Genomic DNA, 70169 nt, shown 5'->3' on the forward strand with positions numbered 1-70169 from the left:
AATCAAACACCAGGAAAAGCGAGCCAGTGGTCAAGTGATAGTACTCAAGATGAAAGGCATCGAGTTGTTATTAAGGAATGATTTCCTTAGCCAATTTAGAAAGCTACAGATCAACTATGACGCAGAACGCCCTGAGTTGTTTCTAGGGAGTCTAGCTGGTGGGGTGGTCGAAGAGCTAGAAAGCAGCTCAAATCCTAGGATAGTGACCAAAACAGGTAGAACGCTCCCTCCGATGGAAATTGTTCCGGTGGAGATTGAACCCGCCAATTTGGGGGAAGCTACTAGAATGATCGAACCCTCAGAGAATCTATCGCGTGTTAAGGGAGTAACTACCGGGAAGGTGTTGGTGACCGCTGATCTCTTACTAGACCGTGTAATCATTGTAAATCTGGCTAATCATCAAACGTGTTTGCGGGAGGGCACGGTGTTAGGCCAGATGGAAGTCCTTGATTCCTCGGTTATAACCATCGAGGAGGCGGACCAGCCAAGGCGGGCAAGTGGGGAAAGTTCAACAGTCTTGTTAACGTCCGAAGGGATGGCATCCCGTACTGGTCCCTCGATAAAAGATGCTATCACCCGCAAAGTGTTAAAAAAAACAAGTGTTCATAGACCTCCCTGCCGTCGACGCTGAGAGCTTGATAGACGTACTCGAAGAATTTAGCACCTGTTTTGCGTTGAGGGATGGTGAACTAGGGATGTGCCGAAAGGCTGAGCACCGCATTAACACGGGGACCGCCGAACCAGTGCACCAACCGCCCTACAAAAGTGCGTGGAAAGAAAGAGCGATAGTCCAGGAACAGGTCGATGAAATGGAAAAAAAGGGTGTGATCGAGCCCTCAAACAGCCCCTAGGCCTCGCCGGTAGTGCTGGTAAAGAAAAAGGATGGAAGCTGGCGTTCTTGCGTTGATTATCGTCAGCTGAACGCCATGTCAGTGAAGGACGTGTAGCCTTTGCCGAGAATAGAAAAGACGCTATCGCGTATGGGAAATGCCTGTATTTTTAGTACAATCGACCTTGAGAGCGGGTACTGGCAGGTACCCCTTCACAAAGACGACCAAAAAAATACTGCGTTCGTTACTCTCGACGGTCTTTACTAGTTCCTGGTGATGCCGTTTGGGTTGGCCTCAGCCCCGGAACCTTCCAACGGATGATGGATTTAGTCCTGGCCGGACTTAGGTGGTCGATCTGCCTCGTCTACCTGGATGACATCATTATCAACGCCTCGGGAGTTAAAGAACATCTAAGCCGCGTTCGTCAAGTTTTGACTGCCTTACAAAGTGCGGGCTTAAAGATCAAGCTAGTCAAATGTCAGTTCGGGGCCATTGAGATCAAAGCTCTTGGTCACGTAATCAGTGGATTAGGTATCCGCCCTGATCCGGATAAAATTAACACCGTTGTCAATTTTCCCATCCCATCCTCTTTTAATAAATCTAGTGAAAAGTTGAAATGCGTACGTAGCTTCGTGGGGTTATGTTCTTATTACCGGAGGTTTATCCCTCAGTTCGCCCAGTCCACGTAGCCACTTACGGACTTGATTAAAAAGGGAGGTGGTTTTCCGTGGGAAGCTCCCCAGGAAGCAAGTTTTTTTTGCATTGAAACAGGCTTTGGCCCAAGCAGCAATTTTAGCCTACCCCGATTTCAGTAGGCCTTTTGAAATTCACCCTAACACCTGTGACTACAGCCTAGGGGCCGTACTGCTACAACGCGTTGACAATTTGGAGAGGCCATTGCCCTATGCGAGTCGACTGCTGTCCAAATGTGAAAGTAACTTTTCGAGTAAGGAGTGTTTGGCCTTGGTATGAGCAGTGAAAAAGTTTCGCAGTTACATCTGCGGCATGGAAACTCTAGTGGTAACCGACCACCACGCCCTTTGTTGGTTGTTAACAAAAAAGGAGCTAGGGCAGGGCGCCTAGCTCGTTGGAATCTCCAGCTCCAAGAATTCTTACTACCTATCGCGCACCGGAACGGGAGATTACATTCAGACGCGGACGCTCTCTCTCGTTACCCAACCGACGCACCGCAGTAACTAGACGAGAAATTGCAGTGTATGTTTGCTGCCCTGATCTTCGACCTGGAAAGCAAAATTGCATTATATTGTGTTGAAAAAGGAGGCAAGCAGAGGCTTCTTTATTATGATGCCCGTATTCCTTTTTGTCGTCTGTATACTCATGTCATGTTCATGTCAAGTGTGTTCTCTCTCTATCTCATGTCAGTTGCAATAAAGGTAATCACGCTGCACTAAATTGTCCTGCCATATATTTTATTGGGCAATTTCAACAGGTTATGGGCCCAGCTTAAAAGTTTGTTTGCTACCCTATTTAAACTGAGAATTTGTTTGTTCCCAATTTCCAATATGGCATCTAGTGTGGTTTCTTTCTCATCCAATGATGTAAGTCATGTGGTTAAATTTGATGGCACTAATTTCCCTTTTTAGAAGTTTCAAATCTTTCTCGCCTTTGAACAACATGACTTATTGAAGATAGTCATTGGAGAAGAGACCAAACCCAATCTCATAAACGCAGTTGATGCACAAGGAGTGTTACACTCAAATGAAGGAGAAATAAAGTCCTGTTGTAATCGAGACAATGCTGGAAGAGTTTCCATTATGGCCACCATCGAACAAGTATGGCAACGATCTTTAATAAATTGTAAAACTGCAAATGAGATGTGGAAGAGGCTAACCAGCCAACACGAGCAAGCTGCACTTGAAAATGTGCATTTGTTACTTCAAAGATTTTTTGAGTATCAATACCAGAAGGGTCATGACGTAATGTCTCACGTCACTGCCATTGAAACTTTCGCAAGACAACTTGATGACCTTGGGTCACCTCTCACTGAAGCACAGATAATTACCAAAATTACTTGTACTCTTCCTCCCAGTTTTAGGCCACTCTTGTCTGCATGGGAGAATCTAGAGACAAGCAAGAAAACTTTACAGCTTCTCACAACTCGTCTCATCAGAGAAGAAAGTATGAATAAAGTTTTTGAAGATAGCAGCTCGTCAGATGCAGCCTTTTTCTCCAAACAGTCTGGTTTTAAGCTCAAAGCTGATGCAAGTAAGATGTCTAATAAGCAAGTAAGATTCAAGAGGAAGTGTAACTATTGTACTGAAGAAGGCCATATTGAAGAAAGATGCTGGCAGAAATCTTTTGACTTGAAAATGGCCCAGTCACTCAAAGTGCATGGTGATGAAACGCAAGCTAAATTCGCCCACCATATGTCTCCTACTCGCAAAGAAGAATCACATCAAGACTGGTCTGGTGACTATGCTTTTCGTTCCTATAGTTTCTTCTCAAAAATTAAAAGGCGGAACTGGATTGCTGATTCTGGAGCGTCAAGGCATATGTCTGATCAAGAATGGTGTTTTATGAACTATGTGCCCGTGAAAGCAGGAACCTGGCCTGTTTCCGGAATTGGAGAGGATTCCCAACCTTTACAAGTTGCTGGTTATGGTGACGTCCCGGTCATGTGTTGTGTAGACGGAAGCTACAATCGAGGAGTCCTTCAAAAGGTTTTGCACATCCCTAAACTCGGTGTCAACCTATTTAGCATCAAGGCAGCCACTAGTCAAGGATTTAAAGCTGTCTTTACAGACTGTAGAGTTGAATTGATCAAGAACGGTGCAGTTCGTTTAGCCGGAATGAGTAATGATAATGATCTGTACACTCTAGATGTCATCAGCTGTCATAGGAAGTCAATCACACTCGAACCCAAGATGGAATCTTTCTCAGCCCTGGTGAAATCGACTCCCCAATCAGTACACCTCTGGCATCGACGTCTCGGTCATGTTGCAGTTTCTACAATAAAGAAGATGGCTGAAAATCTCATGGCTGATGGACTTGTTCTCAGCGAAGATTTTAAAAAGGACATCGTGTGTGAAGGGTGTATTTATGGAAAACATCACCGTCTCTCTTTCCCGACCGGTGGTCGAACTAGAGGTAAGAAAATTGGTGACCTCATTCACTCAGATGTCTGTGGACCGGTATCAGTCCCCTCCCCTGGTGGTGCCAAGTATTTTGTAACCTTCAAAGATGACTACAGTAGCTATACTGTCATTCACTTCATCAAACAAAAATCAGAAGTTGTTGAACTCTTCAAGCAATTTGTGAAAAGAGTCAAAGTTGAAATAGGCAATGAAGTTGTCTGTCTAAGAAGTGACAATGGTGGTGAATATGTTGGCAAAGAGTTTGACACATGGCTTCTCAAGAATGGCATACGCCATGAGACAACCGTTCCATATACCCTAGAACAAAATGGCGTGTCCGAGAGACTCAACAGGACGGTACTCGAATCGGCTAGAAGTATGCTTCATTTCTCTTCTTTACCTTTAGAGCTCTGGGCGGAAGCATCTTACTGTGCCGTTTATCTACTCAACCGGGTGGCGACCAGATCCGTTGAGGGAAAAACTCCATATGAAGTATGGATGGGAGTCAAACCGAATGTTTCCCACGTCAGAGTTTTTGGATCCACGGTGTATGTGCACATTCCAAAAGAAAAAAGAAGCAAGTTTGATCCCAAGGCAGTGAAATGTCATCATGTGGGCTACTGTGAAACTCAAAAAGTTTTTAGAGCCTGGGACCCTGTAAGTCGTAAAGTTTTGATTTCCAGGGATGTTGTTTTTCAAGAATTAGATGATCGGGCAGTTGAGATCGAGCAGCCAAATAGTATTTTTGAGCTTGTTGCCAATTCCTGTTTTGAAGAGGAAATGAGACTGCCTCAAGCCCCACAACTCGATGTCTCCATTCAATCAGAGAACATTCAAGATGAACCGGCTTTATCCATAGAGTCTCAAGAAGTGGAAACTTCCAACCCCAGCCGTGAAGAAGCTAACACGAAAGAGTTGGCCGGCAACCCTAGAGCTGGTGAAACGCAAGAACCTTCTCTCGGACGAAGAATTCGGAGACCACCGGTAAGGTGGATTGACGAGTCTACAAACAAGTTCTACGCAAAATTCGCTGCAGTGGGTGCCGTGGAAGAGCCGACAAATTTTAGGAGCGCCATGGAATCCCCTCAAGCAGACCAATTGGAGATTGCGATGGAAGAGGAAATGGATTCTTTGATAAATAACAAAACCTGGACGCTGACGAACCTGCCACCTGGTCGACAAGCCATTCAAAACAGATGGGTGTACAAGTTGAAGCTAGATGGAGAAGGAAAAATTCGTCGTTTCAAAGCCAGGCTTGTCGCGAAGGGCTTTACGCAGCGCCCCGGAATGGATTTTCATGAAACCTTTTCTCCTGTTGTGAAGTATGAATCTTTACGTGTCATTCTTTCCATAGCTGCTGTGTTGGACCTCGAGATGCTACAGCTCGATGTTAAAACTGCATTTTTGAATGGAGATTTGGACGAAGACCTATACATGGTTCAACCCGAAGGATTCATTTCTCCCGGTCATGAAGAAAAAGTGTGCAAGTTAAAGCGTAGCCTGTATGGACTTAAACAGGCTTCTAGAGCCTGGAATCTGAAGTTTCACAGTTTTCTCACTAGTTTTGGTTTTGTCCGCAGCAGTGCAGATCAGTGTGTTTTCGTTCTAAAAGAAGAAAAATGCCTAACAGTGATCGCGATCTGGGTCGACGACGGCTTAGTCTGTAGTAGTCATCCCTCAAAACTTGCCAGTATGGTGGATTTTCTAGCCAAACAATTTGAGATGACGTCTGGTCCTGCCGATTGTTTTGTGGGGATTCAGATAGTTCGAGACAGATTGAAGAAAACTATTCATATTTCTCAAGAAAACTACATCAAGCGACTTCTTGAAAAATTTCGCCTATCTGACTGCAGCACACGCGTCGTCCCTGCGGATCCATTTACGCGTCTATCAAAAAATCTTGGATGCGACTCGTCTACCTGTCAAACGTTGTTGGAGCCGTTTCGTGAAGCTGTCGGCTCTCTTATTTATGCTGTCACTTGTACCCGACCTGATATTGCATTCGCTGTCAGCCAGGTTTCACAGTTTTCTAGTTCTCCAACAAAGGCTCACTGGGACGCCGTTAAACGGATTTTCTCGTACCTGAAGAGGACCCTGAATTATGGAATCATTTTTGGAAATTCTGACTCTCAAAATGAGCTCCTGGCCTACACCGATGCAGATTTTGCTTCAAATCTCGATGTCAGGCGTTCGACAACTGGAGTTGTTCTGCTGCTAAATGGAGGCCCCGTAAGCTGGAAAAGTCAAAAGCAAAAGTGTGTCTCATTATCAACCACTGAATCCGAATATGTGGCTGCTGCCACGGCCGCCAAAGAAGTGGTATGGATGAGACTTCTTCTTCAAGATCTTCGTCTGCCGCAATCTGCACCTACTACTCTATTTTGTGACAATCAGTCTTCAATAAAACTTGTTAAGAATGCGGAGTTTCATCAGCGAACGAAACACATCGATGTTAAATTTCGTTTCATCCGCACTCTGCAAGAGGAACAGGCTATTGACGTCACCTACATTAATACTGATGTGCAGCTGGCCGACATTCTGACGAAAGCCCTTAATGGACCAAGATTTACCAAATTGAGAGAAGAGATTAATATTACTGTCCATGATTGTTAAAAAGTTTATTGCCTATGCTTGAGTGGGTGTGTTGAAAAAGGAGGCAAGCAGAGGCTTCTTTATTATGATGCCCGTATTCCTTTTTGTCGTCTGTATACTCATGTCATGTTCATGTCAAGTGTGTTCTCTCTCTATCTCATGTCAGTTGCAATAAAGGTAATCACGCTGCACTAAATTGTCCTGTCATATATTTTATTGGGCAATTTCAACACATTGTTCCCAGAAGACTGAGTGGAAGCTGGTAGTTGCTGAATTGGAAAAGGGAAAACCTTACCCCCAATATCGTCTTAGGGATGGAATTCTGTGTCGTGCGAAAGTAATGGAGGATGGCCTCCTCTTACGACTGTGTGTCCCCCAGTCCTTCAGAGAAGAGATGATGCGCGCTTGTCATCACGACATTACAGCTGGACACTTAAGACTCACGCGGACCCTACACAAGATACAGGCCTGGCATTAATGGCCAGGCATGGGAGAAAATATCCGCGATTTTTTGCGGAAGGGTCGCAAGTGTCAATCGCGCAAGCCGGTGTACCATCGTCCAGCTGGGTTTATGGAAATTCTGCCCCCCCCCCCCCAAAAGACCCTACTGAGAGGGCCTTGGAAAGGCTACAACGAGCATGCCACGAGGAGCAAAGGCTCAGCGTCGCTGTGCACGAAAAGATTCGGTACGACGAAGGGCCGTGAGGCCCCGACATACCTGCCGGGCGAAGAAGTATTAATTTACAAACCCGTACGGAAGGTAGGGAAATCAGAAAAACTCCTACATCGCTGGTTTGGGCCGTTTGCCGTTGGGCGGTCTCCAAAATCTGAAATCGTACATGTGGAGCGGATTAAGCCATTCATTGATTGTGTGAGCTCAAGGCTCTCAGCCCCAGTCACTACGACTACTGGCGGACAGTCAGAAGAGTCATATGGATACCCCTCACCGCAGGCTGAGGGATCTCACGTCAGCCAAGGAAGTGGTGGCTTATCAAGGGGTGATTTTTAAATCAGAGGGTGAAGCTGCTTTCTCTGATTCCGAATGGGTGGTGGCCACCGACCATACGTTCGACCACCTGAAAACAATGATGAAGACCTTACGCGAGTGGCTTGAAGTGAAAGTTGATACTATGGCTAATGTTTATGGCAGCCCTAGAGACAAATTCAAGCTAGCGCTACAACAACATGTGAAGGGGAGAGCCCTAAACGAGTTAGGGAAGCTGCGGCGTTGTAACCAACGTTTCAGTGACCTGAAAGCAGCCGTCAACCTGCAATCGGCGAGACGGAAGCGAGGATTAGTCGACGGAAGTGGCAAAGTCCTCAGTTGGATTTTCGGGATGTCCACGCAGGAGGACCTCGAACATGTACATGGTCGCCTTGACAAATTGTCCACGGAAACTACCTATAGTGCACGCCTTGGAGGTCCACGCATCTCTCATCAATGAGACATTGTGGGAAACGAAAGCAGTGGCTGATGCTGTGGGTGAGCTACAGACTGCTTTCGCGCAGATCAAGAGAGAAACCTGGAAGCTAGACCAAAAAAAAGAAGGAGCCGCACGAGAAATGGAGACACATTGGATAGCAATTACGATAGTGGAGGATGCTTTTCGGCAGGTAGAGTCCGCCCTCGCCTGGCTTGATGAAGCCTTGAACAATTTTTCGGTTGGTATCGCTACTACGTCCGTGGGGCGGCTTCCTGTTACTCTTTTTCCTCCATTGCAAGTGCAAGCAGTGCTGAAGGAAATCAAGGCGGTTCTACCTCCAGGCTGGTCGCATAGCCCATCCATCCAGAACGGAGATATCTGGAAGGTTTACATTTAGATTTACACTGTACGAAGTTATTAGCTTGCCGTATCCCATCGGCAACGCCACGCTAGGTTCTCAGTTCGAGCCCCTTCCTCCGTGTCTCGCCGTTGCCAGTGATAGTCAAGCTTTTGTGGAACTGACGGTGTCAGATTCTTCCCGCTGTGTGACTTCCACTACATCCATCTGCCCAATAAGCCGAGAAGTCAATAGAAAACACCGAGAGCCGAGTTGTGCCATGGCCCTGTTTCTCAAAGACGAGGTGCGGAGCCGCGCTCAATGCAAAACTAGGCTGTCACCATGGAGAGGCCAGCAAACTGTGTATCTAGGTCAGCGACGGTGGTGGTATTCCACAACACAAGAGACCACGATCACGTTCAACTGTCCACACGAGCGCGGGAGAACGAATGCCGTTGTTAAAAAGGAGGCCTTTGATGTTTTCGAAGTGCCCATGTCGTGTTCGGCACACACCGACGATTGGATTTTTCAAGTCAGCTTTAGGAAAGGCATCAAGCATCCGCTCCGCAATAACACTCTACTCTCTGTGACTTAGTTAGGAAATGTGGTTCAACTTCTGCCAGAGCCGGCTGAAGAAGAAACTCCATCTTCTTTAGAGAAAAAGGGTGCGAATGCCAACAAGCCCTTACTGTCGCGTCGCACTAAATTTCAGGGCCGCATATCACTCATGGGTAAACATTTACGCGTCATCGAAGAAGAGGAAAAAGCAAGGGTGGCTATGGAGGTCGACGTCACCGTCGGGCTCCGTTATCCCTATGAACTAGTTATCGCGATAGTCGGCTTATTGCTTGGCTTCGCAGCATCTTTAGTTTTCAGCTGGCGTCGATATCACTTGTCACTTGTTAGCGTTACCCAACGCATAGTCGAACTGGAAGGTCAACTAGCGGTCCACAAAGCTGATGTGGAGGGGCGAATATAATTCGACCCTCCCCCCGAAACTACTTACCTATCCTTCTTTCATTTTGTTTTTCCCCTTATAGGTAGCTGTGTTCGGTAGTGTGTGTGTTGTCAATAATCTTTTGATTTTGTTTCCCTCTTTTTGTAGTTTCCCTTTGCTGAAGGTAGTGTGTTAAAACTACTACATTCATGTTATGTTATTTGGTTTCATGTGGTGTTAGTTTCGTCTAGTTTCTGCTCGCAAAAAAAAATGTGACATCCCAAAAAAATGAAACATCCCTTAAACCCAGTGGACCCGTTACAATATGGACGCCCAGGAAATAATAAAACACATTCACTCCTAGCTACGGACTTCACTATTTAAACCAAGATGTCCTGAAAGCACAAGGCACTTCCATTCCAGACACCAACAATTTAGCGACTAGAACAAAAAAGCGAACCAAAAAAACAGATAGAAAAATGCACTAATCCAGCCGGCCAGACTTCAACCGCAGAAAAACATCAACGGCATGAACCTAACGACGAGACTACAACTTCGACTAGCAGTGAATCCGCTCCGGAACCGTCGGCTGTTGCAGCAGAAACCGCACAGAGACTGTGGATTGACAACGCCACATGCGTGGAAAGTCGTCGTCAGGCTGAGGAAGAGCTTGACTACGTCACCACCGCCTTCACCGATCAGCTGGTGGCGCTGATTCGGATGAAGAAATTGAGAAAGGCGACCGAAAAACTAAAGGAAATTCTTGATTTGGATCCTGCGAATCGCCACCCACCGTTATTCTGGCCTTCGGTGATGTGAGCGGATTAAGACAAGTGTCTCAACTGCAATCAAGAGCGCTACCAATTTCGGATATTTGATGCGAACCATCGACTGGGAAATTCTGAATTGTGCGCTAGAGCAAATACAGCTGCATCAACAGGTGGAAGATAGAGATTTTCCAACTCCAATCGGTAAAGCTTCCGCAGCAGCCGGTACCCTATTACACAACTATTTAACTTTGGTTTAGGATACGACATACACCCATAAAGTTCAACACACGCGATTGGTTGAATCTGGAACCGGAACTCTTATGAGGAATTGGGAAAATGAGAAATCTTTTCGCCTTTTGGACAACGACCGTCAACTAGATTTTCATTTAACTCTTCAGCAACCTTGCATTCCAACACAACCACACTGCACAAACCAAACAACAAGCTTTAAAATCATCGGCCAATCAAAATTGATTTTGGTAACGGCGGCCATCATGGAAAAATCTCCACCAATCACCGTTGAGCTGGCGGCCATCATGGAAAAGAATCCGTCCGTCACAGCTGTGAAGACCCCCACACCATCTAGTGATCCAGAATTAGACAGATCGGCTAATTAACAATACATTCACGACCGTGCTGCCGACCGTGATAATGAACTAGCGTGAATCTTTCAAGCGATTGAGTGCGATGTTCGTAAAGCTTAACACGAACGAGCAATCATCACTGCTCAGTATAATAGCCGGCTCGCCGCCTCACTATTAAAATTATCTCGGTGCGCAAAGTTACAAGCTTTCGGAGAAACCACCGTTGTGATTCAGTGTAAAACTGTCAATTCCACATTTGAGACTGTGATCACGATTTGTGGACCGAAGCCAAAATTTAACAATTATACCATTCATCTTGATGGCTGGGAATTAGTGAAAATTATCGACTTCCTTTTTATTATTGTCTTCGTAGTCTTACGCATCTGCTGCTGTCTTGGACTTTTTGGACTCATCGGCAACGCATGCTGCCGTTCCATGGAAGACACCGGATTTTCTTTTAACGACCGCACCACCACGCATTCAGTCTGATTACGGGAGGTAATCTTGCACCGCCGGGAGCGATGTAACGAAGGCCTACTAATACTTATTATGCCCACATTTTACTCTCTTATATTTACTCCCTTTTTACATTTATTATTTCCCCATTATAATTCTTTGATTTAAAACTTCTATACTCTATTCCTTTTATATTCTTTTCTTCAAATATTGTAAGTCGCATCGTAGCTGTTAGTCATCGACGCTTTGGGTTGTCCCATTTGAACACCGGCATCTGACGCAAGCACTCGACGCTTATCACGCGATTAAATAAACAACTGGTTGATTGGCTGCACGCACGTCATCATCAATCTATTAAGTAAACATCTTCTGATTGGCTGCACATGCCACGCTTCCATGTGCCATCAGAATCTGGGTCACTGACGAAATGCAAGGTTTCGTGGTGAATCCTCAAATCGAACGAATTGAGTCGATTCGAAGCTGCAAGACGTACAGTTACTGATTTGCTGAGCTCTGAATTGTGAATTTCTCTGTGTATCTCGCCGTAGATATTGTCTTTTGCTTTGTCTGATATCGCTTTGAGCGCTATAACTGAGTTCCCTTTCTATTTGACTGACTGTTTATCCCGTTCTTCCCCGACGTTTCGACGAACCGTGCCCTATTCGTTTCTTCCGTCGTGTACCTGCCGTATCGCTCGCGCTACCCCGGGTAACAATCTATATTGTCTATTGTTAATCGTATTTTGCTTTTGGGTCGGTCTGTATTGGTGGTTCGACATAACTAATAAGAGTGTGGGCCATGGTTGGAAAAAGAATGGAATTTTGTCTTACAAACGCCAGGTCAGTATACAATCTGGACGAAGTTTGGAAAGTTCAGGTTTAACCAATGTAATACTACGATACTAACCTTATGCCTATGCAATATCGAATATTTGATGTTTCCAAACATCACGTTAAACCAACGTACAACCAACACTTCATTTTAACAGACGAATTCCAATGTTGATTTAGAATAGGGACCAGCTTTAGAATTCATCACGAGTATTCCAAGTCCTCTATAGGCAAGCCAACGTTATACAGACACTGAGATTCTGAACTTTAAACATAACTGAAATGAAGTGGTTATTACAACATATGGTCAAGCTTGTCAATTCAAAAGATAAATACTATTCATAGTCCACATTCTACCAACACTATATTACTGGGAATTATGTAATAGTTAAATTGCAATATTAGTTTAGCACAGGGCCAAGTTCAGAAATTTTCCCGTGACATACAAGTCTTCATATCGGTTAACCAACATTCTGCGAATACTGAATTTCTCCAATGAATACATTAATTAAATAACGAGCTAAGTGCTGACTTGTGCCAACCGTAGAAATCAACCTACGCAAATACAAGTCTACCCTCGGATAAAAAACATTCAGCCAACATTGCTTTTCGCTCATACAATTCATTGGTAGAGGACGATACAAAAACAGCACAGGGCCAAGTTCAGAAATTGGCACATCGGTTAACCGATCGTACAATTCTTCACATCGGTTAACCATTATTTTGCGATTACTGAATTTCTACGAAGAAAATTTAGTGATAGGGTTTTCTGTTATTTTGCTTTCTATTTTAAATGGCTTTTGGAGTATTTATTATGTATGTTATGTGTTGTATATTGAGTGTAAACAATGTCGGATCGATTTCGAAATGGTGTTATTGTTGTACATCAAATAACTAATACACTTTCAATATAAAATTTTCAGTAGTCGAATTCCAACATTAAATTTACATACAGCCATTCTTGGAAATTCAATCACAAGATGACAAGTCTCCAGAACACTTAAATCCGTCATCACTACTCTGACATTCTTACTAAACGCTTTCGGAGTAAAAGATCTACTATATAACCTCCTGGTATTTAACTAGCTGTGTGTTAGAACACGAAAAAAGTGTCAAGATTTGCAAGAAAATGTGCTGTTGACAGAGAATTGGCAGAATTGTTGAAAAATACAAAAGAAACCAGTTGTCCAACTATTGTTGAGCAGCCGGTACATTTTCCAGTTACAAGGTAATATGCACGACTGTGTACAGTATCCTGCACAGAGAGGTGAACACCTATTTGTTTTGAAAAAGCCATCTGTGGGTAGAAAATATGAATAGTTTACCTTTTTAAGGAGAGGTAGGGCGGTTTTGGCGCAAAATCATTATAAGGGTGGTTTGGTATTGTCAGTTCAGACACCTTTTTTTTGCCCTAGGTATTAAATGTCTGGAAAAGTGAACTGTATCATCGGTAGATTCTCCTACCCCCCGGCTAAGTAGAACTATTTTTGCAATATAAAATAGAGTTTTTCCATTACTCGTTATTGTCATTATCGGGTCGGGTAATCGGGTAGCATATGGAAACACAAAATTATTTTATCAGTATGCTAGCTGTTAGTTATCAAATTGTTAGTTAATAAGTAAATAAGGTTGGGAACGGTGATTTCTCACGCGGGAGTAGGCATTCACGAAGAGGGATTTTTACGTATTTTCAAGCCAGAAGACCTGTATTACTACTGTTCCACAAGGCATTCACGCTAAGGCAAGCTGACTACCGCCGAATCCCGCAGACTTCCAAAGACCCAAAATTTTGAGAAAAGACTGCCTCACCCATTTAGCTTCGTTGCCGCGTGCATAACATCCGTGTAAAATAGTAATGGTTAAGGACAAGAGCAGCGCGGGAAAGAAGATTCCGCTTCTTAAGCGTTGGGGGAGGTCCTTCCGTCAATCTTTCCCATCATTCAGGACGGGCCCAGGACCAAACCAAGCCGCAGCAAACCAAAAATACATCGACGAAGGGTAGCCAAGGGTCAGGATTAGGATATTTCACGCAACAGGAAATACGGGAACACGCAAACGAAGACGAGTGGGCACACCTAGGCGCCCGACCAAAAAACCCATACCCCCAACCAACAGCCCCCCTAGTAAATTTCGATATCCCCAACAACACAGACCGAAGGAGAACACAATTAGCAAAGCAAAAGAACGTACTCCGGAACCACGCACAGTACTTATTTAAAGACAGTGACACAGAGGAGGAAAGAAGAGAGCTGTTACGCCAAGCAAGCACTCTCCTACACGAAGCAGACCCCTTCCTCACACCTAGTAACCGGAAAAGGACCTCCTTCCACAGCCAATATTGGCACTCTTGCATCCACGATATTCCGGAAGACGAGCTTATTTTCGAGCTCCAGCATCATCTGGAAGCAACCACCTAAGTGACGAGCACAACAGGGTCTCGTTTTTTTTCCTTCTAGCGCTTTACCCCTCCCTCGATACTCCAGCCAGACTTTTCGAATTTTGAAACCTACGGACGGGGTACACGACAGTTCTACCTCGTTCGTACGACAGCAGCGATTCCGCCCCATCCATCGACGCCCCAACCCCACCGCTGAGAACCGACACAGTACAGAGCACCGAGGAGCGGCTTATCGACGTACCCACCCCAGACTTGGCCAGACCCGACCCGAACTTACCTGATCCAACCGAGTTCATCCCAGTGACGACCTCGGTTCCCGATACAATCGAGGAAACCCTTGGGAAGCCCACTCCCCGCCAAGAGACAGATAAATTCACACCTCCGACTTCGACTAGCTCGCCTATCGCCTTGCCAACAATGTCCTGCCACCACACCCCACATCCAACACCCGTGTCCGACCCTCCGTGCCCTACGTCGGTGAAGACACCGTCAAACAGGAAGGTGTCCTTTACACCAGTGCTCCCCGTGTATGGGGCGGGTGCAAGCAAACCGTCTCCAGTACAGCCGAGTACGTTCTTTGAAACGTACGAAAAAAAGTTGACCCGCCTTCTAGAAGCTGGCGTCGACACGAAGGCAGCGGTCAGTACCGCGAGAACCCTTGCCCAAGAAGAGCAGAACCAACCCACGGCAACCACAGACATCCTACAAGGAACCACCAACCCATACCCGACTTCAACACTACAGGGTGTCACCTCATTACCCGTACCACAGTGGGGCTATAACAGACCCCCCACCAATCCGCTTGCCTCATCTGGACAACCCTCCCAGAGCATTGCCCACCCAGGTTTCATAGCTTCGACACCAGTCAACCCGCCATCCAGTGGGCAGCAAAACCCCTCACTGGCTAAACACACAGCTGCCCTCCACCCCACACCGAGGGATCTCAAGTACCAGCTGTCCCTCATACGTAACAAGTGTAGTCATAGACAACAAAATTAGGAGGGCACAACAGGAACAGGCAATGCAAGCCTTTGGTTCAGTGACAATCTTTTGCGATCGTCGTTCCAGAAATTATGAAAGAATTCGTAATAGGTTTAGACGCTCTTTATGAACATATGTTTATGATCGACGGTCGTGAGAGGCGAGTCTATCGAGTGAGGGAGTCTGATCAACTCCAAAACGATGACAAACCAACAATGATGGTGGCTGTTAAAACGAAAATACCTCTATCATCCGCATTCGTGGTGGAGAGCGAGAATAATGACGTCAAGCTATCTCTTGACACTGCCTGTTTTCTATACAAAAACCCACGGTTATCCGCTGGTCTTCGACTGGACCCCTGATCGATAGTCATGACCCCACTTGTGATAGTCAACGAAACAAACCACACTATCTCCCTTCCTCGCTACACCATCTTAGGTCATGTGGTTTTCAAGCCACCTACCCTCATAGCATCTTGTTCCACCAAGCCTACCACCATCAACCCCGCCATTTTTGAAGCCTCCCTCCCAGATGTTGCGGAAACCATAAAAGGGGAATTGCGCAAATTGCTCCTAGAAAACCAAAGTATCTTCGCGTTTCAAACACGCGATCTGGGGAACACGGGCCTGGTCAAACACGTTATCGACACTCAGTGGCAAGGGCTTATCCGCCAAAGGCCATACAGAGCATCCCCCCGTCTACGGGAGGTTGCAAAGAAAATCATCGACGAACTACTAGCAAACGATATTATACGACCCTCCCTCTCCCCTTGGGCGGCCCCAATAGTGTTAGTAAAGAAGAAAACAGGAGACGAACGCCTGTGCATTGACTACAGAAAACTAAATGCGATCATGAAGAAGGACTCCTTTCCCTTGCCCCGCATTGACGACGTGCTTGACCTGTTACAAGGCCAAAAATGCTTTTCCACTCTAGATCTGGCATCAGGGTACTGGCAAATAGAAATGGACGAACAGTCAAAAGAAAAGACGGCGTTCATCGTTGAAAACAATTTGTACGAATGGAATCGGCTCGTCTTCGATCTGACTAACGCCCCAGGAACCTTCCAACGATTGATGAATTTGGTCTTTAGGAAAGAGATAGGAAAGACTTGCTTGGTTTACCTAGATGACATTATCATCTTCTCTAAGACACCCTTAGAACACATATCAAAACTGCGGAAAATCTTTTATTTACTTGAAGAGGCAAACATCAAGGTGAAACTATCAAAATGTAGATTTTTAGAGACATCTGTCCAGTACCTCGGCCACGTCATCTCAGCAGATGGCGTAGCACCAGACACCGCCAAAATCGAATCCCTCGTAAATTACAGAAAACCACTTACCGTTAAAGAGATGCAGTCCTTTTTGGGGTTAGCGTCATTCTACCGACGGTTTATCAAGGGGTTCTCCACAGTCGCCCACCCCTTCATACATCAAGCGAAAGGTAAACTGCAGGACAGGATAAAATGGGGGCCCGCTGAAGAAAAATCCTTCGAATTCCTTGGGAAATGCTTGATGACCGACCATGTTCTTGCTTACCCGGATTTCACTAAGGAATTTCTAATTCACACTGTTGCCAGCGATTACGGACTAGGTGCGTTTTGTCCCAATTACACGACGGAAAAGACCAACCAATCGCCTACGCCAGTAGACACCTGAATAAAGCAGAAACCAAGTACTCTACCATCGAGAAGGAAGCCGCGACCGGGATTTTCGGTATAAAGCGTTTCCGCCATTACCTACAGGACGAGCCATTCGTTATCATCAGTGACCACCGCCCGTTGCAGTGGTTGTCGACGTTCAAATACGAGACGGGTAGATTAGGAAGATGGTCAATTATGTTGGCCAACCTCAAATACTCGATAAAGTTCCGGCCGGATCGAGTCAATGAGAATGCAGATTTTTTATCCCGAATTCCGGTTAATTCAGTTCAAACAGCCCCCAAAGAAGATGACGCCATACTCCGCGAACCGAAAAAAGATTCGTTATGTATGGACATCAGACTTGCCGTGATCGAAATCAAACTCAAACTCAAAAAGTAATAGATCGTTCAACTCTTTTAAAATGAGCTCAATCGCGATCAAACTCAAAATTTTTGATCGCAACTCAAACTCAATTCTGGAATCAATTTTGTTGTTATGCACGCCATATTCTGATAAAATTTGAATTCTGTATTCAATTTTGTCTCTGACGTCTGATTTCTCTCGTGTGCTTTCTTAAAGCGTGACAATTTTCGATATACATCACGTCGATTCTCGTTTAGGGTTTCATAGAAACAAGAAATTTTTTGGCTTGAATTTTCATTCTCTGTGATCAGAAACTCTGTGTGTGTATATGCGTTACGTGGGTAAATTTCATTGCCAGTTTTATATCTTTCTAACTAGTCTAAAATCTTATTTATTTAGGAACCACAACAGATTATTGCACACCAATGATCTCTTTTTCATACCATCTATACGCTCTCTCACTGTGAGGCATTACAATACAAGATTCTGTGTGTCATTACAGTAATTCACCAGAACTTAATTGAAATGTATGAGCCGTCTGATGAGGAGAACCACGATCCTAAAAAATCACAACAAAATGCAAGGTAAAACATTTTTATGTTACATTACATACATTTTGTTTAATTGACAATTTCTTTATTCATTATATAGTAGAAGTTCTACTCCTACAAAGCAGCTAGTTCTTCCAAAAGAGTTTTTCGAATATGTTGGTGATCCAGTTGGGAAAAATTCAAGTCAGTATAAGTGTCTCTTTCCTGGCTGTGCTAAAAAAAAGGATCAATCTGATAAACTACTAGTAATTTCCAATACTTCTAGGCACAATGCAAAAAGACATTACTTGGTACTACAGTCTACTTTGAGTCACAATTCATACCACACACTTTAATTTATTCACTTTATCACAGAGTTATGATCCCAAGGATGAACTAGGACATGAGAAATTGTAGGACGATACAAAAAAGAAATTAACAGCTGAAGATAAATTGACATCTTCTCGATCCAGCTTTATTTCAACAAAAAGAAATGAAATAATAACTCAAGAAGATCTTGACAACTGGGTCTTGGTAAGCAACATAAATCTCCTACATCAGCTATTATGGTTGGTCTTCTTTTCATTATTTCAAATTTTTATATATTTCTTATATTTACAAGATTTTATAATCGTCGATGCCTTGCCCATTAGCATTGTTGAAAAGCCGGGTTTTAAGAAACTAGTGTCTAGTGTGGCACCCACCTTAATTTTACATGGAAGGACTTTCCAACAAATTAGAGAAAGAATATGAGGAACGAAGACAACAGCTAATCGATGCCTTAGGAAAATGTACAGATGCAGCAACTACGATTGATGCCAGGACATGTAGACAAAGATCTTATCTGGGTGAAACCATACATGGGTTTGATTCTGACTCACTAAAGCGAAAAAGTGCTTGTCTTGCTATTCGCCGCATCAAAGGACGACATAAATATGATGTACCGACAATTTTAATAGAAGCTCTCCATAAGGAATATGATGTCGTAGAAAAATTGCGAGGATCCACAACGGATAGTGGTTCGAATTTTCTTAAGGCATTTCGCGAGAGTGGTGAGGCGTCTACTGTGCCTAATTACGAGGATCATCAAGAAGAAAAAGAAGAAGAAGAAGAAGAAATGGCTTATTTCGTAATTGGTGAAATAATTAACGCTCGAATTACGGAACATAATTGCTCCAACAATCATGATCCAACTCTTTCCCAACATCGGAGATGTGCATGCCATTTGTTAAGCCTGATTGCAAACGCTGATGTTTTGAAGATTCAAGATCCGGGCTTTCAACATTTGCGCAAATCAACCCTAGAGAAACTTCAATTTCTGTGGAATAAACAAACTTCCAGCTCTTTGAACGCTGATATTATTAAGCAATATCTTGACCCACTACTGATTTTGAAAAATGACATGAGATGGAACTCGGAGTACTATGCGATAAATTGCATAGTCCGGCTGTTAAAGAAGAAGAATAGAGCACTGAGAAAACTATTTGAAGAACTCAAGATTACTCATTTGACTCCAATTGAGGAACAACTTTTAAAAGAGTATTCAAGGATCATGAAACACATTGCTGACGCATTGAATGTGTTACAAGGAGAAAAGAAAATCAGATTGGGTTTTCTACTTCCAACGATTAGTGAATAAAAAGGAAAACTTCAGAAGCTTCAAGATGACCCGACAATAACACATTGTCAACCATTGATTACCGGGCTTCTTGATGCTATCCACTTCAGGTACGTAATCATGTAGAAAAAAGTTTATCAGTATTTGTTTTGTATCAACAACAAATTTCTTATACTTTTAGATTCCAGTCAATGTTTGCGGACAACGAATTACGGTTGGCCACAATCACTAATCCACATTTTAAACTCTCGTGGCTGGAAAATGAAGATGAAATACGTCGTGCTAAAACTTTACTTAAAGGAGAGTTCATCCGTTTCCAGGGACTCAACGATGATTCTCAATCGTATGTTTGAACTTATCTGTTGAACAAAATCATTTATATTAATTATGTTTTTTTAGTTTTTACGGCTCTGATGATTCTAGTGACGGAACATCTTCATCACTTTCAGATCCCAGTTCTGAGAAAAAACGGAAACATGCAAAGAATTTTGTTTCCTCAATAACAAAAAGAAATGCTGAGACTCTAGAAATAGATGAAGTAGAGTCTTATTTGCAGTTGTCTAAAACTTTTGAAGACCTGAAGAATTTTCCGACGATCATGAAAATGTATAAGTAAGTATCATCAATGAATATCTCATTTTTTTGTATTGATATAATAATATGAAAAATTACATGTAATTATTTTTGCTCTTTAGACAATACAACGTCACACTACCATCATCAGCTGCAGTGGAGAGACTTTTCAGTCAAGGTGGACTAATTTTTACATCCAAAAGACTTCAGTTAACTGAGAATCATTTCGAAATGTTATTATTCCTAAAGGTCAATAACAACATGTCAAATAAGTGGTAAACTCAGACGACGTGGGAAATTCATTTCCGTTATGTTTCTTGTTTCATTTTATGTTTCAATAACAAAATAAAATAAAACGGAAGCTTTAAGAATAAATTTTTTGTTTTCATTTTCGCTTTTGTCAATAAATTCTTGATGAAAACATGTATTTTGGAGAAATAGTATGTTTTTATATATTAATTATCTTATATGATAGTGTGTACTACACTAGCCTACCAGTGAAATTTCTTTTTTAATTGTACAATCTACTTCCCGAGTTGGTCGGACGAGATATAGGTGGGATTGTTAGATTGACCGCTAGATGGCGTAAATTGTGAGAAAAATGATTTTGAGTTTGATAGCAAAAATTTTAATCGTGATCAAACTCAATTTTTTGAGTTTGATCGCAAGATCAACTCATCGTCTTTTGAGTTTGATCGCAATCAAACTCAAACAATTGATCGGACGGCAGGACTGATGGACATAACAAATTACTTAGAACACGGAACCCTTAGTGAAGAGAATACAGACCAGATTTGGGCGAAAGAAATCGAGCTGTATTGCATTGCTGGTGGCCTTCTGTGTCGTACACAAGAGCCCATCTCAAAGAAGATACGACGGTTCGTGCAACAACAAGTGGTGGTTCCTTTCAGCCTAAGAAAACAGCTATTGAACGAGTATCACGACTCCCCCCTATCCGGCCATCTGGCATACCAGCGGACATGCCTCCGGATTAAAGACAAATACTACTGGCCAACATAGCTCTCCGACGTGAAGGAGTACTGCCTCGCTTGTAAACCTTGCGCCCTCCAACGACGATCGAATCTTCGGGCCTTCTTAAATCCCCTAGATCTCACCTCTGGACCCTTCAAGGTCCTAGGGCTAGACTTCTTAGGGCCAATTCAACCACAATCCCTGCAAGGGAACAATCACATCCTAGTAATTACTGATTACTTCACGAAATGGGTAGAAGTGTCCCCTCTAGCAGACCAGACCGCCCTTTCAACGAGCAAGGCGCTAGCAGATAGTCATTTTGTAACATCGTATTTTGAATCATTGTCCCCCAAGGATCATTGTCACTGACCGTGGTTCGAACTTTACATCCGAGCTGCCTCACTTTGTAAGACACTACAAATTAAACAGTTGAGGACCACTGCGTACCATCCACAGACTAATGGCTTAACCGAAAGATTCAACAAAACCGTAGTAGAAATGCTACGGAAATACATGGAACAGGGTTTCTCTAAATGGGAAGAAGTGCTAGGCCCAGTTGCTTTCGCCTACAGGAACTCTGTACACTCCTCCACCCTAGAAACCCCCTACTTTCCAAATCATGGCCGCGATCCAGTAGTGCCCATTGACCAATTTTTACAAAAGCCAGCAAACATCATCATCCCATCCGACTATAAAAGCCAGCTTATACAACGTCTTCACGAGGCCTTCGTATTGGTTAAAGCAAACTTGACCCAAGCCAGGGAACAGCAAAGGACTCAGTACGACAAGCGGGCTCGTGAGCAAGCATTCAACATCGGTGACAAGGGGCTAATCGACGTAAGAACGCCAATAGCAGGCACAAGCAAGAAATTAATTCCCCGTTTTATGAGACGCTACCGTGTCACAAAAATCAACAACAACCACACCGTGGAAATTCAAGAATGCGTGGGAAAACAGACCCAGTTGGTGCACGTAAACAGGATCAAACCCCTGTATGAATCTTTGATCTGGAAGGAAGAACTTTGCGTAGATTTCAGAGGGAGCCGCGATCGACCCATACCACCGGAGCTCACCAACGAACTAGAAGTACCACCCCCCACGGATGAAGAGTACGCTTTGCAGGAAGAACAGGATCTGATAGATCTCGACGCCGGTCCATCCCCCTTACCAGAAGGAGCAATAACTTCAAACCTCCACAAAGGACCAAACATAGACCTCTCTTTCACCCCGGAACGACTCCCTTTAACGGCTTTAGAGCCAGTAACCCCACCAGTCCCCCTCGTAGCACCCCTCCCCGAGCGCCGCACTGGCCTACGGCCATGGAGCGCCCTTAGAGAAAAGATGACAAACTGTCGCCTCGAAGAAGTGACCTTACAGAGCGAAGGCCCGAACTGTACCATCAGCTCTCCACTTGGCGACATCCCTGGAGCAATAAACGGCTCTTTCAAACACAACCTCGTGATCCTCGTCTGGGACGATTCCTGGAAGGAAGTGAAGCCGTGAGAGTTAAGGGTTATCGAAAAGGAAATGGGCGTCAAGTACTCGACCAAAACCGACACTACCTTCCGTATTCGAGACCCAATTAAGCAGCTGGATTTTATATATACAATGATAAACAGTTCCGTCTGCGGAGGAGGAAACCTTACTACCTACCAACCGGTCCTAGGGATGGACAGAGTCGTCATCGCGGTTAGGGAAGCCGCCAAGGGAACCAATCTCGTCGAGATGAGGCCCAATAACGCGGAAGCCGCGACCAGGATGACACTGTCCGAACTGACACGGGCGGAGGGTTATTAGATCAGAGACTTCGCAATGGACATTTCAAACCACCTGGCCCGAGAAATTCGTAACCTGCAATGCGAAAGCCGGAAAACCGCCTACCATGCCGCTACAACGACTGCACAACGGATGCAGGCTGTACAACGGATGGTTAGCCGCTAAGCATCTGGACCTTCCATTATGCACCAAGCTACTGGTGGTCAGGGCATCCGTATCCGTGTTGCAGTGTTTTCCCAGCAACGTCACCTTCGAGACGGTTTTCACGCCATGTGGAGCCCAACCTCGGTGGGGCAACCAGACCATCAACGTGGAAGGTTGGGAGCTCACGAAGTACTCCGACTGCTACTGGCACGCAAACATCGTCAACTTCAACGGCAAAGTCCACACCTTCAAGAACAACACCTGAATGCCAATCAACCCCAACCTAGAGATACAAGGCCGCCGTTTCATCGACACTATGCCCCTGGAGGTCCATAACTTTTTGGGCATGATACTGCAGTTGCACCCAACAATAACGTCGCATTCCCTAAGTGCTTCAACCATCATGGCCGACATCCTGGCGTACATACAGATGGGCTATGTCACAGAAATATCGGGCGAACGACACGTCAACACAGTCCTCGTCCACCCCGGAGAAGCACAAGACGTCTCCTTCATGGCAAGGATCGGATACCGGCTTCGAAACTTCGGCATCATGTCGGGAGTAGGAGTATCCATTGCTTTCCGATTCTGCAGACTCGTTTCCCTCCTGGGTCTTTACATCCTTTCTTGTCGGTACTTTAACCCGTGCAGTTGGTTAACGCCACCTCAGTCTGCTCATCGAGACATCGAGTTGGAACCCCAAGCAACCACCAACTTGGCCCCAACTGCTCCTGTAACCATTGTCAATATACCCCGCCCCCAACCCCCGCCGGTCCCACAGGGCGGCTAGGGTTAAACCAACAACCATACCTCATCCCACCCACTTCATGTCCTCGTGGCCTGGCCCAACACAGAGAAGCAGCAGCCCTCCTCTCGCGTCCCTAGTATTAAAACCCCACGCGTTGATTGCCCACCTTAATTTTCCCATGTATCATGCAATGTCGTAGATTTTATGTTAGTGTCCTTTAGAATAAACCCACCCAAAATCGTGTCGAGTATACCATGAACCTCATTACACCCCACCAACCCTTCGATACCAAGCCTCCCTAATCCTTACCGGACTCCATCCCTAGGCTCCAACCCTCCCTCCTCCCATCCACGGATGATCGGGAAAACCAGAAAGGTGGACCAGCGGCCTGGATCTCCGACCCGGACGAAGAAGACATCCTCTACTGCGCAGACTACTCGTCTGACATGGAGGAATTCCGATAAGTGGCGGCCTGCCCAGATGACGAAGAGGACATCCTGTATTGCGCGGACAACCCCGACGACGACGAGGTTATGTACGACGCAGACGTCTCAGGTGTGTCATGTCTTTGTCTCCACACTTTGCGCTGAACAATAGTGTTCACGCAAGTGATGAGTCACGGTAACCCCTGTCCTCAGCCTGTAACTAATCCAACAGTTACAACCTGTCACGGACTTTGGGGGTACCCAAAGCACAGCCTGGCTGCGTTTACGATCGTGCAATTCAGATTCAATCCCAGAATTGCATCCCGGACACCTCAACTATATAAACCAAATAAGGCGACTCGGAAGAGAGAGAGAGAGAGAGAAGGGGGCAGTTGCCAGTCATCCGTCAACAGCGATAGCTAAACCTTCTTTGTTGTTCGTTCTGAGACAATACTGTGTGTGTGTGATGTAGTTTCTCAATTCATTTAATACAAACTGTTGCAGCAATATGAGTCTTACCGTCTCTACAACCATCATTACATCTGCCGCCCAACGCACCGAATTTCCCCTGTTAAGTGCTTCATTAAGTTCTTTCAAGTTCAACAACCGTATCGACTGAAGCTACCCCAAATCGTCTTGAACATTATTCATCAGTCTACATACAACCACTAATTCAAGGTGTGTTAATTTTAAGGTATGCTAAGCCCTTCATCTATGGAAATAGATCCCCCTATTAGTTTAACCACTGACAGTGCAGCATTAGCTATAGTTGAGAAAGGCGTTCAACTTCGTGACAATTACCCAGAGGGTGGGTCTGACAACGATCTCTCAACTAGTAGTACTGCTAGAAGTGTTCCTCTACTAGGAAATCCCCCCCTAAACAGATTATCCTCAGATCACCTCCCCCCCTAAACAGACGTATATCCTTATACGATCTAGGTCGGAATCTGTTATCAAAGATTTACAGTCCCAACTCAACCAGCTGACAGAAAACCAACCGTCAGGTAGACCCACCAATGAGAAACGTGAGAAAATAGCTAACTTAAAACAGCAAATTCTAAATCACCAAACAGAAATCCTAAACGTGATTTCAGCCCTTGCGTTAGTCCAAACTCAACATTCACAACTACAACAAGTACATTTTGATGCTGCTCTTTCTTCCATTTCCCAACAAGCAACAAATAAGCGTATTATCGGGGAAGCACAATCGCACATTGTTTCAATACAGACTGACAAACATTTTCTCGAATCACAAGCTCACCAACTTCTGCAAGCAAATTCTCAGCTTGAACAACTACTTTCAGAAAAAATTTTAGAGCTGGAGACTAGTAAACAAGAAATATTAGCCCTTAAGTCAGACCTTAATAAACAAATTGATCACGGCAACAAAACCCTAGTTTCTCTACACGAACAAGCTTTGAAAGATAACGCTGACATTTCAGATCTCAAAACTCATCTACGAAACCGCACAGACACTCAAACCGTACTTGAAGCAAAAGTAAAATCTCTTTCAGAAGATCTCTCTCAGCACGCTACACAATATTCTAAACAAACAATAGACGTTAATACACAACTAAAAGCCCTCAAAACACAACTCTCGGAGAATAGCAAAGAAAAAACTGATATTCAACAGACATTATCCAATAAAATAGCTTTATTAGCACACGAAAATACTTCCCTCCAAACAACCCTTAACTGCCTAAAAGATCTTCCTCACGATACAGCATCAGACAAAACTCCTTCACTACGACAAATAGTTGTCGATCTCCAAACCTCAAACAACCATTTAATTGGAGAACAGAAAGCACTGCAGGAAACAATCTCCCAACCTAACGGAAAAATCGACCACCTTGAACTCCTTCTTAACAACGCAACATCTAGTAATTCTAGTAAAGATATAGAAATAAATTCCTTGAAGCAGTCACTATCTTTTGCGGTTTCCAAATTCAGCAACCAATCCTTAGAGCTTAACCAAATAAAAGAAACTTCCGAGCGCCAACGTTCCATTATCGAAACTCTAAAAACTTCACCAGCTAGCAACATCATATCCAACGTTATCGATCGTTGCAACGCGGAACATCTTGCACATGTGACGCGCATGATCTCTCAAGACCAGCCAACATCCATCATGGCATCAGCATCAGACCTGGGAGAACTGGTATCCATCCCACTTCGCGAGAAAATACCTCGTTTCAGTGGATACCTCGGTGACATTAGTGTCCAAGTTGGTTCCAAGAAGCCGAAAGAATAGCAAAAGGCGCTAATTGGTCCAAAAAACAAATGAAACGATACTTCTTTGAAAGATTTACAAAGTTGGCCCTTTCTTTCCAAGAAGAAATCGATGATCCGAACTATCCTGATCCAGTAGTATCGTACCAAGAATGGAAGGAACTTATCATCCAGGAATTTAAAGATCCAACGGAAAATCAATACTTTAAAAATGAACTCAACGAAATAAAACAAAAACCCAATGAACGAGTACGCGATTTTCGTGCACGAATCGAAAAAAATTTTATAAAAGGATACGGTGAAAACATGTTTCGCAGCAAAAACGAAACACTTGCTTCAGTTAGGGACGACATATTAAAGGCAGCTTTCGAAAAATGGACTTAAAAGTGATTTACACGCCGGTTATGAAAACAGAATAACTGCTACAGCAACTTACGATGTCGCCATAGCAACTGCAACAGAAGTTGAAAGCATCCTAACCAGAAAACACTCTTCGGCCAGAGCACGGCAACCCGATCTTAGTGCTATAAATCTCAGTCACGAGCTTTTATCATCCGACATTGAGGACCTTAAACGAAAATTCGAGGGACTCACCTGTTCTTCCGTGGAAACTTTATAGGATAAAAAGAGCAAATCAAAAGATAGGCCGATAGCATCTACGCTTTCTTCATCCGCATCCATTCCTTCTGGTCTATCTCTCAACGCAAAGGCTGTTCGCTTCTCACCCAATGTAGGCGGCGAGGGAATCCTTGGACGACGATCACCTTCCGGCACATATTTTTCGACTAGCCCATCAAGATCAACAGGTCGACCAACAAGTCCTTACAACCATCACAGATCACGCCGCACTTACGATAGGAGCCGCTCTCCGAGCCCTCACACAAACCGACATTCTCTTATCCCTTACAAACGCCCAAAGATCTCGAAGCCCTTTTCCATACACGCGCTCCTCTACTCCTTATCCCGGAGCCCGTTCTCCAAGTCCATTTAACAGGAACCGTTCTATTAATCCGTTTGCTAATCAAACCTATGTAAACGAACCAACCAACTTAGCAAAGCCGCAATACCGCAACCATCCCTACACTAAGGAACTACCTCCATTGAAAGATGCACAACAACATAACACTTATCAACCTCCTTATTACAGACAATTTAATAACTCGTACCAAAACGTTTACCCTGGAGCACCTCGAGTAAACAACCCAAGAACTCCGAAGAATAGCCAATTAAGCTGTTTTAAGTGCGGCAAACCCGGTCACTTTAAAGCAGAATGTCTTCAATCATCCTTCCGAGGAAGGTACCCTCCACATTAGAGCAACCCACAATTTTTCTAGATAGTAGTCATAATTTTAACGCTATTAAGTTACATGTAAGAATCGGTAATGTTAGTACACCAGCACTAGTAGACACCGGCGCAGAAGTTAGTGTTTTATCTCATATTCTTTTTGCTTCGCTAAATCCCCTTTACGTTCAACAAATATTAATTGACATGGACAACCTAAAAGCCGAATCTAATTCTAGTTTAAAAATTGTTGGATACTTTAGAATTTTGATTACCTTACCTGATATTAAGTCCCGGGTCGAACACAATTTTTATGTAGTTTCAAATTTACGATATAATTATATCCTTGGTTTAGATTTTATCCGCGATAATGGTATCATTATCCATGGTAATATCCTGCACATACTTTAACGCAAACCAAAAGCAGTGCTGACAAAAACAACATTCGCAGATGCCTCAGTTTCAGTATTTAATAAAGGTCCAGTAATCGACAAAACCTATCCTTTTACATTCAACATATCTCATCTTCCCGATCACCACATAGCCTCTTTTATGGCTCTCTTTAGAAACCACCATCACCATTTTGCCGAATCTATGTTACAATTGGGAAAAACTTCCTTAGCCATTCAACAAATACACCTGACTGACCCAAAACCAGTCTGGACCCACCATTACCCAATTCCTATTACCCAAAGACCTTTACTTAAAACCTACATCGATGATATTGTCACGAGGAGGGAAAGGGCATTCACGTGCTAACGACTTCCTCGTGGAACGTCCCCGCCGAGTCTTACCCTTACGCTTTCACTCTGTTAAGGTCAAGTAGATAGTTCTACTTGAATACGTGTGGGTCTACCATGCCTGGGTCTACCATGCCTGGGTCTACTATGCGTGAGTCTACCATCTGTAGACCCACGCATAAGCGTGCCTAGTTTCTCCTTTTAACCCTTTACCCCCGAAGGTCACATGGAAATTATCTACGTGACCATCTCGGTACCATACTTCCCGCGTCCCCTGGATGTCCGTTCCCTTAAATAGGGACGTACTCGATTGGAAACGCGGCTACCCTGGTAGTTGTCTTGAGTTCGTTCGCTTGAACAGTTCGAAATACACAGTTCAGTTCTCTCTACAATTCATCGTTGGTTCCCTTCGTCACAAGTGGTGGAGACGCAGGTCGCATTTGTTTTTGTATTTTTCTCTTTTTTTTTCTCTTCTTTTGCCTTTTGTTGGGAACTTCATATTCTTATCAGCTTTCTTGTCCGGTCTTCTTGTTTTGATTCTATTTTCGTTTCTCTCCCCCTCCTTTCTCGCAGCATACTGTTTTTGTTTTTGTTTTTGTTTTTGTTTTGTTTTGTTCTTTTTTCTTGTTTTTGTTTTTTTACCTCGTTTAAATCGTATTTCATTGAGCCCCGTTCGTATTTTTTACCCAAACCCGTATTCCGTTTTACCCCGTATTAAATCGTCTTTCGTTGAGCCCCGTTCGTATTTTTTACCCAATCCGTATTCCGTTTTACCCCGTTTTAAATCGTCTTTCTTTGAGCCCCGTTCGTCTTTTTTACCCCGTTTAAGTCGTCTTGCTTTGAACCCTGTTCATATTTTTTTTTACTCAAACCGTATTCCGTTCTTCCCCATCTATAATGTCTCTCGTTTGGTGTACTTTGTTCTTTTCCATAATTTCTAGTTTCTTAACAAAACGGAACGTTCTCTCCCCTACCAATATTCTTTTGTGTACTTTGCCTTCCCAATCAATGAAGACTACGTAGTACTCCGCGCGTTTTCCTCGTACTTTTCGTGAACTGGGTGAAGTGGTATCTCTGACATTTATGATTTGTTGAGGTGTGTTATACATGAGTGAAATAAATAAACGCTCTTCGCGATATCCAACGTGTGGACGGACTCCCAGTCGAAGACTACACCCTGAACTTTTCCTCTCATCCCATCCTTCGCAACTTGTAGACGCGGACACGGGTACGGAGCACACCGTTGCACTGCCCGCACCTCGGCTGCCGTCTTCTTCTGGCGCTGTTTGCTCAGAAGAAGTTTCGTTGACAATACAACAAGATACCGACGAGGATTCTTCAGATAGTTTATCAGCAGAATCCGACAACGATTCCTCTATTATCAGAACTCCACTACTGCACCTTCTACGTATACTTCCATTGACAACCATGGCGGCGAGCGTTCAGAAGTTCATTGCACCCCCCGTTTTTTCAGCATCGCCTGAAGAAGACGCGGTGGATTGGCTAGAACGATTTGAACTAGCAGCAGCGTATAATCGGTGGTCAGACGCTGATCAAGCGAGAAATTTTGTGATGTATCTAGAGGGACCAGCTCGTAAATGGTTTCTTATGAATACTCACCCGAACCATTGGGAGGATTTACCAGCACGACCAGACCCAACTGACCCCACACTGCCGCATTTACCAGCAGAATCAGGGATCGAAACACAATTTTCAGCAGCCTTTCAACAAGCGAACTTTTCCCTGTTACAAGAAGCTAAGCTACGACAGCGAACGCAAGGAAATGAAGAAGACGTGGTGTCATACTTTTACGACATCGTAAATATGTGCCAACTAGTAAATCCAAACATGTCGAAAGAGCAACAGCTAGAATACCTATACCGGGGATTGAAACTTTCCTTGCTACAAAAAATCGACCCCCAAAAACCAGCTTTTACAGCAGATTTTCTGGATCTCGCAAAATTACACATGGAAGCCACTATGTTGGCCAACCAGAAAGTCTGGCCACAGTCCCTACTAGCAGTCTCCAAAGAGCCAACAGACAGTAACGCGGGTAATAACCCACAACCAGCGACGATGACACCAGAAATCGTGAGCATACTCCAACAACTGAATCACACCATCAAGCAGCTACAGGTATCTTCAGGTCCGACTAACCACTCAGCGCCGTCGAGACAGCGCCAGGGCAACTGGAACGGCTCAGGAAAGAATGGAAGAACAACCGAAGGAAGATACATTTGCGGATACTGTTCCAAAGTAGGACACTTGGACTACAGATGCTTCAAGAATCCGGCATCCTCGCTGTTTAAGGGTGCTACTCATCCGCAAAATCAACAACGGAGTCCCCCACAGCAATATCCAGGCGGACGTCCGGAGTTTGGCAGGCAAAGAACGCAAGACCAACAATGGCCTGTAAATCATATGTCAACAGAAGCAGGCATAGGCGAGATGCAAGACCGACAATGGCCGGTAAATCATATTTCAACGGAAGCAACCATGGGCGAAACAACTACGACAGATTTGCCTTTGGTACAAGAAAATAATGTAAACCTTCCAGATCGCACGGAGAATCAAATCGCAAAAACGAAGTCAGGACTACGAAACAACGGCTGGGAAACAGTATCGACCAGTAACGGGACTGACAAGGTTTTCCCTATCTTGTTGTCAGAGGTGTCCCAACTAATAAGGGAACCAGTTTTGTGTGGGAATATTCCATCAATGGCGGTCGTTGACACAGGAGCAGCAGTAAGTGTCTTATCACCAGACTTATTAAAACAAACCTCATTCTACCTGGAGCAATGGTCAGGACCAGCTATAATATTAGCTAACGGAACCAGGGCCTCTCCGTTGGGGGCAGCACTCGTAACCATCACTCATAAAGGGAGATGGGCAGCAGGAACGGCAGTTGTCATGGCAATGGAAGGCAACGACTTACTGTTGGGAAATGACTTTTTAAAACAATTCGGGAAACTACAGATCGATTACACCGGAGATGCCACCTTGGTAACTCTGGGTGAATTACCCTTCAAGGAAATACATCCCCAGGACAATTCCCGTCTTCACAAGTGTAGCGTAGTCGCGGCTACCAGCCACATGATTCCGGCCTTATTAGTCATTCCAGTGGCAACCAAACCATGCACATCATTTCCAGCGACTGCCCTTTTCACCCCGTCCGCCGTCTTATTAGCAAAGAAAACATTGTCAGTAGGACACGCCATTCTCCCGGAGAAATGGCAAACCATACCGGTAGCTAATTTGTCCCTAGCACCGGTATGGCTGGAGGAAGGATCAACATTGGGAACAATACAGCCGTACACTAACGAAATAGTACAGTGCGATTGGAACAAAACGCCACTGGAGGACACGGTTACGGAGAAAATCAAATTTACACCCGACAACAAAGAATTTTTTCTAACGCTTGGAAAACAAATCAACCACGATTTAAAGGAAGAGGACAGAGAGACTCTACTGGCGCTCCTAGGAGAACACAGTCAGAGCTTTGCGTTAAACGAAAAAGACATCGGATACTGCACGACGGCAGAACATAGAATCAACCTAAAAGAAGGAGCAACGCCAGTATTCCAACGACCGTATGCCAGTGCCTGGAAGGCTCGAAAAATCATCCAAAATCTAGCGGATGACATGTTGGAGTCAGGAATTATTGAAGTTTCAGATAGCCCTTGGGGAGCCCCAGTAGTTCTCATTAAAAAGAAAGACGGATCATGGCGATTCTGCGTGGATTACCGCGGCCTTAACGACATTACAATAAAAGATGTCTACCCCCTACCACGGATTAATGACATCTTGGGACAACTGGACGGAGTGGAATATTTTTCCATCATGGATCTCCAATCAGGTTATCATCAGTTGCCCTTACGAAAAGAAGATTGAGAAAAAACAGCGTTCATCACAGCGGATGGATTATATCATTTTAAAGCTCTGCCGTTCGGCTTAACCAATGTCCCCAGTTCCTTTCAACGAGCAATGGACGTGATTTTGGGAGGACTACGCTGGACTTCGTGCTTAGTATACTTAGACGATGTGGTGGTTTACTCGCCAACCTTCAAAACCCACCTACACCGACTCCAACTTGTATTATCCTGTTTGGCAAAAGCAGGCCTCAAACTGAAGGCAACGAAATGCCAGTTTGCAATGACTACATTAAAAGTGCTAGGGCACGTAGTGTCCTAGTATGCAACAAAGGTCGGAGTACAACAGAAAACATCAAGCAGCTTCAAAGTTTTGTAGGACTGTGTTCGTATTATAGAAGACACATCAAGAATTTCGCCAAAATAGCGCAACCATTAACGATGTTAACAAGAAAAGGAGCTCCGTTTATATGGGAAGAAGCACAGCAGAAAAGCTTTAATACATTAAAAGAAGCATTAACAACGGCCCGAATATTGGCTCATCCGGATTATCAAGCACCCATGATTATCATGACTGACGCTTGCGGTTACGGCATCGGAGCAGTGCTATCACAATCCAAAGAAGGGAAAGAATTCCCATTAGCCTATGCCAGTAGACTACTATCAAAATCAGATATGAATTACTCCATCATAGAAAAGGAATGTTTAGCCCTCATTTGGGGTCTGCAGAAATTTCGTGGATTCATGTGGGGTTGCAAGATTATCATTATAACTGATCACGAGGCTCTCTGTTGGCTTCGTACAAAAAAAGAGCTAGCGGGTAGATTGGCCCGTTGGAGTTTATGCCTATTAGAATACGATGTCGAAATCCGATACAGAAACGGGAAATTGCACACCAACGCAGATTGTCTTTCACGTTATCCAATCCCTATCATCGAAACGGAAGAAGACGATCACTGCATATCAATCGGAGCTCTGCAATACCATCAGTCAGATTTCTTGGCGCCAGATACAGTACGGGACATTGCCAGAAAACAACGTGAAGTCCCGAAGTGGAGAGAGATAATCGAAAAACTGGAGTCGGGTAATTCGGCTGGACGACACTTTGGTTTACAAGAAGGAAGACTGTTCAAATTAAAGACAGTAGGCATAAAGTCGTACATGCGCCTGTGCATCCCAGACGAGTACAAAACGTTGATTCTGCGATCATGCCATGACGAGGTAACTTCAGGACACTTAGGGATCCAACGAACACTTCAAAAGATCGCCAAACGCTTTTTCTGGCACGATATGGTTCAGGACGTCCCGAATTATGTACGAGCATGCAGACAATGCAAAACAAGAAAAACTCCGAAAATGGCTCCAGCTGGAACGTTACAATGCATCAAAGTGACACGACCGTATCAAAAAATATGAATAGACCTACTGGGACCATTCACGTTGTCTAATACGGGCAACAAGATGCTGATTGTAGTGGTGGACTATCTAACAAAATGGGTAGAGCTAAAAGCCCTACCATCAGGAAAAGCAGACGTGGTAGCATCATTCATTGTGGAACAAATCGCACTACGCCATGGCGTGCCAGAGTCAATAATATCAGATCGTGGCAAATGCTTCTTAGCAGACATCACCCAAAGTGTGTTCGACAAGCTAGGAACCAAACACAAAACTACAGCGAGTTATCACCCGCAAGCAAACGGACAAGTAGAAAGAATGAACCACACACTGGCTACGATGATGTCAATGTACATTTCTAGCGACCAGAAAAACTGGGACGAAATGCTACAACACATATGCTTCGCATATAATACATCGCGTCAGGAATCAACTGGGTTTTCACCTTTTTTTCTGCTATACGGTCGGGACCAAATCTTGCCGATAGATCTAATTCTGGGCTCCTTGTCAGACTCTCAAGGGGAGACAGAGATTTCATACGCCAACAAAATGATGGAAAACCTAACGGCAGCCAGAAGCATCGTGAGAACACGGCTGAGTCAAGTTCAGGAGAAACAAAAACGATATTACGACGCAAGCCATCGAGACGTAACATTCCAAAAAGGAGAGAAAGTGTTAGTCTACAAACCCATAAGGAAGAAAGGAAAGTCAGACAAACTCCTCCATAGATTGGTTGGCCCATTTATCGTGGTACGCCAGACAACTCCGGTAAACTATGAAGTGAAATTGGTGAACGAGAAAACCAAGTCCGACATCGTTCATGTAGCCAGCATGAAACCTTTCAAAGAAATCAAAAACTGGCGAAACGATACTAACAGCCAAACAGAAGCAGAGAAAAACAATAGGCCACATCAAGAAATCACATGCCATCAGTAGGCCGAGACGCAGGCCCAGCCCCAAGTACAAAAGGAAGGGGTTGGAGAAAAAGAATGTTCTAATTCAGAAACAAGTCAACCGAGTAACACGACTCAACAGAAAAAACAACAAGATGTCGTGAAATTATACGATAATAATCAGAAGAGGATTACCAAACGACCACCGCGAATACGCCGAAGACCTAACTTTTTTATGGCCGAAATGATTTACTTTCTATCCCTTATAATACTAGGTATTATGGACAGCTCTGGTGCAATCGTGGTAAGAGACACCGTGCTCTTCAAGTATCAACCTGGGATTTCAATCAGTAAATCGTCATGGACTATCGTGGCAGATGTGTTATTGCAAAATGAAGAAGAAGCAATCGTAATAGTCGAAAATCACCTTGATGAAATGTCCTTGGCTGCCAAACACAAAAAAGATGGAGCGAATTTCGAAAAAATGGACGCACATACGGCTTGGAGAGACACAACCAGCTTCATGGCGGCGGATAAAATAGAGAAAAAAGTGCTATTATTGAGCAGGGCCGTGAACAACTCCAAGTCAGGCTCACGACATGTGCACTAACCCTTTCAGGAGCAGGACGACCGAAGAGAGGAGTACTAGACGCAGGCGGTAGTATGCTTAAATGGCTATTCGGGGTAACAACGCATGCAGATTTATTGAATCTCAACAACAAAATTGAAACAATGGGGAAACAAAACAGAGAAGTCGTACATGTTCTGGATAAACACGCGTCGATTGTAAATGAAACTTTACAGTTAACACGAGAGAACCTAGTTCTGCTACAAGATCTTCAACAGCAGTCCACCATCTTAAACAAGAGGGTAGATTACATTCTAGATTACATTCAATCTTACGAATTGGTCCACATATAACAGGAACAATACTTCGAAGAATTGGACGCCACATTTGACACGATAGAACATGTCATACGTTGGCTTCAACAGCAAATCAAAGATTGGGAAATCGGCTTATCAACATTAGCAAGTGGCCACATATTCCCACAGATGTTTCCGCCCACGGAACTACAACGGGTTAAAAAGAGACCAACAACAATTTACCCCTCGTACGGACGATACCTTCAGAAAAACTATGGGTAATATACCGGGAAGCACGGGTATCAGTAGCAGCAATCCACAAAAAATTCCGCCTATTTATTGAGATCCCCATTTACGACCATGCTCAACAGTTTAATTTATACCAAATCATCAAACTTTCCAAACCAACAGCTAACGGCACGCACGGAGTGCGTTTTACCAATTTACCAGAATATTTAGCAGTATCACCAGATCTAGATACATTTATCGAACTATCAGATCTCGAAATGCTTAACTGTCGCCAGTTAGATAAACAACTTTGCAAATTTCATACTGGATTTTCCAAAAGAGGGAAAAAGAAGTCATGTGCAATTTCCTTATTCACAAACGACGAAACACAAGCAAACGCCTGCTGCCAAACACAATTCACACAATATAATGGCCCGGAGATAGCGAACTTAGGACAAAATCGTTGGGCATTTTCAACGTCAGACCCGCATGACGTCGTTTTTTCGTGCCCACCAGATAGAAAACACTTACCACCACAACGCCTCCAGCTACCAGCCATAGGCTACTTTGAGGTACCACCAGGTTGTACAGCACGCACGGAGGATTGGATATTCCTGCAAGTCTGGAGGGTAGCTCCACGGCAGCCGCCGTATCAATTAAAATGCCCGACTTTGCGAAATTCCGACAAAACATTACAAGTAAAAAAACGGCAACAGTCGTTCAATTCCCTTCATTAAATACTTCTCATTTTAATCAGGTGAGCAAACACTTGCTCCAACAGGAAAAATTGCAATCAATAGCCGCTATGACACACAATCAAATACTAAAACTTCTAGACTCCCCTCTTTCAACAAATTGCAGCAACGCTACTTATCCGTTTGAATGGATAGTAGCTTTCATTTTCACGAGCCTAGCCATAGGTGGCCTAGCAGGATTCACACTACGCCTCGCTCAACGGTTGAATAATCATCTAAAGAACAACATGGGAATATACGAGACGACCGACTACCACCCACGAGGCCGAAAATCCGATACGGCCGGAGAAACCTTGATCCATTCCCATGATGTGGAACTTTAAAATCGACACCAATGCAGTACTTAATTACCTACCTTGTTGTTCGCTCATACGAAAACTAGAACGTACCAATCGAGGGCGATTGCCTTCAAACGGGGGGGATCTGTCACGAGGAGGGAAAGGGCATTCACGTGCTAACGACTTCCTCGTGGAACGTCCCCGCCGAGCCTTACCCTTCCGCTTTCACTCTGTTAAGGTCAAGTAGATAGTTCTACTTGAATACGCGTGGGTCTATCATGCGTGGGTCTACCATGCGTGGGTCTACTATGCGTGGGTCTACCATGCGTGGGTCTACTATGCGTGGGTCTACCATCTGTAGACCCACGCATAAGCGTGCCTAGTTTCTCCTTTTAACCCTTTACCCCCGAAGGTCACATTGAAATTATCTAAGTGACCATCTCGGTACCATACTTCCCGCGTCCCCTAGACGTCCGTTCCCTTAAATAGGGACGTACTACAGTTCATCAATCGTCCTTGTTAAAAAGAAAACTGGCGAATTGCGCCTCTGGATTGATTATAGGAAATTAAATAACGTAACTGTAAAATATAGATATCCCCTTCACCGCATTGATGACGTAATAAGCTACTTCAAAGGAGCCAAATTCTTCTCCACACTAGATCTTTTTAGTGGTTTTTGGCAAATTGAAGTTTCAGAAGAAGCCAAACGAAAGACAGCTTTCACTTGCGAAATAGGACACTTCGAATTCAACAGACTCCCATTCGGATTATGCAACGCACCAGCTACTTTCCAGCGATTAATGAACCTCGTTCTGGACGAAGTGCTTCACAAATACGCTCTAGTATACCTGGATGACGTCATCGTATTCTCAAATTCCTTAGAAAATCACCTTACCCAACTCAATCATGTGATCCAACTGCTTGAACAAGCAGGTTTAAAAATGAAACCCGAAAAATGTGAATTCGTACAAAAAGAGATAATATACCTTGGATATATTATCTCAGCTGTTGGTATTAAACCAAACCCTAAGAAAGTGGAATCCATTGCGAAATATCCGGAACCGATAAATGTTGACCAACTGAGGACGTTCTTAGGCCTAGCCAATTATTATCATCGTTATGTCAACAAATTCGCAACAATTGCCCATCCGTTAACTGAATTAACAAAGAAGAATATAACATGGTGCTGGAAGCACGAGCAAAAGGAAGCTTTTATCGCGTTAAAACAAAGACTGACATCTTCGCCAATTTTGAGGCATCCCGATTTAACTTCTGCGCAGTATTCAATCGACACAGACGCATCACAATACGGCATAGGAGCAATCTTAAGACAGAATCAACAAGGAGAAGAAGTGGTAATCGCTTACACTTCGAAGCATCTATTAGACAGAGAAGCAAACTGGTCAACCATCGAAAAGGAATTATATGCAATTATACACGCAATCAAGACTTTTCACGTTTACGTACATGGCACACAGATAACTGTGTACTCCGACCACAAACCTCTGGAGTATATTATGAAGAAACAAAGCCAAAGTGGACGACTGGTACGCTGGTCTCTATTTTTGCAGTCATTCGACATAAATTCATCTATCGACCCGGTAAAACTAATCAGAACGCTGACACGTTGGGCCGAATCCCGATACATCACAACAGTTATACCCCAGCTATAAGCGTTATTTCTAAAGTAGGATTGCCATCAGCAGACGAAATCAAACAAGCACAGGAAAACGAAACATTGTGCATTGAGCAGACAAAACAATTCCAGTGCAAATTAAACAAAAATGGACTTCTTACGCATAAAGGAAAAATCTTAATTCCTGGCAGTTTGAAACATCGCGTAATGGAACGTTTTCACGATCACCTACTTGGCGGACATTTAGGCATCGCGAAAACGATGAAACGTGTTTCACAACGGTTTTCCTGGCCTAACATGGTCAACGACATTACTGTGTACATTAATAGCTGCATTGTTTGTGCTAAACGTAAAGCCTACGGAAAAAAGACTGCACCTTTAAGCCCCCTCGAACCGACTTCATTTTTCTGGCAAAGAGTGGCACTAGACATAGTGGGACCACTCCCAGAAACATATAAAGGGAACCGTTATATTTTGGTGATGTCAGAATATACTTCTCGTTATATGTTAGCAGTTGCGATGAAGAATCAGTCAGCTAGGACGGTCGCTCGGAAATTCATTCGACATGTAATACTCCGTTATGGAAGTCCACTACAAATCCTATCCGATCAAGGGAAAAATTTTCTGTCCAACTTGATGAAAGATATTTGTTCTCTGCTTAACATTAAACAAACGCGTACTACCGCGTATCATCCTGCTACAGACGGCATGGTAGAACGATTTAATCGTACAATGGGCGATATGTTAGCATCCGCTCTAGCAAATGACAAACACATTTGGGACGAATATCTACCATACATAATGCATATTTACAATTCTTCAGTCCATGCTAGCACGAACGAAACCCCTCATTATCTCCTATTCGGACAGGATCCTATCGAGTCAGACGACATTTCCTCATCAACTGCAAGAAAACGGTACATTGATTCCGAAGCAGATGAATTCTTCAGCATTTGGCGCAAAGCTATTATAATCACTCAAGAACATCAAGAACATTTCCGTAAAGCACAGAAAACACAGAAGAAATTTTACGACAGAGGTACCAACCAAAAAACTTTCAACATTGGGGACAAAGTATTACTTCTCGACACGAGACTCAAATCTAAACTTACTCCACGTTGGGACGGGCCTTACATTGTCAACAGACAAATGGGTCCCCTAAATTATGCCGTTCAACGCGAAACAGAAAAAACTACGACCACTTCCGTTTGTGAAATCTTAGTACACGTCAATAGAATGAAGCTTCTCCACCCCAAGAACAGATGTGCCAGACATCCCATCCCCCACGAAAGACAATCATTCTCCCCACTCCTTCCCAATCGATTGGAATATCGATACCATTCCCGATGACATAACACTAGACCTTTTTCCGAACCAACCGGACAACTTCACAATCGATTATCTATTTCCCGAACAACCACCTATTGTGCATCGATAGACGCAGAGAACTACATGTTTACACAAAACAGAATAATCCCTAAGTCTGGTCAACACTTATGTGTCACCGCTAACCCCTCCTTTAACAACATTATATATTCGAATTGCCAAACCTTCCTTTCCAGTAGACATCTATGGAAATATAATAGTACATCTGGCACCCTATCCATACAAGACAACACAATAAAAAACAACAACGCCAATTGGTACTGCCTGGCATTAGATATATTCTCATACCAAAATCAACAATTCAACAATGTCACACCCACCTTAATCGACTGTACAGAAAAAGACGAAACCGATTACTTAGAATGGAAATTCATGGGGAAAGAAATTTCTGCCATCGTTACGTCATTTTCTTCGTCCAACGTTACAATACCCACCGTGAAGCTGTCTTCAAACCGAATCACCTGGCATCAGAATTGAGTCAACTCAAGCGTAAGTACTACTCCAACCTATCCTTCATTCCTTTTCTACAAACCGTTCACTTCACATCCGTACAGCCGACGTGACTGGCTGACGGATCATTGGTTACCACCCATTGTACAATTGTTTGTTTGTTTGTCTTTAGCAGTTTTAATCCGTCAGGTTTAAGACGTGACGGATTAATTATTGTACCATCATTTCTCTTTGAAAAAAAGTCTCTTGGCAAAGTTGAAGAAAGGCTTGGTTGACCGTAACATTCTTACTATCAAAATCCAAATTAACATTGATGGTACTAGTGTCTTCAAAACGAATTTCGTCGACCTATGGCCAATACTTTGTCGAGTAACCAACTCACTTGTTTCTTCACCTTTTGTGGTAAGTCTTTTTGCTGGTAAAGGAAAACCACCAAATTTAGAAGAATTTCTCCGACCATTTCTTACTGAGCCGATCCAACTGCAAAGTGCAGGTTTAGAATTCGAAGGAAAAGTTTATGTAATGATTATTTCAATAATCAATATTGGATGCCGATATCGATAGGGACAGCCGCATGCAAATGCAATCACTCACTTGTCAAATGCAAATAAAATTACTCATATGCATGCTTGCCAATATACCCTTTTGTGCTTGTTCCGTTCTTTAAGTGTTTAATATAAAACTCTTTTGTCTCCACACTTTGCGCTGAACAATACTGTTCACGCAAGTGATGAGTCACGGTAACCCCTGTCATCAGCCTGTAACTCTTCCAACAGTTACAACCTGTCACGGACTTTGGGGGTACCCAAAGCACAGCCTGGCTGCGTCTACGATCGTGCAATTCAGATTCAATCCCAGAATTGCATCCCAGACACCTCAACTATATAAACCACTTAAGGCGACTCGGAAGAGAGGGAGAAGGGGGCAGTTGCCAGTCATCCGTCAACAGCGATGGCTAAACCTTCTTTGTTGTTCGTTCTGAGACAATAGTGTGTGTGTGTGATGTAGTTTCTCAATTCATTTAATACAAACTGTTGCAGTAACACGAGTCTTACCGTCTCTACAACCATCATTACATCTGGCGCCCAACGCACCGAATTCCCCCTGTTAAGTGCTTCATTAAGTTCTTTCAAGTTCAACAACCGTATCGACTGAAGCTACCCCAAATCGTCTTGAACATTATTCATCAGTCTACATACAACCACTAATTCAAGGTGTGTTAATTTTAAGGTATGCTAAACCCTTCGTCTATGGAAATAGATCCCCCTATTAGTTTAACCCCTGACAGTGGAGCATTAGCTATAGTTGAGAAAGGCGTTCAACTTCGTGACAATTACCCAGAGAGTGGGTCTGACAACGATCTCTCAACTAGTAGTACTGCTAGAAGTGTTCCCTATACTAGGAAATCCCCCCCTAAACAGATCACTGCCCGCCAAATAACCGACTCCAACCCTGATACGTATATCCTTATACGATCTAGGTCGGAATCTGTTATCAAAGATTTACAGTCACAACTCAAACAGCTGACAGAAAACCAACCGTCAGGTAGACCCACCAATGAGAAACGTGAGAAAATAGCTAACTTAAAACAGCAAATTCTAAATCACCAAACAGAAATCCTAAACGCGACTTCAGCCCTTGCTTTAGTCCAAACTCAACATTCACAACTACAACAAGCACATTTTGATGCTGCTCTTTCTTCCATTTCCCAACAAGCAACAAATGAGCGTATTATCGGGGAAGCACAATCGCACATTGCTTCAATACAGACTGACAAACATTTTCTCGAATCACAAGCTCTACAACTTCTGCAAGCATATTCTCAGCTTTAACAACTACTTTCAGAAAAAATTTTTGAGCTTGAGACAAGTAAACAAGAAATATTAGCCCTTAAGTCAGACTTTAATAAACAAATTGATCACGCCAACAAAACCCTAGTTTCTCTACAAGAACAAGCTTTGAAAGATAACGCTGACATTTCAGATCTCAAAACTCATCTACGAAACCGCACAGACACTTAAACCGTACTTGAAGCAAAAGTAAAATCTCTTTCAGAAGATCTCTCTCAGCACGCTACAGAATATTCTTGACAAACAATAGACGTTTATACACAACTAAAAGCCCTCCAAACACAATTCTCGGAGACTAGCAAAGAAACAACTGATATTCAACAGACATTATCCAATAAAATAGCTTTATTAGAACATGAAAATACTTTCCTCCAAACAACCCTTAACTGCCTAAAAGATCTTCCTCACGATACAGCATCAGACGAAACTCCTTCACTACGACAAATAGCTGTCGATCTCCAAACCTCAAACAACCATTTAATTGGAGAACAGAAAGCACTGCAGGAAACAATCTCCCAACTTAACGGGAAATCGACCACCTTGAACTCCTTCTTAACAACGCAACATCTAGTAATTCTAGTAAAGAAATAGAAATAAATTCCTTGAAGCAGTCACTATCTTTTGCGGTGTCCAAATTCAGCAACCAATCCTTAGAGCTTAACCAAATAAAAGAAACTTCCGAGCGCCAACGTTCCATTATCGAAACTCTAAAAACTTCACCAGCTAGCAACATCATATCCAACGTTATCGGTCGTTGCAACGCGGAACATCTTGCACATGTGACTCGCATGCTCTTTCAAGACCAGCCAACACTTATCATGGCATCAGCATCAGACCTGGGAGAACTGGTATCCATCCCAGTTCACGAGAAAATACCTCGTTTCAGTGGATACCTCGGTGACATTAGTATCCAAGATTGGTTCCAAGAAGCCGAAAGAATAGCAAAAGGCATTAATTGGTCCAAAGAACAAATGAAACGATACTTCTCAGAAAGATTTACAAAGTTGGCCCTTTCTTTCCAAGGAGAAATCGATGATCCGAACTATCCTCATCCAGTAGTATCGTACCAAGAATGGAAGGAACTCATCATCCAGGAATTTAAAGATCCAACGGAAAATCAATACTTTAAAAATGAACTCAACGAAATCAAACAAAAACCCAATGAACGAGTACGTGATTTTCGTGCACGAATCGAAAAAAATTTTATAAAAGGATACGGTGAAAACATGTTTCGCAGCAAAAACGAAACACTTGCTTCAGTTAGGGACGACATATTAAAGGCAGCTTTCGAAAATGGACTTAAAAGTGATTTACACGCCGGTTATGAAAACAGAATAACTGCTACAGCAACTTACGATGTCGCCATAGCAACTGCAACAGAAGTTGAAAGCATCCTAACCAGAAAACACTCTTCGGCCAGAGCATGGCAACCCGATCTTAGTGCTATAAATCTCAGTCACGAGCTTTTATCATCCGACATTGAGGACCTTAAACGAAAATTCGAGGGACTCACCTGTTCTTCCGTGGAAACTTTACAGGATAAAAGGAGCAAATCAAAAGATAGGCCGATAGCATCTACGCTTTCTTCATCCGCATCCATTCCTTCTGGACTATCTCTCAACGCAAAGGCTGTTCGCTTCTCACCCAATGTAGGCGGCGAGGGAATCCTTGGACGACGATCACCTTCCGGCACAGATTTTCCGACTAGCCCATCAAGATCAACAGGTCGACCACCAAGTCCTTACAACCGTCACAGATTACGCAGCCCTTACGATAGGAGCCGCTCTCCGAGCCTTCACACAAACCGACATTCTCCTATCCCTTACAAACGCCCACGATCTCGGAGCCCTTTTCCAAACACGCGCTCCTCTACTCCTTATCCCGGAGCCCGTTCTCCAAGTCCTTTTTAACAGGAACCGTTCTCCTAATCCGTTTCCTAATCAAACCTATGTAAACCAACCAACTAACTTAGCAAAGCCGCCATACCGCAACCATCTCTACACTAGCAACAGCGATAGCTAAACCTTCTTTGTTGTTCGTTCTGAGACAATAGTGTGTGTGTGTGATGTTGTTTCCCAATTGATTTAATACAAACTGTTGCAGCAATACGAGTTTTACCGTCTCTACAACCATCATTACAGTTTACTCAGTCGAAATAACTGCTTTCGTCTGTGACGCTCCTGCTACACAATTTCTAAAGGCCATTACTGGGCATGGGGGCTATGGTGGCTGCGAACGTTGCAGCCAAACCGGTGTATATGATCCAGTCTATCGCTGCCTTGCTTTCCAGGAGATAGTCGATGTTTTTCTTCGAACAGACGCCACTTTCCGAAATCAGGGGTAGTCGGAGAAAAAAAGACCCGACAAATAGGACCCGGAGAAATATGACCCTAAAAAACGCCATGGAGAAATAGGGCCTGGTGAAATAGGACACCTTTCTCTAACTTTTTTTTAGGGTCCTATTTCTCCGCTAGATGGGTCTTATTTCTCCCCTCCATGGGTTCTATTTCGTCTTCGTTTAGGTACGGCCTATATAGTTTTCAGCTGACAGAACAGCTTTGGCGTTGATGCACACATTGAAACAGCCACAACTTTTTTTTGACTCCGATTTCTTATTTTCTTGCATTAATGCATTTTGCAGAGCTATCGTCAGAGCAGGATTCCTTTAAAAAGCAAAAAGTCAAACCAACGACAGTTGTCCAACTACCAAACATTCCTAAAGGTATTTTTTTGTTTAACAGAGAATGTGTGTGGTTGTAATATGATTTTTTTCCTCTTCGTTTCAGGTAGGTTGACTGGTAAAACAAAAAAAGCTAGTGGTACAGCAAGCCAGCCTTCTAGTGCCAGAATTGGAAATAGTACAACGAAAGGTTGACATTGATATAATTGTTTACACAACTCACTATAACATTTTACATATGTTGTATTACTTTCAGTTGGGCCTACTGATATCAGGTAGACCTTGATATAATTGTTTACACAACTAACTATAACATTTTACATATATTGTATTACTTTCAGTTGGGCCTACTACTCAGACTAAATCCCAAAGTAATAAAGGGAAAAATCTGTCAAAAACGCTGGCTGCTGTTCTCACAATCAATGGTGTGTGTGCGAAATAAGTGATCTATGAAACTGTATTGAAAATATATTTTTTTATTAGAAAAAATTGCTGAGAACCCTGAATGTTCAACGTTCGTCAATCGTCTTCCGAATCGGACAGTGACAGAGAAAGTGACGGAGAAAGCATTTCTTCACCAGCCTTTAGCCCTGTGTCGAAATTACAAGAACATGAAGAAGTTGAAGACAAAGCTAGTGAAGAAAAACAAAGTGAAGACGATGATTTGGAAAGAAACGGCAATTAAAACCCAATAGATAGTGAAACAATTGAAACAGGGGATTCAACCAAGGAATTGGTTGTGTATGCAGCTGAATCAGGAGAGAAAGTTGATAGGGACAATCTCTTCGTGCATGGTAATGAAGTCAATTGTTTTATATTGTAATATTTGTTAACAATTTTTATGAATGTATGTAGAACGAGTAGAACCCGCCGAAGGAGTAATTAGCAAAACCATTGTCCATGTTAACGTAGCGAAAACTTTAATTGCAATGAATCTGCAAATGGAAGATCTTACTAATATGGTTTTAAACTTAAATGTCAAGATACAACTCCTTTTGAATGACAAAGGATAATCTAATATGGCCGTTGAAGGCATTGCCGCCACGGAATGTGAGTGGGATTTTCCAATAACATCTCAAGTCGTGATGGAACAACTGGAAAGCAAGTTGTCTTCCGATCTTGCCCTGAAAGCAAATTAAAAACGGCTCTAACTTTGGCCGGAGTTAATTAAAACCTGAGAAGCGTTACCAGGGGAGTGATGAAAACGCTAATGAGCAAGGAGTTACAAATGTTGTATGTGTCCAGAAAAAAAACTAAAGGCCAATTCATTTTCACTAGCCTGAAAGTAATATGTACATTTGTTATGGGTAATAGCCTAATTTTAAATGATCTATTGTTTCATTTGTATTGAATATCTATTTTTTTAGGCATCCTTCGGAGTCGGCTAGAGGGCAAGGGATTTATCTAACCGACGAGACTATTCTCAAGGAAACGGAACCTGCCGTTTTCACCAGTGCAGCTGATGAAGAAGGCGGGGTGGAGAAAAGGAAAAAATTGACGGCGATAAAAAGAGCTACTGTTGAGAAGTATATGGAGGAGCAACATCAAAGTGATGAAAAAGTTGACTAATTAGTGAAAAAGTTTTGATCGCCTGACCAATACACCTTTCTTGATGCAAATTTGCCTCTGGTAATTGAGGTTTACTTCCTTACTCGGCCTACCAATTTCAGAATAATATTGGCTTCATCTTGAGCCTGATGTGCTTTAATCTTGGTGGAACATTGGCTTCATCTCGGGCATGATTTGCTTTAATCTCGGTACAACAGTGCCTTCATCTTGGGCCTGATGTGCTTTAATCTTTGTTGAACGCTCCATCTCGGGCCTGATGTGATTCAATCTCGGTAAAATATTGGCTCCTTCTCGGGCCTGATATGCTTCAATCTTGGTGAACATTGGCGCCATCTCGATTCTCATCTTGTTTGATTTCAGTGGAACATTGGACCAATCTTGGCGCTAATCCGTCAAGTTATTGGTGGGACTTCAAAAGCCAATGTCGGCCAATGTCCAACCAGAAAAGAGAAACCTAAATAGGCAGCAACATTGGCCCATGGAACACCGGGTGAGCGGTCCCATGTTGCAACCAGCATTGTATTTCTGATACGTTTACTGCATTGGACCAGATCAAAAATGCTGCCCGGGCTAGGTGTAGGGCCTTAGGATTTCCTGGTATAGTCTTTTTTTTCTCTTGCCTTACGATTTTCCTCGCGAGCAATTTGAAATCCTATTCTAAGTCTTTCTTGCATACGGCTCGTATAATCTGTGGACGACAGTAACACGCCATACACGAAGATGCACCGTGTCATGGTGAACCCACAATCTGACAAAAGTCAGACAAGTTCCAGCTCGCAAGACGTTCAGTCACCTTTAGGCTGAATTGTCACTCTTAAACAGTTGACTTTTTATCTTTATGTTTTACTATATCCTTATTAGTTCACTAGTTATTCTTCCCAACTTGTTTCTTCTTAATTCGCTTTCGTGCATCGCAAATATTCCACTTATCTTCCCAACACGTATTCCAAATAAGATACGCGTTAACAAGTAGTACTGTTTCCTGTTTTCCTTCTACTGTCCTCTCACGCTTGTACGCCCACGCCACCACGCTAGGATGAAGTTACTTTGTTTCGACTTTCCCGTTCCGTTTCCTTATTAGCCTTACGTCCATGTATCCCTACTCGTTTTGTACCACTTTTTCCTCAGCTTAATAATACATATGGTCTCACGGGACTAAGTACTGCATTTATTCCGACATAGAAAAGCAATACAAAGTAACACAAGCAATGAAAGAGAAAAGATTGACCATTACTCAACTCCTAGACGTCTAGCGAAACAGAGATAGAGCAAAATGAAAGCAAGTTTTTATACCATTTTTGAATTTTTGCCCCTTCCCTAAGGTTATAAAAATTCGCTGCAGAAAAAGAATTTCCTACTTATCTAGGAGTAATAAGCGATTCTTCAAGGAAAGTTTTAGTGTTCGTAATGACAACGTGGACTGTAACGTCTCTAGGAAGTAATAACCACATCTACTGTTGTCCCTCCACGACAATATTCATCATTGTGGGTAAATACGCCTCTGAGTTTATTTACAACCTATTTGTATTAATTCCGTAAAGCCGAGAGGGAGAATGCTTTACACTATCCGCAGCCCTACAGTGTGCAAAAATAGGCAGATAAAAAATCTGCTCATCGTTTTGATCTGAAAAATGCCGACTTCATGTGAGCAAGCATGAACTGACCTATCAACAGTATTTTTCGTTTATATTTGGCTTTCACATGCAACTCTATGACAAATATTTAGCTGGATAGATTAGCTCATATTTTATTGAACATAAGACTAAGTAGTATTGAAAGGCTCTCCCCTTAAGGAAATTGACAGCTGTGGACTTCCTTTGGACGAATGGGAACAAGAAATATAGGATGTCTTGATACCAACTAAGTGCCGTTGGAAAAATTGTAAAATGATGTTTTAAGTATTTGACAATTCTGTAATCATTTCAATAAAGTGACTTTTTTTGGTATTCTTTAATTAGCAAGATAAATCTCAAGTTGGAGGACGGTACATTTGTTCCACTTTGCTGGTTTTGTAAAACGAATGATAAATTGGTAAAATGAGAAAACACATGACCTATTACCTTAATCAAAGGTTTTCACAAGTGGATATTGATTCCACACTCTTCAGCTTCCTAGGTGGACACCCAACCACAAAGCCATGGGTGATAGATAAAACTACAAATTGCCATCTTCTAACTGCCCTGTTAAGATCTATATAATTGTATGTACCTCAATGCTGAAAGCGTTGGCAGCGTAAATTGTAACATAATTCCCATTTTGCAAGCATGGCTTCTTCATTTTCTTTTCTCCACATGCCTCTCACACACACTCTACAAGAAACCGCCATAAAACTTTGAGCAGCAACAGAATAGATTTATTTTCCATTGACTCCCCAAGACACACCTGCGCCACCTGAAGACATATTCTTACATCAGCTGACTAACATAGGAGCACCCTCGTTTAGCCAAAAACTTCCAGAAAATCTTCCGACGTTTTTCCTACTTTTAGACATTCTTGCGCCTGCACCAGACGAACCAGAATATTCAATCCCTTCGTAGATTAAAATCACAATGCAGAAATAATCCTAAGACTTGGGTATATTTTTACTAATTATTCAATTGAACCCGAGTTACGTGACCTGTCTGAACGGTGGCTTTAACACAGGTCTATTAAATACTTATTAGCTCGACAGATTAGCTCAAATTTTATTGAACATAGATATAAGCAGTATCAGAAGACTCTAACAATAAGAAAATTGGCAGCTGTGGACTTTTTTTAGACGAATGCAAACATGCAACATAGGATGTTTTGATGCCAACTAAGTGTCATCAAAAAGATTGTAAAATGATGTTTTAAGTATTTGACAAATCTGTAATCATGTTAATAAAGTGAATTTTTTGTATTCTTAAATTAGAAGGATAAAACTCAAAGTAGAGTACGGTACATTTGTTTCTCATTGCTAGTTTTGTAAAACAAATGATAAATTGGTAAAATGAAAAGACTTTTTTTTACTTTGGATAAGTTTTTTCCACAAGTGGAGGTTGATTCCACAGTCTTCAGCTTCCCAGGTGGACACCCATACTAAAATCCATTTCTGATACACGAAACGTAGCACACAGTTCTCCCGAAAGGAGTACCAATGTCACAAGACACCAGCTGGAATTGTCAAAAGAAAGAAAAAGCCGGCTAATATAGAGATCAAAGTCAACATTCAAAATCTCGAAAAAGACAGAATCAACGACTCAGATCTCAGTTAAATCGTTACTGCACCAAAGAGACGTTTCAACCCAAATCTTCCCCTATATCAACTCAAATTATTTTCACGATATTATTGCCTACTGGGATTTATAGACGCAGTAGGGAATAATTCCACCAGCATTGAAATTTTAAAAATTCTAGAAAAATAACCCGACACAATAAATGATCTAGTAGCAAGTACAAAATATCCTGTAATGGGCAACTAACAATACTCTAAGTAGAGTATACCTACTTAACAAGTATACTACCAGCTGATGAACCACGTCACGGGCGGCGATGTCGATCAACGATCGTGAACGGAACAGGCAACGCTCGGCGTGACCACCGTGGGACTGCCACGTTGCAACGTGATCACGGATTATAAAAGACGAGACGACGAAGCGTCTCGTCGGGAGTTAGTTACCATTTTATAATAGTTCACATGTAACAAGTGTCTCGTGAAATACACCTTCCGAATAATTAGTATTGTGTAGTCTTCATTAATAATAATCATTAAATCCTAAGACCAACAACACGAAAGAAGACAATCCACAAGAATCCTCCGGCCTGGAACGATTTGAAAAATTGGTGCAACAAGTTCTGGAAAAATTAGGGTGCCCCCAAACTAACGGAAATGATAAAGCTATTGACCATTAAAGATGCCTTCAACACAACTATTCGTTCAATCGGATAGTAAATACCTAATATTTCGACTGGAACTCTCCAATTTAAAACAAGGACGATACATCTGCGTTAAAGCACTGGTAAACTTACAAACAATCACTTAACGAAAACCGTCGAAGATTTAAGCATGGTCCTTCAAACAGGTTTTGTTATAATTGCCGCACAACAGTCCATTATGCCAGAAATTGCCCATAAAATTACATTGAAGATATTCAAGACTAACAACTTTAACAAAAGAAAAGATCTATTCCCATTTTTTTAAATTTTTTTCAGTCTTTGTGCCGAGTAGATATATTACGGGAACTATTATATTATATTCTGTTTTATTTATGTTTTTTATTTCTCTTTTGGAGAATAGAGCTGAGTGCTGAGGCCGTAATAGCTGCGTGCTTGCCAGTAGAGAACGAAATACTTCGTTGTAATAACAGTATTTTCCCCCATTGCAACAAAATATTTCGTTGCCCAAAGACATACAATTCTTTATTGCAACGAAAGATTTCTATTATGCATTGTATTTCTTATTATTATAATTTTCTTTGAATATTTCATTTCAATTAACTATAAATTTATAATTCTTAGTGTTTTTATATAACTATGTTTTCATAATTTACTATCGAATTTTACCAAAATTTTTACCTTTAATGGAGTTAAATCAAGTTTAAAGTTCAATCTTCAGAACTCGACTCTAAAAGTGGTGTTTAAGTTGTATCATTATAGGCCACTAAACAAAATAGCACCCGGTCTTCCGGGCTGAACCCGACTTGATCATGCCCGTTTAGTCTTTTTCAGGGTGGGGCGGGTGACCCGATCATGGTTGATCAGGGACGAGCCCTATAGACCAGTTTCGGATGCTGCGTTGCAAAATTTAAAAAAATCCAGGGGGGTTTCGATTGCAGGGGGAGATAGGAAAAAAAGGGGTTTTTGATTTATTTACCCTAGTAATACTTTTCCAATTCATGAAATGTTCTAGAATACTACACTTTAAGACATTCTGCGTCTTCTCCAGTCTTTATAAATAATTAATCATCCCTAGTTTATCCATGAAAATTAATTCAAGTAAAAGGCTAGGTAGTAATACTTTTCCAATTCATGAAATGTTCTAGAATACTACACTTTAAGACATTCTGCGTCTTCTCCAGTCTTTATAAATAATTAATCATCCCTAGTTTATCCATGAAAATTAATTCAAGTAAAAGGCTAGGGATGCTGTTTAGTATTTTTTGCGTTTCTAGTGTCAAGAAAATATGTAAACATGGGTGATTCAAATGTGGATATGGGGATAATGAATAAACTAGGGATGATTAATTATTTATAAAGACTGGAGAAGACGCAGAATGTCTTAAAGTGTAGTATTCTAGAACATTTCCTGAATTGGAAAAGTATTACTAGGGTAAATAAATCAAAAACCCCCTTTTTTCCTATCTCCCCCTGCAATCGAAACCCCCTTGGATTTTTTTAAATTTTGCAACGCAGCATCCGAAATTGGTCTATTAGCATTACGTACTTAAAACAACATAAAAAATAAGAGATTTTAGGTTAAAATAGTAGAGCTAACTTAATGCATAATATTAAGAAACTTAAATGAAAAGTTGAGAGAAAATAACAATATATAGTTATAATACGTTGAAAGAAATCTTTCGTTACAATAACTTTAAACAATAAAATACTTTTAATTAACCCCACCTTTTCCGCATTCTTGGCAATGAGAAACGGTGGGGTTAAAAAACTGTTTTTTATTTTTTGTTTAAGGTTAAGAAAACGCTGGAATTTTAAAATAATTTACACAAATTGGGGAATGGCTAAACATAGTAAAAATGTTAAAACATAGCTAAAAGGTGAAATAGTTACAAGAAGAAACGAGAAAATTTGATGCATTAGATCAGGAGGGAAATAAAAAGTAAAACACATTAAGTTCCGAAAAGCGATAATTCGCCACAAAACGTCATAGGACGCGCATATCCTATGGGGGGACGATAGTAGTAGTCTTTTACTTCGTAGTCTGTGGCCAAACGAACGCCACAGTTCTGGCACAGACTACGAAGTAAAAGACCACGATCACTGTATTAGGCTTGGTAACATGCTCAACCCTTCCAATGGTGGCGCGTGGAACATTTTGGGAACTTTTAGGGGGTTTTCCCCGTTTTCCCTACTGAACCAATGTTTCACACACCGGCTTTTTCCGGTGTAATTTTAATTGTCCTACCTATATTTATATATATTAATTATTTTGGTCCCATTTCTAGTTCCTGTGAATTATTTCAATATTTTCGATCAATCCTAATGCTACCCAATAAAAGGCTTTATCCCCCTCCTTTGCACTGGTATACAGGCATCAGAAAAAAAGAGGGAAATAAAGCATTCTATTAGGGGGCATTAGGGTAGATAGAAAATATTGAAATAATTTACAGGAATTAGAAAGGAGACAAAAATAATTAATATACATAAATATAGGTAGTACAATAAAAATTACACCTGAAAAAGCCAGTGTGTGAAACATTGGTTCAGTAGAGAAAACGAGAAAAACAGCTAAAGTTCCCAAAACGTTTCGCGCGCCACCATCGGCAACACCGAGCATTTCCAACCCCACTGCTTTTCAGCCTTATGGGGCCCATCGCGGTCTTTTACTTGGTAGTCTGTGGTTTCGTTATCAACACTCCAAATAAATCTCAAACCCACATCCACACACTCAGTAAACAAAACAATATTCAAAATTTTCAATAGAAAACTATCCGAAAAAACTAAAGCCCTCACTAATTTTTAAACTCACGATATTCACACAATGAATAAACAAAAAGTGGAGAATACTGTTTCCAACTAGAAACCAAGCCAAAAGTAAGCGTTGACAGTTCCAACGTTGTCAATTCTATTTTTTTCGTCCTCCTTACTAGGGCGCGGCCCCGTGTCCAATGGGTAGATATTTGGGCAAATGGGTAGGTATTCCCGGAAAAAAATGAGATCCGTTGGGTAACGGTTACGGTAACAATGTATACATGACGCCACGCAAACAGAAGATATAGCGTCTTCATAAACCATCTTGTTCACAACTATCACAAGTAAATTTGAACCTGCTTGACCGCTGACCCGTCCAACACAGAGTTGACTTGGCTAGCCACACCGTTGTGGTTTATCGTTGCCCACTTTTTCAGCCGCTGCACAGCAGGTACTGCCGTAACACCTAACGACAGCTGCCGAACTGTATTTTTAACTTATTTTTTTTTGTTTTTTTTCCCTTCTCCCAGTGAACGTCAACTCGGAGTTCACTTGGCCGCCACACCGTCGTGTTCGACCACACCGTCATGGTTGGTTTTGCAGAACTTTTTGCAAAGCTACACAGCGGCTACTACCATAGCCTTCTCTATTAAGAAAGCCGAAAGGTTGGAGCTTTTTTTTGAAGCAAATTTTGCTTCCCTACCTCCAATTTTGCCCATCCTTCAAGTGTACCCACGGGAGCCGTTTTATCGCCTAGTGGCGATTTTAAAAAGTTAACTTTTCGATCGATATGAATTCATTCCTTCTGAAATGAATGAGGCATCCCTCAATTACACATGTTATGCCCATTCTCGCCGAGCCGGAGACAAAAAAACTTTATTGTACGGCTTCACGTGTTGAATGGCTGCGAATGAACATATGCAATAAACAGGAATGCATGCCGTTCCGTGTAACATCGTCATTAAAATCCCTCACGGCAAAATATAAATGGGGCGTTCATAAATTACCGCTCATAAATCCGGGTGATTCTCCCCCTCCCCCCTACATCATTTTTATCACCAGATGGCTCCCGTGGGTACCCTTGGAGGAAGGGAATGGGAGGAAAGGTGAGCAAAATGTGCTTCACTTTTCCAACATGCAAGGGATAGCGTTCCTTTCGGCTTTCTCTAATAGAGAAGGCTATGCTCTAATAGAGAAGGCTATGCTACTACCATAACAACTTGCGCCATCTCTCCTCCCAATTTCCAACGTTTTTTTGTTTTGAAGTTTTGTTTGGGTAGCTTGACAAGACGGTGTGGCTGTGGCTAGCCCATGAAATTTGTGTTTTTAAAATGAGTAACAAGGCAGGTATAGATGTTAAAGATTTATTGGTTGTGTCAAAGAAACGTAAAGCGAAGATGACTCCTGAAGAAAAGGTCGAAAAGGCGGAAAGATTGGCTAAAGAGAGAAATGAACGAAGTAATGCCAAAAGAAGGAAACCTAATTTGACATATGGAAATTTCAGCGGTTCTTCAAGTGGTCCTGCTGTAAGAAAACCTTGGACTCGTAAATCAAATCTTGTGGTTCCAGCTGTTGTCCTAATAGAAGAAGCTGATCATTCAACATCTGCAGCAGGAGAAGAATCTTCAATCGTGAATAATGGCAAGTTTGTGTTAGTGAAAACTTAAACCATTTTATCATTATTTAATTATCCTTTATTGTGTAAAATACTTAGGAAGTTCAAACTTTGTAGTAGAGGAAGCTGAGCTTTCAGTTCCTTCAGCAGGAAATGAAGATTCAGTTGTAACTCCAGAATTGAACAACTGCGTACCAAAGGAAAGTGAGCTTCCAATGTCATCAGCAGCAGAAGAAGCTTCAGCCGTGTTGGAAAAATTATCAAAGCAGCAAGAACAACCAAAGCAAAGCAAAGAAAGTCTGTTCCATGTGTGGAAATCCAAACAACAGACTATTTATGGATCTCTGATAGATTCCTACACCATCAACCAGAATGTGTGTGGCATATGCAAATCCATATGTGCAAATGGAATTTTAAAATGTAAGGATTGCTGCAAGTACCTCTGTTGGGAGTGTGACACCAATCGCCACTCTTGTGATCCGTCTGATTTAAGGCTGTACTTCAAGCCGGATTTCACATCCAAATCACTACTTCCTACTGAATTCATTGACTGTAATGGAATTGTCAGAGAGCGAAGTAATAGGGATGTTTTGTTTTTTTTTATTTTTAAAATAATGTAATGGTGTTTAATTTCTTTGTTACAGGGGTTCATGTGCCGCTTTTTCCTCCCCCTACTTGTCCGGAATGCAACGGTCAAAATACCAGTTGCGTACTCGGAAGCTCTAAGATATGTTATGTGTTCACGAGAAAAGGTACACTGAAGAACTTACTTTATTTTAAATTCCTTTTTTTTTTTCAATAGAAATTTTTCAAAATAATTTTTCAAAATTTTAAGCTTCTAAAGCATCTCATTGAGAATGAGTAAGTTCTACTATACTGAATTATAATATATGAAATTTTTAAGTTTTCTTTACAAAAATGAATTTTAGGTCCAAAGGAGGTTCATATTTCGGAAATGAAATAATCTGTGATGATTCCGAATTAAATGAGATTATGGAAGAGGTGAACAGAGTAAAACCACGAGTAATTCAAATATTTAAATTTCGTGTCAAAATATCTTAATATTTTGTCCCACTTCCCTGTCAAAATATCTTAATATTTTGTCCCACTTCTCATGTTAGATACAAAAAACACAAAGGAATGTGCGGCAATTCTGAGTTTAAAGCTGCACAAGAAGTTTCGTCGCAACGCAAGAATTTGGATGTTGCCGGAAATATGATGGTTTCGTGTGGTCATGCGACTATCTTAACCTCAGTCGACATGAAAGAGTCAGAATCGTACAGACACACTTTGCTTTTGGCCAGAAAGGTTTTAAAAGAACGGAATTGCAAATTTCTGGTAAATGATGTTGTTTGTCATTTTTGGTTTTTTCTTGCGAGTCTCGCTGTATTGCTTCCCAAAGCATTCGGTGATTTCACCCAAAGGTTGATTCCATTCCTCTCACGCCTACATGGCCAAGCGCATGCTTGGTACTGTCAAGTATAATTTTACTGCCAATTAGTAAACGGGTAGTTTTTCGTGATATCTTCTATGATTAATTTCAGATTATTTATTTTGGCCACTGGAAGGATGGAGCAGGTGGAACATTAGGGGAGGAGCAAGAACAAGTGTTCTCCACCTTTTCTCGTTACTGTAATGTGACTAAGTATATGAGCAGAGCAAGTAAAACAGCATTTTTTACCTTACATTATTCATATTTACATTGTTTTTTTCTATTTAGGCCGAAATGATTTCCTTACCATGGCCATGTTTTATTGGAATTCAAGGAAGGAAGCTGGATTACCACTTTTCCTAACTAAACGCTTACTAAACGTAAATAGACTGCTATTTAAGATGTGTATAATAATTCGGATATTTAACATTTCAAAATGGTGAAAAGATTTTTTTACCAGTCTTATCCCTGAGGGTATATATGTATATATACTGAAGGACTTTAACAATTTTAGGGTGTGGGGTATAGGGGGTAGGGTAGTAGTAGTAGATCTCAGAAGGTTTAATGTCCATTATGTATTTCCATATACGTTTCTTCCCTGAATGACCAATCATCCCCAAATTTTGTACAAAATTCTGTCAAAATTTGATACGTGGTATAGTGGCTTTTTCATTTGATTCTATTACAGTTTAAAAAAATTAATTTGCGTAGTTGTTACCTAGCTGGTTGCCGAATCCTAGGCAGTGAATTCGCTTTTGTTTGCGTAACCTTATAACTGTCAATACATTGCAGTCAGTGCAGAAGGCTGTATAACAGTCACTAAACAGTAAGTGTTTTCTTTAACAAAATGTTTTAAACAGTAGATTTTTATATATTTTTTTATATTTCAGTAGTAAACATGCTCGACAACAACAATAACAATATCGAGAAGAAGAACAGCAAAGTTTATTGGAAGTATGTCTCTTGTATCTTGCACATATTTGGATTCCATTGTTTCAAACATATTGTGTCTTTTTCAGGTTGCTGCTAGAAAACAGAGATTCGTAGAACGCAGAATGATAGGTGTTGGCAAGATCATGCTCGAAGATGAATCCACCATCTGTGAAGACATGCTTAATGCTTTGGATGTTAGTGGTCTCCAAGCAAAGCCAGCTGCTTTAAATGATTACAATTTCAAGGCACCTAACTGAAGTCCATTGGCAATAGACAATCAAAGAACAGCCATTCTTGAACTTCTCAAAAAAGAAAATGTCATCATTGTTAAGGGCTTTAACGGTTGTGGTAAAACCACTCAAGTTCCCCAATTTGTTTTAGATGAATGCTACCGAACCAAAACTCCTTGCAACATTGTTGTGACTCAACCAAGGCGCATTGCAGCCATTAGCATAGCCAAAAGGGTCTGCTATGAAAGAAATTGGACATTGGGAACCGTTGTTGGATACAGAGTAACTTTGAATATTTTGTCACACTGTTATCACTTTTACTATTGAAAGCTATGTGTTTACTAGGTTGGCATGGAACATCAAGTAAGTGAATCAATTTTGCTCACCTATCTGACCACAGGATGCCTTCTTGAAGCATTAGTAGCCAAAAAATCCCTTGAAGGCTATACCCACAGTAAGTTCCTGACTATTAGCTAAATTTTGTTATGCTAATGTCTGTTTCTTTTCCAGTCATTATTGACGAAGTACACGAGAGGGATGAAGATACTGACTTCCTTCTCTTGGTCGTCCGCAAGTTCCTCCGTCATACGAGGACGACAACTAAAGTCTTTCTGATGTCAGTTACTTTTGATGCCGACAAATTTGGCCAATATTTCAATAGCCCCGTCATTGGAAACTTTCCGTTCACGTCCAAAAGACCATTTCGCAACGGTCCCATAATTGAAGTGGAGCACGGTGAACCTCACGACATACGCGTTTACTATAGTGAACATCTTCAAAAACTAGAGGTCAGTATACAATAGCATTATTTTAAAAGAGCAATAAATGTAATATAATATTACGGTTTTCGTTATCAGTTTCTAGGGGGAGTATGAACTACCCCTATGCTATGCCTAAGTATGGTAATTCTTTGAATGATTGTTATTGTATTCATTATGTAATGTTTCTTTCTTTTTTCAGTGTTTCAGAGTTTTTTTAAGTGGAATCTAATCTTATCAATCCGTCAAAACCGTGCTCGTTATTATTTTAATTTTGTAACCTCTCCAAGGTATGAATCACTCAATCAAACTCAGTGGCAGTTTCATCCAAATGGCGTTATTTCAAACAACCTCTGTGGCGTACCAGAAACTGAAAAGTCGATGAATTTCGTCTCTAGTGAAAATAGTCGATTTGCGGGAATCACAAGCAGGCACATTACTGTGAAAGATAACTATGCTGCTTATTTTAAGGTGTCATAATATTTACAATAGATAAATGAATCCCAACAAGTAAAAGTCAGTCAAAAATGCTAACCATTCTTTTTATTATTATTGTTATGGTTTTCAGATCAGAACATCGTGTGGAATAACGCCGTGTCATGCGAACAATAACAGAAGCCAAGTAAGATTTCAAATGAGGCAAGGATATGAACAGCCTTCATGGTCCTTGTCAAAACCCAACTGTTTGCCAAGTTCAACGGATTCGTTGTGCGATCCTCAGATGTATCATAGTTCTTCTGCATTAGCATTTGGCAACTTCCCGACTTGGCAGCGGGTCATCATCTCACTCAAATCGATAACATTCGCCAAGTAAGTTCATTCCAGAAAGAATGAATTCATATCGATATTCATATCAAAAAGTTAACTTTTTTAAATCGCCACTAGGCGATAAAACGGCTCCCGTGGGTACACTTGAAGGATGGGCAAAATTGGAGGTAGGGAAGCCAAAATTGCTTCAAAAAAAAAGCCCCAACCTTTCGGCTTTCTTAATAGAGAAGGCTATGGTTACAGGAGCTGGTCGTGACTTAAAAGAGCCAAGGTTTTGTCCGCAAGTGCTTCAAATATACCGTAGAGGCGCCTGGTGGTGGTTTGGAGCAATATAACAAAATAATTTCGCGCAAGTTTGTTTAAACATTTGTATTGATGCTTACTTTTGACAATACATTTTTTTCCATGAACAAAAGTTCTTGAAAGCTTTTTACTAGTTTTCATATGTCTTCTTTCTTTGGCTAGGTAAAAATTACGAAAGGGTTTTGATTTCGTATGAAATCTTATGTGGATATATTGCAGTATTATATATGGTAATGACTCATCATACTTCATGGAATGTGATCTTCCAGATTTAGCTTGCAATTCAGCTTTCCCCTTCATAATAAAGGTATTGGTGATTACTCTTCCTGTAAATTGTAAATTAGGTTTTTATAGTTGAATGCCAATTACTCTCTAATTCAAAACTAGTTTATTGGTCCAATAATTGACGCCAATAATTGACGCTTCTGCGAAAAAGCGTAAGTTGAAAGACTTGGCTTGTTATTACCGAACATTTTGATAACGGTGACGTCATGACTCGTAAGTGTGAAAGAAGACAAGACGGAGAACGAAGCAAACACTATAAATTGATTGAAATTTATAAATCTTGGATCCAAAATCTGTTTATCTTTGGCCCACGTTACATGTCTATAGAAAATTTTTTTCAAAAAAATTGCCCGAAGGACATTACCGAAGGAATCTTGTTACAGGGTAAAATTTTACTCCATAATGTTGACGGATAAGCTAAATGCTCGTTGTATGAAAGACGAGTCTGAACTAATGGGTTTACAGCAGAATTTGGAAGCGGAGGCTAAGACTCATTTAGGTAAAACGTAAAAGCAACGGAATCATTCTCTATCTTTTCTTTGACTATAATAGGCTTTTAGTATGCATGAAATCAAATGAATTCGCACGCTAAAGTCTTCGTTATTATTTGTGGTTTGATGAGTAAATTGGTCGTTTCCTTTATTACTGTTTTCGTTGTTAATATTTAAGATGGCGACAGACGTATATTAACTCGAATTCAAAGCGAAAATACGAAACGGTCTTTGGTTGGAACACATCTTGAATGGGTTTCCATAAATGATCGGATTCAAACTGTTGCAGGTTAACATTTACTGACTTGAAGTTGTATCTAATATTCAGCACCAATAACTTTGTTTTATGTGATTTATAGTGACCTCCAAATGGAGACAGAAATTAGTTAGCAAGAGGCGTAAGCTTGAATCAAAAGCTGCCAATTTAATCCAGGATATCAACGAAAAATCAGTGATGGGAGAAGAACTTGTAACAACAGAACACTTCAACAGTGGAATTTTTCCTTGGGATTTTGCAAACAAGAGTATGTACTTGTCACACTTATATTATAAAGCTGAATTACATTGTGTATTTTCTTTAAATTGCTGTGTGGTTTTAGTTTCTTTTCAGGACAACTTCAAGCTCGTCGATTGCTGGAATTTAAAAAAGAGAAACCAAGAGTGTATAGTCCATACTAAAAAAGAAATGCGGAACTATTTATATTCTATTTCCAACGACCTGATGGAGAGAAGAAACGAAATTGGTGTTCTTACAGGTGCTTCCGATCTTCGATCTAAAGGGGAGCTTTCTATTAAATGCATAGAATATTCACGACTGATTGCATTGCTAAGAAATGCATTGTCTTATTACCGTTTCTTCGGTGAAGAGACAAGCGGAGAATTTCGTGGATTAGCAGAACTTGTTGTTGAAAGCGACGACAGGGACTTAGATTTTTTCAACGAGCAGTCAATTTTGGAATGTAGTGAGAACGAGTGTGATAGTGATGATGAAGATGATTGTGTTTCGGGATGAATAAATACCAAATGAACTAAAAAGCTATTAATCTCTTATTATTTAATATGTACAGTGCATTGAATCCTTAATTAATATTTATTCGATGATAGTATAATAAACCATTATAAATTAAACTATGATTAAGCTACGAATTATAATGCTGCCTACGATGTGCATCACAGTTCAAATTTCCCTCCATTTCAAATGACCATTAGCTAATTGGGCCATTTTACTTCTAAAAAAATTAGTCAGCACATCTAATTAAATTGATTCTCATGCATCATCAGATGCACTGAATCGTGAGGATTTCAAAAATCCTAATTTAAGGAAGAATTGGTAATGCTAAACATCCAAACGAGGACGCCAAAGTTTTTAGTTTTGACAAATCACCCCTTCCCCCAATTTTTACAAAAAATAAAAAAACTGAATTATGGCTTAGTTTTTCATTGAGATATAATAAGTTTTATATGAATAAATTGCCTTTGACGAGGTTTATTCATTTCTGCAAAATTTAAAATGAAAAAAGTCAAAACAAAAAATTATAAAACAATGTTCTACTTTTTCGTTTTCTCACTTGGTTTGGAAACTGCGCTTAACCGGAAAATAAAAAAAGTAGAAACCAACTGTAAACTTTTCCTTTTTGAATTTTTTTCACTTTAAATTTTGCAGAAATGGATAGACCTTGTCAAGTGCTATTCGTTTTTTTATAAAACTTATTATATCTCAATAAAAAACTAAGCCACAAGTCCGTTTTTTAATTTTTTGCAAAAATGGGGGGAGGGGGAGGGGGAATTTGTCAAAACTAGAAAACTTTGACGTCCTCGTTTGGATGGGTTTGAATTACTAATTCTTCCTAAAATTAGAATTTTTGAAATCCTCTTGATTCAGTGCATCTGATGATGCATAAATATCAATTTAATTTGATGTGCTGACTCTTAATCCTTTAAAAGTAAAATGGTCCAATCAGCTGGCGATCGTTCAAAATGGAGGGAAATTCGAATCCCTGGCGAAATTGTACAGCATTTGAAAACAGAGCTTCATTACAGCCTATTGTCTCTAGTGTGTCGTAACCTCTATATTTATAATAATTTATGAAAACTCAAAGGTGTAATTGACAATTAAATAATAAATAAAAAGCCAAATTTGATGTTCAGTGACAATCGATTTGTATTTTTTAATTCTTTGTAGCTTCGTTTAAAAACTGCAGCTTAGACAGTGTTAGATAAACATAAACAAAACACAGAAAACAAATAATTTAAAAGATATGCATCCTTTGTTCGAGATTGGTATTCTTTGTTCGAGATCAGTATTCTTTGTTATATCACCATTCTTTTTTTAGGGACGAAAAAAAACATTCATTTTTTTACTGTTGTCTTGGAGACACAAACAGGGCAAACATATGGAACATGGCCAGGGTAGTCACTCTTTCTAATTTTCCCACAGCTAAAAAAAAAATAAAAAATAAATAAAATTATGCCTTAACATATCATATTCAAAACCTTAATTGCCTGTAATGAAACCATCGGTCACAGTCGTCACATCCTATGGTATCTTGATTAACCTAAAAACAAAAAGGATTGCAATGGTGTTGATCAAGATGTTTAAAACCAAAACATACACACCATTTTACTAAGTGGGCTGTCACACAATCCTGATGCGTATTCTGCCTCTGACCTCTTCTTCCTTTTTAATATCTTAGCTCGGTCGTGCCAAACTCGCGGAAACAAAGAAGATGAATGTTGCTCTGACACTGACGACAAAGCAGTCACGTTAAAATTAACGGTAGCTAAAGCCCGTGAACGATCAGTAACAGTTTCCTTGCATAAACCGTTCACCAGCGACTGATCTTCACCGGCATTGACAGTGCACGATGGCCCAAAAAGCTGTTGTTTGGCACCTACAAAAAAAGGAGCGTTAATTCGTATCTTACTGACCACTTCAATTGTCATGAAAAAAAGTGTATTCATTACCTTCAACGTTTCCCCTTTTAATCACCGTTATCTTAAACGGAGACTTACTTGTAGTTTGAATGGGCAGTGACAGCGAAGGCTGTTTTGATTGTTTGCTGCCACACTCTAAAGTGACTTCAGACAGCATGGAAGACTTGGAAGGAGAAGAATAAACGTTGAAGCATCCGGATGTTGAAAGCGAAGACACATCGTGTGACACGAGCTGATCCGTTTTTGTAAAGTCCTTTACTGACTTCTTGATACCATATGTTTTTGAGGGTATTGAAAACTTATTTTTAGTTTGAACGGTCACTTTGGCTGTTTTTCCACTAAAGTCACAAATCACATCTTCAGTTAACCCACTCTTAGGAACAGGTTCCGCTTCTGTGGATAAGATAATAAAAATTTATCCTAGCTGATGAAATCATTTCAGTTTTAAACGGGAGCTTACTTTTACTTGAAACAGAAGGTAACTTGGGCGGAGGCTCTTGTGATGTATTAGGGCTCCGGTGGTCTGCAAGACTCGTAACACTTCCAGCTGCACTGATAATAGGATTCTGAACTATGACCTTACCTGTTTTTTCAGTGATTGCAACATTTGCACTTCTAAGTTCCATAAGGTACTCTGAAATAATTTACAAAAAATTCGACCTATTCTCCATGAGAGAGAAGGCGGAATAATATACGATACTTCCGCCACCGTTTATGTTCATTGCCGTAGCTCAAACCACGATGAGTGAAATTCACACATTGCCGTCTAGTTATTCATATGTTCGTTAACCGATTTCCGTCTTTATTTTTTCATGAACCTATTCCCCTTTTTTTTTACTATAAAGTTCATTTGTTACAAAAGTCGTTTTCACTTCACAACTATCGTTAATTTGAAAAATGAACAAATTTCCGTGCTTGCTTTGCCATTTTTTTCTTCCGTAGCTCGATCCCCTCTTCAGTGGCTCAGCCTTGAACGCATCTCCCCCCTTAAGCGGATCAGCCTTGAACGCGTCTCCCCTCTCTACCGATGCCAATGCCAGTGCTCGGGTGAAGTAGGAAATGAAACATATTTGATGAAATAACTCTTTCGAATATATTTAAAACATTTTCATTAATAATTTAATGTTTTTAAAGCACGAAACGGATGGAATTGAGTTGGTTTTTGGAAAACCACATTCCAATATTTTTCCAACCATGGACCAATCTCATGTAACTGATAACGCATTTACGATGTGAACCGACCTAAAATCAACATCGGATGATGAAAACAGAATGGTCAGTATTGTTTCCTACCCGGGTGTGCTTTTTAAATTTGTTATTTTTAATTACATTTTTGTTGTATTTTTGAAATGTTTGGCCTAAATTAACGATTAAACATGAAAATCAAATGATTGTTGTGTAAATTAGTATCTTTAATTAGTAAAAATAATAAAACTGTAACCACGTACAAAATTTAAACTAACTTTGGTTTTCACTGGGAAATTTTTTCTAAGTTTTTAAACAAATTCAGGAATTACTCCGGAAAACATATTACTTGACATGTATAGAAATAGCTAAGTGGATAAAGCGTCTGAAAGATGAAGTTGTTGTACAGTGGTCTAGGGTTCAAATCCGGTAAATCCGGCTAGATCTGTCTTTACTTTATAATACGATGAATAAAGCTATTGTTTTGTTTTAGGCTACTATTTAATTTTTGATGTTGGAATGTTGAATGTTGGTCCAATGTTGTTTTGCGCCATTATTGGCTGCATATCGAAATCGCACATCGGCCCGGGTCATTTCCAACTTGAGTCGCCAAACCTTGTCCATTTCTGTTATGCCACTACTGATAAAATTATCCCGGATAAACACTGCTCGCCAATGTTCTACCAAAATAAATTTATAACATTGGTTAGGTGTTCAATTTTTAACATTGATACAATGTTGTTTTGCGCCATTATTGGCTGCATATCGAAATTGCACATCGGCCCGGGTAATTTCCAACTTGAGTCGCCAAACCTTGTCCATTTCTGTTATGCCAATATTGATAAATTAATCCCGGAACAACACTGCTTGCCGGTGTTCTACCAAAATACATGTGTAATATTGGCATAGCAGAAATGGACAAGGTTTGGTGACTCAAGTTGGAAATGACCCGGGCCGATGTGCGATTCTGATCCTGAACCAATGGCCGATTCTGTATCGGCAACAACATTGGACCTAGATAAAATTCCTACCCGGGTATGATGAAGACCAACTAGTCATCTCTGTGAATGCAAAAGGCTTGCTGTACCATCACCTGCACTATTCGTCGATGCTTCCGAAATTAATAAATTTCATGATTGAATCTATCAAGTAAGATTTTCTGTGTAATAGTACAATATAATACTGCAAAGACATTTTTAAATATCACAAGAAATAGGTTTATACATTTAAAAATCATTTAAACAATTGGTTCACAATTCGTCATCGCTCTCGAAGGACATGTCGTAATTATCTATGTTTTCGTCGTTAAGGTTCAAAGGATGGTCAGTGACTACAGTTGGGAATGAGGTTTTCAGTTCTAATACTATTTCCTCCAGTAGTTCCACGGTTGATAACTAATCATAATAATAGATTGATATGGTTATTTAACAATTATTTGAATCATTTCAGTTATTACCTCATTATCCTGGTACCGTGTCCATAAAGCAAAAAGGATGGAGTTCTTTAACTGTGTCTCCTTCTTCCTATGGGCCTTGATCTTCTCGTGAGAGAGAAGCTTCTATGATAGCTTTACGTCTTGACACAGCTGCTCCAGCACCAACGTCATCTTGTAAAACGGGAGATTTGGGCCACCCGCCAACTGGTAGGAGATAAATAATGAGTAACACTAACTTAATGAATTAGTTTACTGAAAATACCTTGTTCCAGTCATTGTGAAGCCCTTCACAATCGTTATTTGTTCTCAGAAGGAGATTGAAACAGGACCAATGAACAGGAGTCCAAAAACGGCCTCGAATCCAGTTTCGCTCCATATAGTCCATTAATGTCTCCAGTATTGGTGGCACCGATGTTCGTAAGGAGTCAAACACCGAAGGTATTTTATCGGCTATACAAAACAGAACTTTAAAATTTAATTTTTTTAAATTCATTGGAAAAATGTAACCTGGAAGATAGGCGAGGCAAAGCAGACGAAAAACGAAGTCGCGAACAGGATTGGGTCCTTTTTTGTTGTACTCGGTCGACAGGTTAAAATCGCGGATTTTCTTCATTATTGCCTGGCCCCAATGGAAATTACATCCCAAGTGGAAGCAAGAAGGAAACAGTTTTCGGACTGCGACAAAAACTGCGCGTTCAAAATCTGTCACAATCCGTTCAACTCTGGGAAGGGGCATGATTTCCTGAATAAGGTAAACAAAATAAGTTAATGCGTTGAGAAATAAATTGAAATGAATTGATTGTACCTTTAGTTTTTGGAACACCGCTATATAGTCAATAGCTCTTCTTCGAGACATGCAACAGAAAAGAAGCGGCACTTGCTTTAAATCTCCTTTCTCGTTCTTTATTATTCCGTTGATGGAGAGTAACTAGGTAAGAAAAAAAATTTTTAGATGATTCACTTTAAAAGACGAATTTTTTAAATACCTGTTTTATGGGATCCCTGATGAAGTGGAATGTCGCATCTAGGAACCACGTCTTACAGTCCTCCAACTGTCTCTTCATTACTTGTGTGAAAAACAGAAGATGACGAGCTTTATTTGTGCCATGCCCAGCGAAGACCTCTCCTTGAAAAAAGTCTGGAGTGAAGAACTCTACGTGGATCTAAAAAAATGGCTCGTCTTTCCTAGGATTAGGAGGCATAGATTTGGATCTCAAATATCTGCAATGAGTAAAATTCTGGGTAAAAATGTTATAATTCACTATATTAATGATTGCAATGATAGGAAAAAGCATTACCTTAACCGCCTAGTCGCATTTTCTACATCCGGCATATCTCTCCCTGCCATCTCCTTGTTCTTCTTCAATTCGTCAAAAATAATCCTTTTGGGGGGCTTAAACTTCTCTAGTAAGGCTTCCTTTTTGGCGTTATAAAAAATCGGAATCTTTCAAAGAAGACAGAAATTGAATTAATTATCAGTTCATTGACTGGCTAAAATTTACAGGCTTACTCGCTCGTGGTTCCCATGGTCTGGCGGATGATTATGATGGACTCCACTGTTTTGATTGTGTAACTTTTCCTGGAAGTATTCTTGGCTGTATTCAACAAGGTAATTTCTTCCCGACCGAATTTTTTGAGTTATTATCGCTTTGCAGGGGTCTTGAGGCCGTCGGGTTGAGCAACGCCAAGTGAAGGATTTACCGCTAACACGTTTTTTAGTGTAGCAATAACCTAGGCAGAATCAAAAGTAAGTTATCAGAAATCATCACTTTTGTTATAATTGGTTACCTAATCCATTTGTTAACTTGTTTTTTCCTTTGTTAGATCCGTCAATGTGAATTTTGTACACTGGCTCCTTCGGTTCTTCAAATGAAGATTGCTGACAGAAGAAAACTAATTAATGCAGAAATACCGTTATAATTTTTCATCAAAAATTTCTTACTTCCAATGTTGATTCAATTGGTTCCACAGTTGGCTGAGCTCTTACACCATCACTGTCGCGATTTCGCCTTGAAACAGATGGTTCGAAGACATCAGAATCCTATAACGGTTAAGGATAAGAACGGTAAGTGAAAAATTAGAAATAAGTTCATTAAATCTGGTATTATGAGTTAAAGAACACTTACGTGTAGTGGATATTCTGGTTCGACAGGAGAGTTGTCTGGTTGAACGCGTCGTCTTCGTCGTGGTGGAGCAACAGGCGGAGTAGCAGTGGGAGATCTAAGCTTGAAAGAATTAAAAGAACAGGAGACATTAATAAAGAAACAATAGGAGAAGACTGTGCCCTTGGAGATTCTCTATGGCAAGGAGGAGATGGTCTTCTCTGAAGCGGAGGAGATGGTCTTCTCTGAAGCGGAGGAGATGATGTTCTTTGACGAGGCGGAGATGGGATTCTCTGACGCGGAGGAGATGGTGTTTTCTGAATATCAGCAGCAGCAGAACAAACAGGACGTCGTCTGGATACATGGGAAGGATGTAGAATCTCCGGACGCTTCACGGTTCTTTTCGGGCGAACAGAAGCTCTTGCAGTAACCGCCTCAACGTCGTTTCCATCACGAGAACCACCTGCAACACTTGCCACTGCTTCACGGACTTCTTGACCCTCACTTGCAGACCGTGTACTATCAGCATCTGACAAACTAGCATTCGCCTAGTTAAAAGAGCAGGTTGAGAGAAAAGTTATCGAAATGATTACTCAGTATTAATAACAAATTAATTTTTTACTTACAAGGGAATCATCGCTTACATCATCTGTACGAATCTGTACACTATCAATACAAACACACTTTGCACAGCGGTAGTTGGTGGAAAATTCTTTCCAGGTGCGTGTGCCACCTCTAGCGAAAACAAATCCGCAACACGCACGGTGAAGTGCAACTTTACAAACAAGACACCGACAGAACTGTTTCCGACTCGAAACGACTTAATCACAGTGAGAACACTTCGAATCCGAAGAGAGATCCATGGTGAGTACTACTTTGCACAAGACTGAAACAGAGACTATTGCCTTCCCTGAAATGTTCTTTCATTATATAGGAAGTGTATCATATGGAGGAGGAGCCACAGGACGTTCCGGTGGTTTCCATTCTGAAGTGTGTGTGCCGCTCCTTCGGGAGCTGTCAGTGGCTATGTAAGATAAAGGCTCCCTAGGGAATATGTGTTGAAAGTGGCAAAACTCTTCTGATGGTACCATTAAAGAGAGAGAAAGACATCAGATGAACATCGAGGTTATTCTGACTTACCATCACTGATTTTAAATTACTATCCTGTTTATTGAATTTCTATCCTGTAACAGATCCCACCACCACCCCCCAGACCAGAATTTGATAGTTCTAGGGAGAAGTTGCAGAAACTTGGAGAAGGAGAGGGTTCAATGACGGCAAAGGAATTCAATAAGATGAAGCTAAAGCTAGAAGCGTAATACCTCAGTTCGAATGAACTTGTGTCTCTTTTCCCTTTTTTTGTTTTTAATTTCTAGGAAGGCTTTGGCCACATAAAAAAAAACAGTTGCTATGCATGAAGTTTTCTTAAGCGGACTGGAGAATCATCCCATATTCAGAGCTGATACGAACTTTCGTGTTTTTCTTGAATACGAACAAGATGTAATGAACGAGTGTACCTTGTCAATCAATTTCAGAATCAACTCTAGTAATGCTTTTGAATATTCACAGTTGTCCATACGAGGAAAAAACAAAAAGGAGAAACTGTTAGATCGTTTTCTACAACGACTGAGAGATATTGCTTGGGTCTACATAAAAGGACGATGACGAGTTTTTATTATAATTACAATCCAACACTCCTACGATATCCATTTGCATTGGTATAATATACACCATCTTGGGGAACACACCCTAAATACAATCAGAAATTGTATAACCATGACTACTTAGTATTATTACACTCGTGTTAACTTCATTACAACTAAGTTACCTTGATAGATTTTCCATCGGGAACATTACTTTGAACATGTTTCAGGAACTTTCCACTCTTCACACACAAGCACTAGCCTCCACAGATATCCAGTCCTTTGAAGACTCTAAAATAAAAAGGGAATTAAAATTGTTTAATGAAATGTACGAGCAACTTTTTTCTCATTATCTTATACTTCTCTAATTCAGCTGACATTTCTCTACTGGACCAGTCTCGATAGTAGCTTACTGAACGAATACCTAGTGACATTCTGGATAATTCCTCCAAGTCTTGTTCGATGGGACAGATATAATTACTATGCCATTTTTCATCATGCAACAGAAAAGCTGCTCACAAGGCTTACTAAGATTTTCTTTTCCTTTTTGTTTCCGTTGTAGAACTGGAAGCCCATTTTTCCCTGGAAATATAACAACAATTTCTTAACAAATCATTGAACAAGAATAGTTTTCTTATTATATTTACCCTTTTCGTACTTCTTGAATCCCACTGCCAGCTCATTTTCCCTTTCCGTCAGGGACGAATTCGGTAGCACATCATGTACTGGTTGAAAAGTGTTTCCTCTAAATTTTCTGTTTTGCTCCAGTAATTGAGCTTGCAGACGAAGAATTAGAGCTGAAAAAAAGAAAAGAAACATTACATACTGAATACAATAACAATCATTCAAAGAATTACCATACTTAGTCTTCAATTGTTCAGTTTCCATCACTAATTAATTAAGTTAATACTAACGAAAAAAAACTATGCAGAACATGTGCTTAATTAGTCTCTTTATTTTTTACGTGCTCACTGCTCAGGCTATCTTCACACATTAATTAGTACAACTGCGAGCGCTAGATGGCTGTGGGTCGAAAAAAGAAAAAAAAACGAGGGAGCAGAAAAAATTTTTTTTCTTGGTAAAACAGATTGCAATATAATAATAAAATGTACACATGTTGAAGCTATTTTTATATTTTTATAAGATTTCTATTTTTTATTTGTAAAATAAACGCTGAAGTTGACGATGAGCAGATGACGCCATCTTCATGACGCTATTGAACCACGCTAGTGACGCCACTATCACCGATAGATGGAAATCTTCAAAACCACATTTGGTATTAAAATATAATAGAAATTTTCTTTTCGTACTGTATAC

At 41.3% G+C, this 70169-nt stretch overlaps 6 protein-coding genes, 3 long non-coding RNA genes and 2 pseudogenes across 25 annotated transcripts; 8 read left to right on the forward strand and 3 right to left on the reverse strand.

The window, feature by feature from the left end:
• Positions 1–17764: 17764 nt before the first annotated feature.
• LOC116924452 lies at positions 17765–20239 on the forward strand. The gene is made up of 10 exons (XM_045175091.1): positions 17765–17823; positions 17891–18080; positions 18145–18182; positions 18243–18307; positions 18392–18485; positions 18727–19058; positions 19413–19497; positions 19569–19691; positions 19787–19999; positions 20083–20239. The coding sequence occupies exons 1-10, from the start codon at positions 17765–17767 to the stop codon at positions 20237–20239; spliced, it is 1356 nt and encodes a 451-aa protein (XP_045031026.1).
• Positions 20240–22459: 2220 nt separating this feature from the next.
• LOC116936043 lies at positions 22460–23642 on the forward strand (annotated as a pseudogene).
• A 1079-nt stretch (positions 23643–24721) lies between these two features.
• LOC123473773 (kinesin-like protein KIF15) lies at positions 24722–26873 on the forward strand. The gene is given in 4 exon segments (XM_045175092.1): positions 24722–24833; positions 24985–26244; positions 26247–26626; positions 26628–26873. Coding segments are annotated over 4 exon segments (1998 nt in total).
• Positions 26874–42698: 15825 nt separating this feature from the next.
• Positions 42699–43790, forward strand: LOC116924454. Its single transcript, XM_032930984.2, has one exon. It carries the CDS (start codon positions 42699–42701, stop codon positions 43788–43790), a length of 1092 nt encoding a protein of 363 aa, XP_032786875.2.
• Positions 43791–44825: 1035 nt separating this feature from the next.
• LOC116924584 lies at positions 44826–46158 on the forward strand (annotated as a pseudogene).
• A 2834-nt stretch (positions 46159–48992) lies between these two features.
• On the reverse strand, positions 48993–50969 carry LOC116924585. Its single transcript, XR_004395031.2, has 2 exons — positions 49599–50969; positions 48993–49264 (listed from the first exon to the last, which is right to left on the reverse strand). It is a non-coding gene; the product is annotated as an uncharacterized LOC116924585 (long non-coding RNA).
• Positions 50970–54452: 3483 nt separating this feature from the next.
• Positions 54453–60588, forward strand: LOC116925949. Of its 3 annotated transcripts, XM_045174669.1 has the most exons (11): positions 54453–54929; positions 54998–55105; positions 55189–55214; positions 55283–55376; positions 55475–55832; positions 55898–56015; positions 56074–56165; positions 59435–59561; positions 59732–59842; positions 59913–60077; positions 60153–60588. In XM_045174669.1, the coding sequence occupies exons 5-11, from the start codon at positions 55494–55496 to the stop codon at positions 60563–60565; spliced, it is 1365 nt and encodes a 454-aa protein (XP_045030604.1). In that variant the 5' UTR covers positions 54453–54929; positions 54998–55105; positions 55189–55214; positions 55283–55376; positions 55475–55493; the 3' UTR covers positions 60566–60588. The 3 variants fall into 3 exon arrangements, with proteins under 3 accessions (XP_045030604.1, XP_045030603.1, XP_045030605.1); XM_045174668.1 differs by having other exon boundaries at positions 54998–55214; XM_045174670.1 differs by lacking the exon at positions 59732–59842 and having other exon boundaries at positions 54998–55214.
• LOC116936110 lies at positions 56553–59179 on the forward strand. 4 transcript variants are annotated; one of them, XR_006647497.1, is made up of 10 exons: positions 56553–56611; positions 56676–56739; positions 56805–57230; positions 57294–57402; positions 57459–57736; positions 57806–57845; positions 57909–58177; positions 58275–58516; positions 58592–59084; positions 59165–59179. It is a non-coding gene; the product is annotated as an uncharacterized LOC116936110 (long non-coding RNA). The 4 variants fall into 4 exon arrangements; XR_006647498.1 differs by having other exon boundaries at positions 56572–56611; positions 57806–57850; XR_006647499.1 differs by having other exon boundaries at positions 56572–56611; positions 57997–58177.
• A 1108-nt stretch (positions 60589–61696) lies between the features above and the next one.
• Positions 61697–63135, reverse strand: LOC116924386. Its single transcript, XM_032930919.2, has 5 exons — positions 62948–63135; positions 62518–62880; positions 62170–62444; positions 62056–62108; positions 61697–61990 (listed from the first exon to the last, which is right to left on the reverse strand). The coding sequence occupies exons 1-5, from the start codon at positions 63111–63113 to the stop codon at positions 61903–61905; spliced, it is 945 nt and encodes a 314-aa protein (XP_032786810.2). The 5' UTR covers positions 63114–63135; the 3' UTR covers positions 61697–61902.
• Positions 63136–64708: 1573 nt separating this feature from the next.
• LOC116919599 lies at positions 64709–68989 on the forward strand. Of its 11 annotated transcripts, XR_006647997.1 has the most exons (15): positions 64709–64821; positions 64983–65058; positions 65122–65314; positions 65380–65545; positions 65622–65858; positions 65919–66039; positions 66119–66337; positions 66393–66514; positions 66612–66854; positions 66932–67172; positions 67260–67773; positions 67839–68334; positions 68403–68524; positions 68586–68709; positions 68779–68989. It is a non-coding gene; the product is annotated as an uncharacterized LOC116919599 (long non-coding RNA). The 11 variants fall into 11 exon arrangements; XR_006648002.1 differs by lacking the exons at positions 68586–68709; positions 68779–68989 and having other exon boundaries at positions 65122–65332; positions 65418–65545; positions 68403–68579; XR_006648006.1 differs by lacking the exons at positions 68586–68709; positions 68779–68989 and having other exon boundaries at positions 65122–65332; positions 65418–65545; positions 65626–65858; positions 68403–68579.
• LOC116919598 lies at positions 68822–69859 on the reverse strand. 2 transcript variants are annotated; one of them, XR_006647995.1, is made up of 6 exons: positions 69715–69854; positions 69500–69649; positions 69381–69434; positions 69213–69306; positions 69038–69143; positions 68822–68958 (listed from the first exon to the last, which is right to left on the reverse strand). XR_006647995.1 is itself a non-coding variant. In XM_032925615.2 (6 exons), the coding sequence occupies exons 1-5, from the start codon at positions 69738–69740 to the stop codon at positions 69110–69112; spliced, it is 363 nt and encodes a 120-aa protein (XP_032781506.2). In that variant the 5' UTR covers positions 69741–69859; the 3' UTR covers positions 68822–68958; positions 69038–69109. The 2 variants fall into 2 exon arrangements, 1 of the variants encoding a protein (XP_032781506.2); XM_032925615.2 differs by having other exon boundaries at positions 69710–69859.
• Between the last annotated feature and the right edge of the window lie 310 nt (positions 69860–70169).

This window comes from Daphnia magna, linkage group LG6 (genome assembly GCF_020631705.1).
Source record: "Daphnia magna isolate NIES linkage group LG6, ASM2063170v1.1, whole genome shotgun sequence".
Lineage (NCBI taxonomy): Eukaryota > Metazoa > Arthropoda > Branchiopoda > Diplostraca > Daphniidae > Daphnia > Daphnia magna.

Bases quoted from the DNA above. Each gene is read 5' to 3' on its own strand.
- LOC116919598 (XM_032925615.2), bottom strand. From the start codon at position 69,740: ATGGAAACTGAACAATTGAAGACTAAGTATG. The intron at 69,307-69,380 runs GTAAGCCTTGTG...CCATCGAACAAG, and splicing joins AAAAGGAAAAGAAAATCTTA to ACTTGGAGGAATTATCCAGA. The intron at 69,144-69,212 runs GTATAAGATAAT...TTTTTATTTTAG, and splicing joins ATGTCAGCTGAATTAGAGAA to AGTCTTCAAAGGACTGGATA.
- LOC116924454 (XM_032930984.2), top strand. From the start codon at position 42,699: ATGGCATCAGCATCAGACCTGGGAGAACTGGTATCCATCCCAGTTCAC.
- LOC116925949 (XM_045174668.1), top strand. From the start codon at position 55,494: ATGTGCGGCAATTCTGAGTTTAAAGCTGCACAAGAAGTTTCGTCGCAA. The intron at 56,166-59,434 runs GTAAATAGACTG...TTACCGAAGGAA, and splicing joins TAACTAAACGCTTACTAAAC to TCTTGTTACAGGGTAAAATT. The intron at 59,562-59,731 runs GTAAAACGTAAA...TTAATATTTAAG, and splicing joins GGAGGCTAAGACTCATTTAG to ATGGCGACAGACGTATATTA.
- LOC116924452 (XM_045175091.1), top strand. From the start codon at position 17,765: ATGTATGAGCCGTCTGATGAGGAGAACCACGATCCTAAAAAATCACAA. The intron at 19,059-19,412 runs GCAAATCAACCC...GTGAATAAAAAG, and splicing joins TCCGGGCTTTCAACATTTGC to GAAAACTTCAGAAGCTTCAA. The intron at 19,692-19,786 runs GTTCATCCGTTT...ATGTTTTTTTAG, and splicing joins AAAACTTTACTTAAAGGAGA to TTTTTACGGCTCTGATGATT.
- LOC116924386 (XM_032930919.2), bottom strand. From the start codon at position 63,113: ATGGAACTTAGAAGTGCAAATGTTGCAATCACTGAAAAAACAGGTAAG. The intron at 62,881-62,947 runs GTAAGCTCCCGT...TCTTATCCACAG, and splicing joins ACCTTCTGTTTCAAGTAAAA to AAGCGGAACCTGTTCCTAAG. The intron at 62,109-62,169 runs GTGTGTATGTTT...TTTTGTTTTTAG, and splicing joins ACAGCCCACTTAGTAAAATG to GTTAATCAAGATACCATAGG.